Source organism: Mauremys reevesii, linkage group 15 (assembly GCF_016161935.1).
Source record: "Mauremys reevesii isolate NIE-2019 linkage group 15, ASM1616193v1, whole genome shotgun sequence".
NCBI classification, from domain to species: Eukaryota; Metazoa; Chordata; order Testudines; family Geoemydidae; genus Mauremys; species Mauremys reevesii.
In genome coordinates, this window is record NC_052637.1 from 9,443,107 (window position 1) to 9,515,195 (window position 72,089).

Consider the following 72,089-nt stretch of genomic DNA (forward strand, 5'->3'; position numbering starts at 1 on the left):
AGAATTTGAATAATGCTACACTGTTTGGTTAGGTTGAAACAAAATGGAGCTATCATGAATTAGAGAAGTAGAGTCTGGGTGATCCCTTTCTCTGGTCCTCTGGCTAATCCCAGAAGAAAAGGAGAGCTAGGGATGCTGTGCTGAATTATTTATTCAATATATTTCATATATTTCTTTCTCTATCTATAAACTGTCCCAACACACGACCATGATTTTCAAAATTATTCCAAACACGATTTATGAATAATCTATTTGTAAGGATTAGGTTTTTTTTATTGGTAAATGTCAATAAACATTGATTTCACCATATACACACAAACCAATGAAAAAAAATATTCCCATTGATAATAATCAAAATTTACAGATAGGCAAAGTAAGAAAAATGCTGTTGAAAAATTATTAGAGCTTGATGTAAGAATATTTACTTTTTGTATTTTGACGTGATGTTGACAATTTGGGATTTAACAGTTATTAAGCTTTAATTTTTTGAACCTCAACATCTATTGTCATTAAATAATCATCGTCTGACACCCACCCCCACTATTGTCTGACCCACCCCCATAATTTCCTACCACTGTGAAAATGTAAATAAATAAAAACAGGAACAATGCTTGGAACACATAATGTTGTGCAACTATTAAAATTTAAATTGATGAAATATTTTTAAACGGTTCAAAATAAGCAACAATATTATCTATCAAAATGATCAAAAAATAAAAATTTGCCAAGCCTACCCATCTTTCATGTTATATACGTCATCTTAAAATACATGATTATGTATCTCTCTAGTAGATAATCCTAATTACTATAACTAGCTGCTACTGACTGACAGCTAATGGAGATTAGAAAGACAAAGTGGGTGAGGTAATATCTTTTATTGGACCAGGTTCTGTTGGTGAGAGGGACAAGCTTTTGAGCTTACACAGAGCTTCGCGGGACCAATATGGCTACAACAACACTGGATACAGATATGGAGTTGCCCTTTCAGAAGAACTAATAGAGTTTGCTTTGGTGGGGTGGAGGATTTGGTCCCAAAAGACAGGAGATTCTGTGCCTTCTGATACCTATGCAACCTGCATATATGTACTCATTACACAGAATAAGTAGATGAAGTAGACAATAGAGTCATTCCTGATTGGACAGATGATAATGAGGAGGAAGGGTGAATAGGAAGAAGGAGTTAAGGAGGAAGAAGAGAAAATAATTAGAAGAAACATCTTCTAGCAGCACCTGAATCAAAGAGTTTGTGTATTTTGTATCAGAGAGGTAGCCGTGTTAGTCTGGTTCTGTAAAAGCCGCAAAGAATCCTGTGGCACCTTATAGACTAACAGACGTTTTGCAGCATGAGCTTTCGCGGGTGAATACCCACTTCGTCGGATGCAAGAATGGAAATTTCCAGGGGCAGGTAAATATAAGCAAGCAAGAAGCAAGCTAGAGATAACGAGGTTAGATCAATCAGGGAGGTTGAGGCCCTGTTCTAGCAGCTGAGGTGTGAAAACCAAGGGAGGAGAAACTGGTTCTGTAGTTGGCAAGCCATTCACAGTCTTTGTTTAATCCTAAACTGATGGTGTCAAATTTGCAAATGAACTGAAGCTCAGCAGTTTCTCTTAGAAGTCTGGTCCTAAAGTTTTTTTGCTGGAGAATGGCCACCTTGAGATCTGCTATTGTGTGGCCAGGGATGTTGAAGTGTTCTCCTACAGGTTTTTGTATATTGCCATTCCTAATATATGATTTGTGTCCATTTATCCTTTTCCTTAGAGGTTGTTCAGTTTGGCCGATGTACATAGCAGAAGGGCATTGCTGGCATATGATGGCATATATTACATTGGTGGATGTGAAGGTGAATGAGCCGGTGATGGTGTGGCTGATCTGGTTAGGTCCTGTGATGGTGTTGCTGGTGTAGATTTTGTGGCAATTTTATTTTTGTTTCAGGCATTTAGATACTGTGATGATACTTGGAATACAAATGTGAGACTTCATCAATAGATAGATAGGTAGATTATATGAACAGGCTCACATATGTTATAAAGAAAAATGGATTTGTCAGCTATATTGATAGATTCTTCTTCTTCTTCCTCTTCTTTCAGCATGCTCCAATTTTGCTGCAATAATATTGAGTCTGTAATATAAAATAAATGATTGTTTTCATTTAAGCTATATATATTTGAAAATGATTCTGCTAACATTCACTAAATGTTTTACAATGAAAAAGAAAAGAAAAGATTATTGGTATAAACTGACAGTTTAATCCATGGCAAAGTTTAATCCAAGGCAATGGACCAAAATCCTCAGATGGTATAAATTAATGTAGCTCCTTTGAATATGTCACATACAACAATTTACATGAGCTGAGGGTCTGACCAACAAATTATAATTTCCCTACTAATTTGCAAACATTAGCAGAAATTTTAAAAGCCACCTGAGGGCTTTAAAAAAAAATAGTAACTTCAAAAATCTCAGCAATCTCATCTCATTTTCAGGTCCTTATTCAGGTTCATTCCTTGTTGAGTTACACAGATTCCTATTGAAATCTATGGGGCAATATTGAGGGCCTCATTTAGATTTTGCTCGTCCTTACTCAAGGAAAGCTCTTGGTTGCAATTTTCAGCCGAAAACCAAGATTTTCCTAAGTAAATGGTGATTCTGAGTGCCTCATTTTTGGAGTGTCCGATCTGAGATGTGATCAAGGTGCCTGATTTTCAGAAAGTCCTAATCTTCTGGAAATTGGGACCCTTGAAGGCGTTTGAAGTTGGTTATAAAAAACTGACCACCCAAATCCACTAGTCAATTAGGAGGCTAAGTGACAGTGAAAGTCCGTGGGAGTCAAGAATCTATATACCTTTAAAAATCAGGCCCCTAGTCCCTTAGATATTTAGTGGTACTTAGCTCCTAAGTCACTTCAACCCAGCTCAAAATTCCACCCCACATAACTAAACAGGGACCTCAAGGTTTGGCCCAAATGCAGTATGTCTCCAGAAAATTTTAACTGAGTATGCACAATTCCCACTGAGGGAAAATGACAGACTTCACATCACACCACAACTGTGGGAGTGAAGCCATGCTAATTTCAATAAATGTCACCTTCACAAGAGTGAAGGGTATGTCTACACTGCAAAAAAACAAAGCAAAACAGAAAACTAAAGCAGCTAGTTTAGGGCCTGGGTCTACAGAGGTAGCATTTTCAAAATTACTTAAGTGATTTAGAAATTTAATTACCATGTGACTTAGGCACTTAGAGCCAGATTTTTAAAGGCATTTATATGCTCAACTCCCCTCCATTTCAAGGGGACCTAAATTACCTTCAACTGGTACACATGTGCACAAAGGGGAAAAACACATGAGAGTGAAAGGATCGTCCATTGCATAATAATGAGCTCCTAGAGAAAAAAAAAGATGAAGGGTTTTTAGATCTCTGGACATGTAGAATGATAAAAAATTACTTGATCTATGGTGTATCTCTGTAAAATTGAGATGTCCCTGAAGTAGAACTGGTGAAACAATGGTATGGCCGTAGAGAGGCAAAGGAGGAAACCACGGGGAGAATAGAAGTCCTGGTGTCCTGGCCCTGAATAGGGTGAAGAATGAGCCTGATAGTGGCAAAGTATGAGGAGCCCAGGCAAACAGTAGCAAGGTTTGGGACTGTGCAGACCATGACTGCTGGTTGTAGGATCCCTGAGCTGGAACCCAGACTAGTGGACAGGCCTGGGTTCCTCTACCAGGCACTGGGGAAGTGGCACAGTTAGGGCAGTGGATTTGGAGACTACCAGGGATGGTTTGTCCTCTCGGACTTTGATACCCTGAAAGGGAGAAACACACATGGTGACCTAGCTGAAGAGCCAAGTCATGAAAAGGGAGCACACAATCAGGAGGAGACTTCCTAGCGGTGAGTGGACCTTGTGACACATCCATATAGGAGTATTGTGGGGCAAAAAGCCGAACTAGTTTAAAGATAGAGCTTGATAAATATATGATCAGGCTTTTATGAAAAGATTGCCTGTGGTAGCAGGGACTGAACTTGACGAGGTCCCTTCCAGTCCCCTGTTCCTGTGAAAATCCCATCTTGAATCATTATATAATGAAAACTTTGACAGTTTCCCAAATGTCTTTGTCAATGTATGAGATCAGTACAGGTACACCAGTGTAAACCAGAAATAATGGTGTGGTGAGTCAGGCTGTACATCTCTCCTGTCAGATCTTCATCTGCTGTAAAAAAATCACTTCACTGAAGTCAATGGGAATATTACATTTGTGTGAAAGTGAGATCAGAATCAAACCATTCATATGCTTGCATCTTATTATTAACCATATCTGGTTAAAAAAAATGGAATTTACACATCATGGGAAATGAGATTTTGAAATTTCATTTCACCCCAAATTGAAACAAAAATGCAAAATCTAGGAATTTTTCACAAAGCACAATATACTGAAAATATTTCTCTTCAATCTCATTAACCCATTTTATTTTGATAAGGACAGAAAAAATTGTTTCAGTTAAGGCAAAATGTTTCATTTTTATGAGGTTGAATAATTTTGTTTCATGTTATCATTTTGAATATTAATTATAATTATTATATTAATGCAGAAACATTTTAATAATTTCTCATTGAAAATTTGAATGAAATTGATATGTTCCCATATGAAATGTTTTGATTTTGTTAAAACAGCAATTTGGAATAGAAAACTGTTCTGTTGGTAAAAAAAAATTCTGAATTTAAGCTCCCAGGCTCATCTTGAAGCTGTTGTGCAGGTTTCCTTTAAGGATGAAGACCAAGAGGAGAGCTATGGAGGTATTGCTAACACAGAGAAGGACCGGGATATCATACAGGAAGATCTGGATGACCTTGTAAACTGGAGTAATAATAATATGATGAAATTTAATAGTGAAAAGTGCAAGGTCATGCATTTAGGGATTAATAATAAGAATTTTGGTTATAAATTGGGGACACATCTGTTGGAAGTAACAGAGGAGGAGAAGGACCTTGGAGTATTGGTTGATCACAGGGTGACTATGAGCCATCAGTGTGATATGGCTGTTAAAAAAGCTATTATGGTTTTAGGATGCATTAGGCAAGGTATTTCCAGTAAAGATAATGAGGTGTTAGTACCGTTACACAAGTCACTGGTGAGACCTCATCTGGAATACTGTGTGCAGTTCTGGTCTCGCATGTTTAAGAAGGATGAATTCAAACTGGAACAGATACAGAGAAGGGCTACTAGGATGATCTGAGGAATGGAAGACCTGTCTTATGAAAGGAGACTCAAAGAGCTTGGCTTGTTTAGCAAAACCAAAAGAAGGCTGAAGGGGGATATGATTGCTCTTTATAATTATATCAGAGGGATAAATATCAGGGAGGGAGAGGAATTATTTAAGCTTAGTACCAATGTGGACACAAGAACAAATGGATATAAACTGGACATTAGGAAGTTAAGATTGAAATTAGACAAAGGTTTCTAACCATTAGAGGAGTGAAATTCTGGAACAGCCTTTCAAGGGGAGTAGTGGGGGCAAAAGACATATCTGGCATTAAGACTAAGCTTGATACGTTTATAGAGGGGATGGTATGATGGGATAGCCTATTTTTGGCAATTAATTGATCTTTGATTATTAGCAGGTAAATATGCCCAATGGTCTGTGATGGGATGTTGGACGGGATGGGATCTGAGTTACTACAAAGAATTCTTTCCTGGGTGCTGGCTGGTGAGTCTTGCCCACATGCTCAGGGTTTAACTGATCACTATATTTGGGGTCGGGAAGGAATTTTCCTTCAGGGCAGATTGGCAGAGGCCCTGGGGGTTTTTCACCTTCCTCTGCAGCATGGGGCACGGGACACTTGCTGAAGGATTCTTTGCATCTTGAGGTCTTTGAACCATGATTTGAGGACTTCAATAACTCAGACATAGGTTAGGGGTTTGTTACAGGAGTGAGTGGGTGAGATTCTGTGGCCTGTGTTGTGCAGGAGGTCAGACTAGATGACCATAATGGTCCCTTCTGACCTTAAGTCTATGAATCTTTGTATAATGGTGCTGCTTCTTAATTCAGTAACTGATATATGTGTGTAAATACTCTTGTGTTAGTGCACCATTACTCTCTCCACTGAATGAAATAAATACATCTCTTATTATAATAGTTATAATATATCTTTTATAAAAGGGGGGGGGGCAGAGGAGAAAAGATGGATCAAAATATTCTCTTTTATTTTTAATTGCAATTTGTGATCTGATGAAAAAAATCAATATTTTGGAATCCAAAGAATTTTGACCAACTCCTGAGTTTTCCCTCTTTTGGGTCATGACCAAGCCAGCCCTCAATTCTCCTTAAACCAAAGAAAGATCATTGGTAATATCTGAGTTAGGCATTTTTAAAAAAAAATGTAATGCTGTTGTAAATACAATAACATTTTAGCATTTTCACTAATGTGCATTTTATTATTTAAATAAACAATAAAAACGAGCAAAGCAAAACAGGTACAATATATACAAAACAATGATGATGCTGATGATCTCAATTATGAAGGTGTAAATCTGGTGTAGCTCCACGGGGACAGATTCTACTTTCAGTTACACTGGTGTAAATCAGAGTAACTCCATTAGTTTTAAAGGAGTATCTCTGGAATGATACCTATACCTCAGAGTACAGAATCTAGCCTTTAATATTTTACACTACTATAGCACTAATTATACGAGGAATGCTAAGTCATTAACCAACTACTTCCTGGGATCTTTAATAAAATCTGTAGAAATGGCCACTGGCAGAAATTTATATTTTCCCAATTAATATAATAAAATCCAGTAGAACTTTATATTCATTTTCCCTATTAATTTTACAAAATCCATGTAAGGTGGTGAAAATCCAGACCAAATTCTCCTCTCATTCACACCAGTTTAAACAAGGAATAGTTTTGTTGAAGCCATTGGGCCTGTTCCAAATCAGGAATAACTCCATTGTGAACCAAATAAACCTAATCTAATAACCAGTCTGCTTTATTAGACAGTTTATCCTTTTTTTTAAAGTTAGAACTGTTTAAAAAAAAAACAAGCAAGCAGAAAATTATTTCACTGGATTTTGTTTAAATTAACGTCTTTTCCAAAACATTTTAAGTGTTACAAGTTCAAAGTGTTTGATGAAACTACTATCATGGGGGGAGGGGGAATGACCACCTCTGTGGTTGGTCCAAATCCCAAATATTTTTATGATTTTTTTTTAATTATTTTCATTGAAATTTATCATTTACAACTAAAAATGCCATCAAAATGTCAGAATATAGAAAAAATTGACTAACTCTATTTTATATTCATTCATAAAGCATTTTCCTCCACAGTTTCCTTATGGCTCCTTTCACCTCCTCATTTTTCAAGCTATAGATCATGGGGTTCAAACATGGAGTCACAATGGTATAGGACAGGGAGAACAGTTTGTCAACAGGTGGAGAATAGGTGGATTTGGGTCGTAAGTACATGAAGCTTGCCGAGCCGTAGAAGAGAGTCACCACCACTAGGTGTGAAGAGCAGGTGGAGAAGGCTTTAAGACGACCCTCAGCTGACGGCATCTTGATGATGGTGGACAGAATGCAGACATAAGATAAAATGACCAGTAGGAATGGGACCATAATGGCAAACACAGCCACCACAATGACCTGAACCTCATTCAGGAAAGTGTCTCCACAGAGCAGCTCTAGGAGTGGCTGGATCTCGCAGAAGAAATGGTTGATAAGTAAGCCACAGAATGGAGAGCTGAATGTAATGATGGTGTGCACCAGACCCACTATGGTCCCACACACATAAGATCCCACCACCAGTTTCCTACAAACACTGCTACTCATAATGACCATATAGGACAAGGGGTTGCATATCGCCACATACCGGTCAAATGCCATTGCGGCCAGGAGGAAGCACTCTGCAACCCCAAAGAAAAGAAAGAAGAACATCTGCATGGCACATCCCACAAAGGAAATGCCCATCTTTTCCACCAGCATATTCTCCAGCATCTTTGGGATGATGACTGACATGTAGCAGACCTCCAAGAAGGACAAGTGAGTAAGGAAGAAATACATGGGGGTCTGAAGGGTGCGATCGGCATTTATTATCATAATAATCAGGGTGTTCGCCATCAAGGTGAGAATATAGAGAGACAACAACACTGTGAAGAGCAAAAGATGGAGGTCATGAAACTCAGGAAACCCCAGGAGTATGAATCCACTCACCGCAGTGTGGTTCTCTAGTGACATTATCTATCTATCTGCTTACATGGCCCCCATGGTTAATGTATCCTAGAATTATCAAGTGTTCTAATTCTATCATGCCTGCTTATTAATAATATCCATTTATATATAATAAACTGGCTTAATTCATATGACCATGTCTTCTTTTATTAAATGTCTCCAGCTAATAGTGCACCCTGCAGTTGTAGGGTTTGGGATTTTGGTCCTAAATGAGAATATTTTGTGTCTCCTATTAACAATGGTGTCTCTGTCTAAGTGCCATGATTCATTACACACAATAGGTGGATGTCTGAGGAATACACTGCAGTGATTTTCAGTTCACCGGATGATATTGTGTAGAATGGGTAAAGAAGGAAAAAATGACCAGCAGTAACAAAAGGAGAAGAAGGTAAGTAAATAAGTAGCAGCAGCTAAAGAAAAGGGAGATGAGTGTTTCATGGCAAGTCTTAATTTTGTTTAGTGCACCTAGACAAGATGTTAATAGTTGCATTACAAATACTATGAATGATGGACAGACAGAATATAAAGAGTATAGAGGATTTCTAGATCTCTCTATATATAGCTAATCTGAACAGATCAACAAATGTTCTAAAGAACACTTCACACTCTCAGCCACGTTGTCAGATGTTGCTGACTTTTCATCCTCTTCCCCTTCAGTGCTCTTCAATGTTGCAGCATTAATATCTTTCTTCAGCCTCTCAAATAAGTGTTTGAGTCTGTAGAATAAAATACATTTTTTTTCTTTTTCATTAAACAGCAGTCATTTACAAATCCCATTTTTGATATGCACAAACTCAGCAATGTTTTAGGGAGGGGGAAATAACAGGATAATGGTCTAGATGCTCAGGTAATGTGAATCAGCATGGCTTCATTGGAGTCAATGGGCCAGATTCCCAGCTGGTGTAAATCAGCACAGCTTCAGTGAAATCAGTGGGGGACCCTATACTTGGGATTTTTGAGGAAGCCTAAGGGACTTAGGTTCCCATATCACTTTTTACTACAAGGTGGGTTATGTGCCTATCTCAGTGAACTTTTTAGAATCCTACTCTATAAACACAAAGGTGAGATGTTCTTACCCTTACTCACATGCAGCAGCCACCTTACTTTCAATGTGAGTCAGGGTGGCACAATCAAGACCCACATCACCAATGTGAGGTAGAGATGGTGAGCTTTATTCTCTCCATTATACAGACAGGCTAAGGTGCTCAGATGAATTAGCTAATTGAATTGGTTTCCCTAAGAATACATAAATTAGCGATAGAGAAAAGAACTGGAACCATGACTCCCATTAGCCTTCTCTCACCACTACTTGCCCTAATGGTCTTTTACATTTATTTCTCATTTTTGCAACCTTTCATCAAAACAATGAGGATGAGGTTTTCAACATGGACTAGAGGTTTTGGATACACAGATCCTAATAATTATGTATCTAAATCCCCTAGGCAGCTTTGAAAAAAAATCACAGGATATAACCTCAACTGACCAAATTAAATAACCTCTGGGTCACATTCTGCTTTAAGAGATAGTGGTGACAATAAGGAGTAACTCCACTTAAATTAATGGAATCACAGGTGCAAATCTGGATTAACCAGGAGGTGAATCAGTTACTATCAGTTCATCTGCGATTTTATTACCCAGTCAATCAGTTTTGTGAGATCCCCTTGTAAGTCTTCAGTCTGCTTTGGACTTAGCTCTCTTGAATAATTTTATATCTGCAAATTTTGCCACCTCACTGTTACCGCCTTTTCCAGATCATTTATGAGTATGTTGACCAACACTGGTCCCAGTACAGACCCCTAGGGGGCACCGCTATTTACCTCTCTCCTTTGTTTCCTGTCTTTTAACCAGTTACTAGTCCATGAGGACCATCCCTTTTATCCCATGACAGCTTACTTTTCTTAAGAGTCTTTGGGGAGGGACCTCATCAAAGGCTTTCTGAAAACCTAAGTACACTGTATCCACTGGATCACTATTATCCGCATGCTTGTTGACCCCCCTCAAAGAATTCTAATAGATTGGTGAGGTGTGATTTCCCTTTACAAAAACTGTGATGACTTTTCCCCAACAAATCGTGTTGATCTATGTGTCTGATAATTCTGTTCTTTAATAAAGTTTCTACCAATTTGCCTGGTACTGAAGTCAGGCTTACTGGCCTGTAATTGCTTGGATCGTCTCTGGAGCCTTTTTAAAAAATTGGTGTCACATTAGCTATCCTCACGTCATCTGGTACAGAAGCTGATTTAGTTGATAGGTTAGATACCACAGTTAGTACTTCTGCAATTTCACATTTGAGTTCCTTCAGAATTCTTGGGTGAATACCATCTGATCCCAGTGATTTATTATTGTTTAATTTATCAGTTTGTTCCAAAACCTCAATCTGGGACATTTCCTCTGATTTGTAACCTAAAGAATGGCTCAGGTTTCAGAATATCCCTTACATCCTCAGCCATTAAAACCGATGCAAAGAATTCATTTAGTTTCTCCACAGTGGCCCTGTAGTCCTTGAGTGATCCTTTCACATCTCAATCGTCCAGTGGACCCACGTGTTATTTAGCAGGCTTCCTGCTTCTGATGTACTTTTTTTTTTGAGCTGTTACTCTTTGAATCTTTGGCTAGTTCTTCAAATTCTTTTTTGGCCTTCCAAATTATATTTTTACACTTCACTTGCCTGAGTTTATGCTCCTTTCTTTTTTCCTCTGTAGGATTTAACTTCCACTTTTTAAAGGATGCCTTTTTGTCTCCGCTTCTTTTACTTTGTTGTTTAGCCACGGTGGCACTTTTTTGGTCCTCTTACTATGTTTATCAATTTGGGGTATACATTTAATTTAAGCCTCTGTGATGGTGTCTTTAAAAAGTTTCCATGCAGTTTGCAGGGATTTCACCTTTCAATTTCTGTTTAACTAACTTCCTCATTTTAGTGCAGTTCCTCTTTCTGAAATTAAATGCTACCTTGGTGGGCAGCTGTGGTGTTCCCTCCACCCCCTCACAGGGATATTAAATTTTAATATGTTATGGTCACTATTACAAAGCGGTTCAGCTATATTTACCTCTTGGAGCAGATCCTGTGCTTCACTAAGGACTAAATCAAGAATTGCCTCTCATCTTGTGGGTTCCAGGCTGAACTGCTCCAGGAAGCAGTCATTTAAGGTGTCAAGAAACTTTATCTCTGCACCCTGCTCTGAGGTGACATGTACCCAGTCAATATGGGGATAGTTGAAATCCCCCATTATTATTGAGGGTTTTTTATTTTTATTTTTATAGCCTCTCTAATCTCCCTGAGCATTCCACAGTCACTATCACCATCCTGGTCAGGTGGTCGGTGGTAGATCCCTACTACCATATTCTTATTATTTAAGCATGGAATTTCTATCCATAGAGATTCTATAGTATAGTTTGGTTCATTTCAGATTTTTATGTCATTTGACTATGCTTTCTTTCACATTTAGTGCCACTCCCCGACCAGCACAACCTGTTCTCTCCTTCCGATATATTTTGTACCCTGGTATTACTGTGTTCCATTGATTTTCCTCATTCCACCAAGTTTGTGATGCCTATTATATCAATATCCTCATTTAATAAGGGGCACTTAAGTTCACCCATCTTTTTATTTAGACTTATAGCATTTGTATATAAGCACTTTAAAAAATTGTCACTTTTTAGCTGTCTCCCATTATGTGATATAATTGACAGTTCATCAGATTCTACTGGTATTTTATCATCGTCCATTTTCTCCTCCTTACTAGGATGTAGAGAATCTACATTAATAGATCCTCCTCTAAGGGATGTCTCAGTACCAACCACATGCTCCTCCACACCTGTTGCCTTTCCCCCAGCCCCTAGTTTAAACACTACTCTATGACCTTTTTGATTTTACATGTCAGCAATCTGGTTCCATTTCAGTTTAGGTGGAGCCCATCCTTCCTGTATAGGCTCCCCCTTTCCCATAAGGTTCCCCAGTTCCTAATAAATCTAGGACAGATCACTGTGACCCCCCATGATACATCCTTTCAGTCTGACAGTGAACCATTGGTTTCAATGGGGCCATTATGCAGATAAATTATACTATATTATATATGTCAGGAAACTACAGTGACATGCCCGGGTACAATCCAGACTAATGAGTAGCTGTGTCACCCCTGCCCTCTAACCTAGGGTGCCCTTTACAATGCTTTGCTGCTGTAGCCTCCAGCCTGGACTGCTCACAAACAGCCTCCAGCTTGCAAGTCACTCCAGCTATGTTTGTGTATGTGCTGCAGCCAGCCAGCCACACTTTGGCTCTCACCAGCCTTAGTTAAACTTCAGGATCAGCTGAACACATCCCAGTCTTAGATTTCCCCCCAGAAATGTATGTCCTGTAATGCCCAGCCCTCTCGTGGACAACGCAAGTTTATATAAAGTCTGCTATTTCCTTAATAGAAATAATATACATGTCAAATGGAGTTTCCCAGACACTTCCATTTAAACACACAGGATTAGATAAAACAAAACAAGTTTATTAGCTATAAACAGACAGATTTTAAATGAGTGCAAGTAACGAGGCTTAAAAGTCAGAAATGGTTACAAGAAAATAAAATTAAAATGCTGCTGGTGCCTAACTTCACAAACTATGTCAAAGTAAAGCAAAGTTTCTCACCATATGCTTTCAGCAGTCTGATTGACCAAATTCTCTAGGTCAGGACCACTTCTTCCAGAATTCAATGAAGGCTTCCTTTGTTGTTTCAGGTGAAGAGCATGTGATGAGCAGGGAGGAAGAGAGAGAGAGAGAGAGAGAGGGGGGTTTGCCTAGGGGTGTTTGTCCCTCCTTTTTATAGTGTCAGTCCCCCTCTTGAAAAACAGGTCCTGCTAAGATTAGGAGACAAAGTCTATGTAGAAGGATGTTCCCTGCTGTTTTTTTCCATCTGTTTGAAAGTCCTTTGTCTCCCCTTCCTACTTGATGGCTCTGTTTACTGCTTAAATGCAAAGTAAGCAGAGCACACCTTCCTTTGTTTAGGACTGACCTGTTTGTCAACTTCTGTTTGGGTAGGGCTGTGGTTTGGAATATGTGAATATCATCATACAGGTAAATCTATAATTTCACATACAATATTGCCATATATATTTTATCAAGGTGATCATGACCAGCAAATTATGAGTTTTGAAATTCTCTCTTTTAGGGCATACTTTGTATAGAGATTATTACAGTAGTGTGTAGGGTGTGGACACAGGGGTCCATTCTGTCACAACAACATTATGTAGTGTTGTGAGGATTAAATGATTAATGTCTATGATGGACATTAATAAATGGATACTACAGTGATAGCTAACATGGAGAAATTGGAACGAGCTCATGTTCTGCATAAAAACAACCTGGGAGATTGTAGACATGTGGACTCACCCCTGTGGCGCCTCCTGCTGATGACATCTGGGAATTAGCTTATTCCAGGTCCAGATCACCCTTTGCAGGCCGGTGATCTGCCTGTCCTCTGGTCCCCATGTTCCTCCCTGGATCCAGTGCCCCTTTAACTGGAGTGCTGCTTCCTGGCAGTAGTCTCTCTTAGGGTCTCCCCTCCCCAGGGGAAACCCCACCCACTCTCCTCACCTTGCCTCAGTATCAGGCTACTGCCAGTCATCATCTAGGCCCATACCTCAGGGCAGACTGCAGTATCAGCCTACTCATCACTGGCAACATTAGGCTTGGACCTGCTGCCTTTACCTACCCCTGGTCTGCCCTCTGCAACCCCCAGTACCTATTAGGCCAATGCCAGACTGCAGGCTGGGGCTTTCCAAGCAGGCGCTCCCCAGCTCCTCTGCCTTTCCCCAAACTCTGCTCCAGTCAGGTACCCTGTCTCTAGCTCCCTACAGCCAGACCCATCTCCCTCTACAAACAGAGAAAGACTGTCTGGGCACCTGGCTTCTCTGCCTTTATAGGGCCAGCTGAGTCTGTTTAGGGTGTGGCCCCAGCTGCAGCCACTTCCCCCAATCAGCCCAGCCTAAAAGCTGCTTTCTCCAGCCATAGCCCCCTCCCAGAGCTGTTTTTAAGCCTTCAGGGCAGGAGCAGAGGTCCATCCCGCTACACAGATATATATTTTTTACAGGGAAAACTCAAGAAACTCTTTCACTAAAATGTTTCTACATACACATTTTTGACTAGTAGAAGGATGCATTTCAGTAATTGCCACAAGGCTTAGAGCAATATACAGAGTTTAGAAATAAAAGGTCATGAATTCCTGTCCTGCCTATGTTAACTGAGGGTTCTCAGTCATGATTACACTTTATACCCACAAATGAATTTTGCCCTACAATGCTCCTACAAAATCAGTCAATATCATTCCTCCAAATTTGATTTACTGATGAGGAAACTGCAGCTCAGAGACATGGTCAATTTCCCACAAGACAAAAGTAGGTTTGGAAGGATTTTTTTTATCAGTAAATGTGGATAAATGTAGATTTCCATCAATGATAATTGAAATATACAGATAGGCAGAGTTAGAAAAATGCTGCTTCAGAACTTATTAGAGTCCCGCTTTAATGTGTATAAACATGCTGTAATGCCAGCATTAAATAGTTACTGTCTGACTCCTCCCCCCTTATGTGAGCTGTGAATGTTTAAATCAATAAAAAATGGGAAAAAAGATTAAAAATAAGCATCAATATTATCTGTCAAAATTATAACAAAAATAAAAATGGATTCTGCCAAGCCTAGACATAAGGATGGAATCTTTTATAAGAATTCAAACTGGGATGTTCACAAGAGTTTAAGATATTAATGCATCCAAATACCATTGTATTTTGATGTGAAATTGGTTCCTAGGCTACTTTGAACAATCTCAGCCTTAATGCCATTTAATTCCATGTCCAGATATAATCTAGTAAATCACAGTGTCTACAAACTAAGAAGTTATCTAGCTAGCTAGCTGTTTGTAGTTTTAATGTGTTAATAATTTTACCTGTCCATATGAGAAAGAAAGCAAGCATTGACTTTAGAGCACCTACCTCTGGAACCAGGAGTTCTGCCTTCACTGACTCCAATTCATTTAGGGATGGATGTGTTGAGGAGTATTTCAGGTTTCCTTAGGTACCCTGGAGACACAACCTCCAAACCCTCCCTGGTTTCTCCTTTAGCACAGCATTATCCCTAAACCTTATTCAGTAAGGAACGGGAGTATGATGGAATAAGAAGTATCCACTCTTTGTGCCACTATGTAGGGGCTTTCCAAATCTTAACTCTGAGTACCCTGAGAGTGAAGGGCTTTTGTTGCTACTGGATGTTTCTCTATGGACAAAAGGAAGGATAATTAGCACTTGCAGTGCTGAGTACTGCCTATGAGCACCCTTAGCTCCCATTGACTACTGGTTTTAGGTGTATTGAGAAATTTGCAGTTCTCATCCATGTCAATAACAGTAGATGTAGATATGGATCCCTTATATTGGCTCTAAACCACTGGTAGACCATCTGTCTCCAAAAAGTTGTGTACTCTTGATTTACACTAGTGCAAATGAGAGGTTGCTAAGCCTAATTCGTTTACAGTGTCATTACTCAGTTTCACATTAGAATGATTGAAAGGTGAATCAACCCCATTGACCAATGGACTTACCCCTGGTTTACACTGGGATGAGTGAGAAGATAATCAGCCCCATTGGTTTCAATGGAATTACTCCTCACCTATTCCAGTGTAACTGAGGTCAATACCAGGGCCTCAGAACTTTCTCAGGCAAAACTCCCATTAAAATCAATGCGCGAAATCCTAAACAAATTACTCTGGTTTTTTTTATCCACAGCCCTTATAACACATTGGCTGCCCGTGTCAATCTTCCTCTATAGCCCTGAGCTACAGAGAGGATTATAGAGATCAGGAGGTCTGCTAATGCTATCAGTTAATGACACTACTTCTTTAACTAGACAAATTCAAACTGGCCTCAATTGTTAACAATGAGCATAATTAACCATTGGAACAATTTACCAAGGGTCATGGTGGATTTTCCATCACTCACAATTTTAAAATCAAGATTAGACTTATTCTAAAAGATCTGCTTTAAGATTTATGTTGGGGACATTCTCTGGCCTGTGTTATACAGGAGGTTTGATCACAGTGGCCCCTTCTGGCCTTAGAATCGATGAACTAGAATGGTAGAGTTAAGAACATAAGAATGGCCATACTGGATCAGACCAATGGTCCATTTAGGGATATCGTGTCTTTGACACTGGCCAATGCCAGATTCTTCAAGGGAATGAATAGAACAAGGCAATTTTGAATGAGCCTAACTTTTGGCAGTTGGAGGTTTAGGGACAGCCAGAGCATGGGATTGCATCACTGATCATCTTGGCTAATAGCCTTTGATGGACCTGTCCTCCATTAACGTATCCAATTCTTTTTTTAAGCAAGTTATATTTCTGGCCTTCACCACATCCCATGGCTATAAGTTCCGCAGGCTCATTGCATTCTGTGGAAAAGTACTTCCTTTTGTTTGTTTATACCTACCGTTATTAACTTCATCGAGTGACCCTTAGTTCTTGTGTTATGTGAAGGCATAAATAACATTTCCTTACTCACTTTCTCCACACCATTCATGATTTTAGAGACCTCTATCATATTCCACCTTAGTCATCTCTTTTCTAAATTGAACAGTTCCAGTCTTTTTAATCTCTCCTTGTATGGAAGCTGTTCCATACTCCTAATCATTTTTGTTGCCCTTCTCTGCACCTTTTCCAATTCTAATGTATATATTTTTGACATAAGGCAGCCACAACTTCCTGAACTATTCAAGGTGTGGGCGAACCATGGATTTATGTAGTACAATTATCATCTATTCCTTTCCTAATGGTTCCTAACATTCTGTTGGTTTTTTGACTGATACTGCACATTGAGTGGATATTTTATTGGAACTATCCGCAATGACGTCAAGAAATCTTTCTCGAATGGAAACAGCTAATGTAGACCCCATCATTTTGTAAGTATAGATGTGATTATTTTTTCCAGTGCGCATTACTTTGCATTTAACAACACTGAATTTCATCTGACATTTTGTCTCACAGTCACCCAGTTTAATGAAATCCCTTTGCCGTCAGCTTTGGACTTAACTATCTTGGGTACTTTTGTATCATCTTCAAATTTTGCCATCTCACTGTAGATTAAATGACTAAAAATAAAAACACCATATCACCCATTGGCAAACACTTTTCACAAACCGTCACTCCATTTCTGACCTTTCAGTCCTCATCCTCAAAGGAAAGCTGCACAGCACCTTCAAAAGAGAAGCCTGGGAGCTTAAATTCTTAACTTTGCTAAACACTAAAAATCATAGTCTTAATAAAGATACTGGATTTATGGCTTATTACAACAATTTGCAATACACTAACCACCCCTTATCTGTCCTATGACTGCAGCCATGTTAATGGGACACTTCACTTTGAATGGTCCCTTTGAATGTGTGTTAACTACTTAAACTAAACAATCTGTTGCAGCTTGTATTTAGCTGTGACACTCTGAGCACCTTTTCCAGATCCGAAGAAGTGTTCTGTGTAGCTAGAAAGCTTGTCTGTCATCAACAGAAGTTCCTCCACTACAAAATATTACCTCACCCACCTTGTCTTTCTAATATCCTGGAACAGCTACAACAACATTGCAAGCAACAATTAAAGATATCAAATTTAGCTTTGCAGTCAGCTTAAAACTGGGATCAACATAGTGGGGAAAATGTCTCTCCTAGATGTCTCTCTGGTGCCCAACACGTTGGTATCTAAGCACCATGATCACTACCTGATCTAGTGGCCATATGGATTTTGTAATGGGGAAGCAGCCCCACTTCAGCAGAACAGGGGTTAAAAAAGCCCTGGAGAGGGAGTGAGAGTGAGAGCAGCTGAGGGAGTAGCTGACCACAGGTGTGGCCAGCTCAGTTAGGGCCTAGCTGGCTCTGATAAGAGGACCGGGGGGGGGGCAGGAGCTGAAAGGAGATTAACTCCAGCCTTGGAGTGAGAAGGGCCTAGCTGCCTGGGATCACAGGGTACCAGAAGCAGAGCAGTGCTGGGGAAGGGCAAGAAAAGCGGGGGAGCTCCAGCCTAGCAACTCCCCAGTCTGAGGCCTTGGTAAAGGCCTAAGCAGGTACTGGGGCTGCAGAGGTGCAGCTTGAGGTAAGGCAGAGGCAGCTGGTCCAACCCCCTTGCTAATGCTGAGTGGTCATTACAGACTGCAGTCTGCCCCAGAGAAAGGGGTCTGGATGATGACTGGCAGTAGCCACTGAAGCAAGGGGGCGGCATATGGGGAACCCCAGAGTATAGGGGTGCTGCTGTGGGCAGCACCACAAGGGAAAGGGGCACTGAGGTCTGGGAAGGATACAGGGGCCTGCAGTAGATGACACACTGGCCAGCAGGAGGTGCTCTGGGGCTGGAAAAGAGCTAATTCCTGGATGGACCAGCAGGATGCACTGTGGTGGTGGGTCAGCAATCTGCTACAACTGTTATTATAATTTTATTGAGCTATAACTTGTATCAATTTATCTCTTCAAAATTAAGCTCTGCTAAGTAGCACACAATGAAAGGAGGTTACTATTAATGGGTCCCACCGGGCATTATTATAAAGTCTTTGCCATGATCATGAAAAGGAGTTTCAACTTCAAACAGGTTGCAGAGAGGATTGTTAAAATTCAGTGGGCCTATTTGGTGTAGCACCACTGGAATTGACAGTATTACATTCAGGATGAATTTGGCCCATTTCAGTCAATGCCTAGAGATAGGAGGTGCTTCAGGACTTCTCAGTGGTGCTTAAGGCTAATATGAAATTAATGTTAAATTATAGCAACTAAAGGAGATCTTGCAGGATAGACCAAAAAGGTGGAACAAAACTTGCTGACTCATATCCTCAGCTGATGTAAATTGGCATTGCTTCATGCAGTTTAATAGAACTATGTTATTTTTCACCAGCTGGGGATCCGGTCTCAATATGTGTAGCAGAATTGATGCATGACTTCATTCTCACAAGAGGAATATCCTCCAACAACCATCCCCCTTGGATTCCAGAGTAGCAAGTGATGGAAATGTCTTTGGGGCCAAGGCAATTCTTCCTCAGTAGAAACAAAACAGCTATTAACTCCAAAGGGCAACAAGGGGAATCCAGTTGTTCTGTGTAAACATCAGGTGGCCAGATTTGTTCCCGGACTAAGTCCGCTCTAGGCAGTGGAATTACACCGTGGGTAAGTATGGTCTAGATGCTATTAGCAGAACCACCAGAACAATTCAGTGCTGCACAGCTCAGGGATTCAGGTTGTTTTTCAAGTCTATGTCACACTGGTTAAAACCTGCCATCTTGGGTGCTAGTGACCAGTTCTGGGTGCTAACTGAGGATCTTCTTATGAAGCCCTTGGTCACATTAGTCACACACATGAATAGTTACACTCAGGGCCGGCTCTAGGTTTTTTGCCACCCCAAGCAAAAAAAAGCTTGGCTGCCTGTACCCCCTGCCGCCCTGGGCTCCCCCCTCCACACATTCCGTGCTACCCCCAGCTCTGGACTCCCCCCCCTTTCTACCCGTACCCTCTGCTGCCCCAGCCCTGGGCTCCCCCCTTCCCATCCATCAGTGCCCCCCCCACCCACATACCTCCTTCTGCCTCAGCCCTGGGCTCTGCCCCCACCCCCACCTGCACCCTCCCTCTGCCCCAGCCCTGGGTCACTGGTAACTTGCTCCCAGGGCAGGTCATTCAGCAGGAATTTTGGATGTGCACAGAACTCAGAGGATTAGTTCCCATGTGGTTACAGAACTGCAGTAAAGTGGAACAATTTTCATCTTGTGTGATTGGAGGATATCTAGATGCATATTATAAGACTGCTCTCCATAAATGAGGAAAAGTTGAGGTGCCTTTATTATTCTTTTTGTTCCACTATTTGTTTCTATGGGGAATCTGCCAATGCGATATCACTTCCTTTTAAACAAATTCAACTTAAAAAAAAAAAAAGCAATGGCTGTTGAAAATAGCAATTCCAGTCCTAAAAACCACTAGGAAGCATTTCTTGCTCAATTTTATCCTACTTTTTCTACAGCAAGTTACAGTGGATCAGTATATTTGATTTGGGAGAAATGAAGTAACAGCTGCCCAAATTGAGCTTGAGCACTTCTGAATTTTGAGGTGTTCAAATCTGGAAGGCAGGTGCTAGATTCCCTTTCTGAATATTAGCTAAATCTGGAAAGGAAAAGTCAATTTCTGCTTCCCTGGCTCAGAAGTGGAAATCTTCCTACGTGCCTGGTACTGTATCTAAAGCGGTCCAAGTTCTCTAGCAGAGCCTCCCCTCCCTTACTTTTCATTTTAAATTCTAGTGGGATACATGTACCTCCCTTGCTAGGCTTCAGATAGAGAGATGTAAAGTCCATTTAGTCCACCAATTCCTTCTTTGGGGGCTGCAAGGTGAGGTCACACCAGTATCCCTAATCCAGTCTGGGGATGTCTTCTGAAGGGGATATCTGGGCCAAAGCCTTCTACTCCTTGGGCACACTTGCTCCTCATTCACAGTGCCACCCTGCTCTAGCAGTGATCTCTCCATTCACAGCAAGCTGCAGCATGAGGTTTCAGCTACCATACTCCCTCCTCCCTCCCTTTCCTGTTGATAGTGGCCAAGGGAATGCTGGGAAATGTAGTTCTTTCCCTGCTCCAGGGCTGGCTCTATAGGCAGGGAGTTTCATGTTTTGGCGAATAAACAATTTGTCCCCCTCAAAATTGCCCAGCTCTAATAATCAATTAAATAACTAACCAATGCATCACCAATATTAACTATTCCCTCCCTTAATTACTTGGAAGACACAACCTATTTTATCATTACAAGAATGCACCTGATGCCTCCCCACAGCCTTTAGCTGTTGAACTTCCATCTGCACCAAAGAGCTAAAGCCTGTGGGGAGACTTTTGAGTGAATTCTTGTTACTACTGTCCCTCCAGATTTACCCCAGTCCATCTCCTAGAGATAGACAGGAATCTGACAACAAAACTTTCTGTCAGAAGATACCTATTTATTAAAACCAAAACTGTGTTTTCAGGGAAGGGGTAGTTTTGACAGAACTCCTGATTCAAACAAACTTGAAAGTTTAAATGAAACATTTTCATTTTTAAATGAAACATTCATTTTCTGCTTCAAAAACATTATTTTTATTTAGAAAAACTTTATTTAGAAACTTTAGTTAATTTATAAAAAAATAACAAACGTCAAAATATATTTTTTGAAATTATCAAAATGTTTCAACTAACACAATCAATTTTTATTATTATTTAGTAGTAGTTCACAATTTTTTTTCAGGTTTCAACTTTTCATCCTCTTTCAGGAAGGATTTTTTTAATCTCAAATAATTTTGTGGGATGGGAAAAGCATTTCCTACACTGCTTTAGTAACTCCATTAACTTTGGTGGTACTGTATTACTCCAGAATTAAAGTCATATACATAAGATCAGAAGCTAGACCTTAATGAGTTTCATTGCTGAAGAGAGAGAATTGAGCCATATTTATCAATCAATTTATGTAATACTGTTGCAAAAAAAGTGAACATCATTCTCAGATGTTGTAGATGGGCAGACTCACCCCTGCAGCGCCTCCTGCTGGTGCCTTCTGGGAATTAGCTCTTTTTCCAGCCAGGAGTGCCCTCTGCAGACCATGGATCTGCCTGTCCTCTTGGCCTCTGTCCTTCTCTGGACCCCAGTGCCCTTTTAACTGGGGTGCTGCCCCCTGGCAGTACCCCACTAATCTGGGTCTCCCCTCCCTGGGGAACCCATAATCCCTACTTTGCCTCAGTTTTGGCTACTGCCTGGTCTCCATCTAGCCCCCATTCACTGGGGCAGACTGCAATATCAGCCACTCATCATATGCAAAGATTGGGTTTGGACCTGCTGCATTTGCCTACCCCTGGGCTGCCCCCTGTAATCCCCAGTACCTCTTGGCCTTATGCTAGGCCACAGCCTGGGGCTTTCCAGGCTGGAGCTCCCCAGCTCCTCTGCCTTTCCCCAGCCCTGCTCTACTCAAGTACCCTGTCTCTAGCTCCCTGCAGCCAGACTCATCTCCCTCTACAAACGGAGAGACAGTCTGGGTTCCTGCCTCTTATAGCGGCCAGCTGGGCCTGACTGGGACATGGCCATAGCTGAGAACTGCTTTCCCCCAATCAGCCCAAGCTTCTTGCCCCAGCCACAGCCCTTTCCTAGGGCTGTTTCAAGCCCCAAAGGGCAGGAGCGGGTAACCACCCTGCTACAGATATATCAGCAGGAGTATTGTAAGCAAGACCCAAGAATTAATTATTCCATTCTACTCAGCACTGATAAGGCCTCAGCTGAAGTATTGTGTCCAATTCTGGGCACTGCACATCAAGAAAGATGTGGACAAATTGGAGAAAGTCCAGAGGAAAGCAACAAAAGCGATTAAAAGTCTAGAAAACATAGCCTAAAAGGAAAGATTGAAAAAACTGTTTGATTAGTTTGGCGAAGAGAAGATGGAGTGGGGACATGATAACAGTCTTCAAGTATTTAAAAGGTTGTTATAAAGAGGAGGGTGATTTTTTTTCTCAATCACTGAGGACAAAACAAGAAGTAATGGTGTAAATTGCAGCAAGGGAGATATAAGTTGGACATTAGGAGAAACTTCCTAACTGTAAGAGTAGTTAGGTACTGGAACAAATTATCTAGGGAGGTTGTGGACTCTCTGTCATGGGGAAGGAGTGAGGTTGAGTGGGATTGAGAACAGGTTAGACAAATATGTGTCAGGGATAGTCTAGAGAATACTTAATCCTGTCCCAGTGCAGGAGGCTGGACTAGATGCCCTGTCAACGTCTCTTCAAGGCCTACATTTCTATGATTCAACAAAACCTTTTTCTCCCCATTATTCTCCAGAATGCTCCCTTCACCTCCTTGTTCCTCAGACTGTAGATAATGGGGTTTAGCATCGGTGTGAGGACCGTGTAGGACAGAGAGAGAAACTTGTCTGTGTCTGGTGAGTAGGAGGAATTAGGCTTCAGATACATAATGGCACCAGAGCCATAGAACAGCATCACCACCATGAGGTGCGAGGAGCAGGTGGAGAAGGACTTCCTCCTGCTTGCCCCCGAGGGCATCTTCAAGATGGTGGAGATTATGCTGATGTAGGACATGAGGATTAGCACAAAGGGGAAGGAGACAAAGAACAGAGCCACCATGAAGACAGCCATTTCATTGCGGGAGGTGTCTCCACATGCCAGCTTCAGCAGTGGAGGGATGTCACAGAAGAAATGATTAATCTTGTGGGATCTGCAGAAGGGTAGGGTGAATACCACGCTGGTGTGACTGAAGGACAAGAGGAGACCAGTGAGCCAGGATCCAGCAGCCAGTCCAGTGGCCACCTTCCTGTTCATAATCACAGGGTAATGCAGAGGTCTGCATATTGCAACATAGCGATCATAAGCCATAGTCACCAGGAGAAAACACTCTGCCCCACCAAGGAAAAAAGAGAAATAGGTTTGCACAGCACAGCCAATGAAAGAGATGGTCTTATCTTCCAAGAGGAGGTTGGCCAACATTTTAGGGATGGTAACTGATATGTAGCAGACCTCCAGGAAGGAGAGGTTCCTGAGGAAGAAGTACATGGGAGTGTGAAGGGCAGGGTCAGCCAATGTGAGGAGAATGATGAGGAGATTTCCAGTCACGGTGATCAAGTAGTTCAATAAAAACACAAAGAATAGCAAGTGTTGCAGTCTGGGAAGGGTGGAAAATCCCAGGAGAATGAATTTGTTCTGTACTGTGTGGTTTCCTCCTGCCATTCCTGTCCCATACTCCATCCTGCAGAAAAAAGGAAACAACCCCAGTAGGACGAAAGATTCAAAAATACTGATCTGAATTCTGGTTGAGATTTTAAACATTCCAAAGTTTCAGTCCTTGGTTTTTGATTCAGGTTCTTCCTGACTCTCCATTTACTGCTGACTAGGTAAGGAACTGTGCATTCTTTTAATTGGCCCAGTTACTCAACTAATGTGAAAGCTACTGAATGAGGCCATACTGCCAGCTGGCTGATGTACACCAACTGGGCATCTCTCTCATTGACTCAAAAGGAGCTACAGCCGATTTTATATCAGCAGCAGATCTGGCCCCATTGACTCCAATGGAACTATGGCTGACTTACACCAGGTGGGGATCTGACCCATTGATTCCAGGGGAGCAATGGCTGGTTTTGCACCAGGTTAGGACTTGGCTTATTGATTCCATTTTACACCGACTGAGGAGAAGACCCTCTGTTCCTTTTATGTCTTGTAAAGGTCCTGAGACAAGTTATGCTGTGAGGAGATTACAGTTAATAATATTGTACTATAATGAAATCAAACACCAATAACAATAACAATAATTAATAATAATTATTAAACTTTAACCTCTCATGGTAAAAGTATCAGAGGGGTAGCCATGTTAATATGGATCTGTAAAAAGCAACAAGAGTCTTGTGGCACCTTATAGACTAACAGAAGTATTGGAGTATAAGCTTCAGTGAGTTAAGACCCACTTTGTCAGATAAAGTGGGTATTCGCCCACAAAAGCTTATGCTCCAATACTTCTGTTAGTCTATAAGGTGCCACAGGACTCTTGTTGCTTTTTATGATGAACGTACGTATGTGAAGACATTCAGTAATGTGAAATCAGAAGGGGTAATTCTTTCCAGAATCCTACATATGGTGACGTGGTATTTGGAATGCCAAATAGAGGGAGAGAGAGAATCTTCCAAATATTCAAGGAGATGTATAAAAAATGCTAGTTTTAAAAAAAGTGTGGATTCCATTGGCGATTTATTTTTATTTATTTATTTATAGTCTCTCCAAATAAATAAGAAGTAAAATGAGGCATTTTCACTTGATTCAAAATTATTTACCTACCCTGTTTTTCTATGGGAAAATGTTCATTTCAAATTTCCAGATTTTTCACCTCTTTTTCAATATATTTTTTCACTTTTTTTTCCAGTTAGTTATCTGAGGGAAATTGAAAATAGAGAAAGTGATAGGGAAAACATTTTCTCTTCCATTTTAAAACTTGATTCACAACTTTCCTGTAGAGAGAAGCAAACAAAAGTAAAGTATTTTCCCTCACCTTTTCTTTCATTATTCTGTTTTTTTTTCCCAAGTTTTTTTTCTGGGGGGGGTGGGGCGGAAGTAAGTGAATAGAGAAGGGAATCTTTTTTTTTTTACTTTCCATAAGTACTTAAATTTCACCACTTTTTATTCCACTGGAAAAAGGAGGGTAAGGGTAAAAATATGAATGATAGTGAGAAAATTTGCACTATTTCAAAAACAAATATTTGAAATGATAACTCAATATGCGGTTACCACTAAGAATATATATCAACAATTTAAGCATACAAAAACATTACAGGTATATTATAATTATCCACCCTCCCCTGCAAAAAATAATTGCAAACCTAGGAAATTGAGATTACACTTAAAGATATGTTAAGTAATGGACATTCAATTAGAGCACCCAAAAAATGTTAACTCTCCTCTGTAGATGACATACACGAATAGGTTCTTATTCATATCCTTATTCCTGCAAACACTTAAGTAATTATACTTACACTGGTTATCTGAGATATCTGGGTGCCTATCTGCACCTTTAGGTGCCTAAATACCTTTAAAAATCTGGCCCTGGTTTCTAAAGGATGCTAATATGAACTAAACTATGTAGTTAAATGTTTTCAGAATGGATGGCTTAAGTTGTTTCCAGCAATCTGTTTTTTAGCAGATCTCTGCCAATGATTTCAATGAGAAAATTACTGCTTCTCACTCATAGAATTCCATTTTCATAGAATTGTAGAACTGGAAGGGACCTTGAGAGGTCATCAAGTCCAGTCCCCTGCACTCACGGCAGGACTAAGTATTATCTAGACCATCTCTGATGGGTGTTTGTCTAACCTTCTCTTTAAAATCTCCAATGACAGAGATTCCACAACATCCCTAGGCAATTTATTCCAGTGCTTAACTACCCTGAAAGGAAGATTTTCCATAATGTCCAACCTAAACCACCTTTGATGCAATTTAAGCCCATTGCTTCCTTTCCTATCCTCACAAGTTAGTGAGAACAAGTTACCTCCCTCCTCCTTGTAACGATGTTTTATGTACTTGAAAACTCTTATGTCCTCACTCTTTCTTCTCTTCCCCAGACTAAACAACCCCCACTTTTTTTTTTCAATCTTCCCTCATAGGTCATGTTTTCTAGACCTTTAATAATTTTTGTTGCTCTTCTCTGGACTTTCTCCAGTTTGTCCACATCTTTCCTGAAATGTGGCACCCAGAACTAGCTACAATACTCCAGCTGAGGTCTAATCAGCGCAGAGTAGAGCAGAAGAATTACTACTTGTGTCTTGTTTACAACACTCCTGCTAATACATCCCAGAATTATGTTTGCTTCTTTTTTGAAAGTTACACAGTTGACTCCTATTTAGCTTGTGATCCACTATAACTCCAGATCCCCAGATTCCTTTCTGCAGTAGCCCTTCCTAGGCAGTCATTTTGCATTTTGTATGTGTGCAACTGATTGTTCCTTTCTATCTGTGCTCATTGCATAGAATATCTAAAATCTGATTCTGTTCTGTTCCAGACACAGAAAAGCTGTGTAAATAGGAACCTTAATGTGACTGGTCTACAGATAGGATGACCAGATAGCAAGTGTGAAAAATCAGGACAGGGGTGGGGGGATGTCTGGTCACCCTATCTACAAACCAAACTTTACTAAAACACAGTAGCCTTCCAAATGTAAACGCAAACACATGCTCGTAAGTAACTTTTTGTATTTTATAGATTACTCCAAGAAATAATGTCACAGACATAAAGTACAGTTACTGTGCAAAAAAAGTGTTCTTAACTTAGGTTAGTTAACCATTATAAGTGAACTTGGTTTAAAGCAGCAGTGCAGATATGGCAACTCAGCTTTTAACTTGAGTTATCAATTCAAATCCAACCGCAGGCTCACTTATAGGCTATAGCTCAAGCTCCTAACCTGAGTTAAATGCCAAGTTCCTGTGTCTTCACTGCTACTTTAAACCAAGTTAGTGATTGTGGCTTAGCCTACCTGAGTTAAGAACACCCCTAACTTTGCATATCTAGGGGTATGTCTACACTGGAGCTGGAGGCGTAATTTCCAGCTCAGGTAGACATACCCGCTGTAACTTTTACAAAGCTAACCTGTTGTAAATAGCATTTTAGCCATAGCTGCACAAGCAGGGAGACAAGCTACCCATCCTGAGTCCTATCCCATCTGAAAACCAGGGTATGGATTCAGGAAGCTAGTCCACCCTGGCAACCATGCGGCTGCCACTAGATTGCTATTTTTTGTGCACTAGCTTGATCAAAGCTAGAGCGGGTATATTTGTCCAAGTTCAAAATTTCACTTCTTGCTGCATTATAGACACACATAAAAGTGTTTGCAGAATTGGACTCTTCAAATGTTCCTAGAAATAGGATCACACTATTAACAAATAGAAAGAATGCAACTAACTACAGAGTGGTACTTACTGAAATATCAGGTTATAGGCACATAGAAATTGAATGCTTTCAAATTTCACTGCAGATCCAAGATTCCAAATCCGTATCTGGAAGGTCTTCGCTGACTCCAAAGGGTGCATGTGTCTATCTGATAGGATGAGTGTGTTTTATTTATCTGCATTGTATCCCTTGGGAGACAGTCGCTGAAGCATTTCATATTGTGAATAGTAATTGATGGAATAGGCAGCTCCGTGATTATTCTGGTCTGATGCAGTATGTAGGTGTCATCTGGTAGCAGTGCATGCATTTAAATTCATTATTAATTATTACTGATTCTCACAAGACGAATGAGGGAAAAATTAATTAGTCTTGTCTTTGTGTGTGTGAACTCGTAGGGATGAAAATAAGAAAAGCCTTCAAAAAACACTGCAAACTGAGGTCATGTTGGAAACTTGGGGTGCGTGAGGGAGATCTCTCATTTACACCAGATTTAAATCAGAGTAACTCAATTTGGCCATATTCTATCCCCACTCCAGCACTTTTTCAACACTCCAGCAGTGCAAAGGGTCCATTAAACCAGTTAAATCAGCCTGCTGCATATTTCCCATGCACAGGATGAATGCCAGACCTGGGTGTAGAAGAAACTAGAGACAGCTGGCTTGGCCATGAGGTTTTTTTGGAAGGGCCTCTTGACACCATAATCACGTTACTGCAATTTAGGGAAACCCAGAGGGTACTCTAAGTGAAAACAAGCTTGATAGGCCTTCAAATTGGCCTAGAGAACAGAAAGCCATAAAAACATCTGGCAGCATCTTGCAGCGATCTTTCCTTCCTCCCAGCAAGTTACTGGTGCGATGCATGGCCCAGTATGGACAAAGCAGATAAACTAGGCCACTAACTTCAGCAGATTTAGCCTAATTAAACACCAGTGTAACTGAAAAAAGAATAAGGATCATTGCCTTCGATTGAGCTGATTCACTTTGGGATGAATGAGCATAGCAGCACGCCTTTGGACGTTCATTAAGCTATTCCTGATTCTCACCCAACTGAGCGTGAGAGGAATCAGGTCCACTGATTCCATTGTAGTTATTCCTGATTCACATTGGGATGAGGAGAGGGAAATTAGCTCCATTGACCCCAGCAGAGTTACCTTGGTTTGCAATGCAGATTTTGCTGAGGCGAGGTCCTCAGCTCCACTCTGAGGAACGCAGGAAGAATACATGCCTCACCTGTGTGGCTCGAAACCCAGAAAAGGTTTCCAAAGCAGACAATGTGTAGGGGTGTGGAGAAATTGGAGTTTGGGTTTGGATCTTGTCAATCTACCAAAGGCCAGGACTACTTAGATCAATAGGAAGCCAGAACAATCAGCTTCTTGCAGTTTTGGGACTTTTGTATGCAGCTGTGAAAGAAATTTTCTCTTTGCTAGGAAGCAGATGGTTACCTTTTCCTTCTTTGACCATGTGGTCCTCCTGATGTATAAAAATTTGGTTCTAGAGACTAGTTTGGGAAAGGGGAATTATGGGAGATACTCTTTCTGAGACTCTGCTGTTGCTTGTACTTTGTTTGGGTTGAAGGTAAAGACATATAAACCTGGACTGGATGAAATTTTCTATGATAAATCATGTATAACCTTAACTCTGCCCCTTGTGTGATATAATATGATCTCTTATGTGATAAGGAATATGTAGCCTTAACTCTGATTTCTTAGGCAAGGAACTATGTGCAACTTTAACTCTGCACTAATGTTGCTACAGTGCTAAGTAGAGAAGAGTCTGGGATCAGGGGTAATCTATATAAAACTGAATATTAAGTGTGTCTGCTGGACACGGACTCTGTGGCTCTCTAAGGCTCTCTAGGTCCCAGAACAACTCTCAACCTGTGCAGCCAAATTTCACCCCACAGATCTCCTTGAATCTTGGGATGGAGTAAATATTAATGGGAAAGAGTGACCTCTGGTGGTGTGCAAAGTGCTGCATCTCCATAATTAATGCATTCTCTCTTTTTGTCTCTCCAACTTAATTTTTAATGTGGTTGCATCACTATCCAGCTTTCAGATCAACAGCTGTGGTGTCACACCAGATTTACTCTGCTTTCACTAGTTGACTTCAGTGGCCTTACTCCAGAATTATACAAGTCTACATGAGCTCAGAAGATGGACCAGAAAGGAAGTGTGGTGCAAGGGTTATGGTTTTAGCCTGGTACTCAGAAGACATGCATTCAACTCCCTGTTCTGCCACAGATTTCTCATGTGACAAATAACATAGGCACGGGTTTTGAAAGGTATTCAGATATTTCAATCAATGGGTTTTAGGTGCCCAGGGGCTTTTGAAAATCCCACTAGGGACCTAAATACCTTAAAAAATTTAGACCCTTGAGAAAAATTTTAAAAGGACATCAGGCCCCAATTTTTAAAAGTGTTTAGATGTTGCATACTCAGAATTGCAACACCTAACTGATTTAGGAGTCTAAGTCATTTTCAAAAGAGATTTAGGCACTTAGGAGACAAAATCTCATTTACAATCACATGGACTTAGGCTCCTAAGTGCCTTACTCCATTTTGAAAATGAAACTTAGACTCCTAAATCAGCTAGGATGACCACAGCATCATCTATACCTTTAACAATCTTAGACAGATTTTCAGAGGTAATTATTTAGGTACTTAAGGATGCAGATAGATGCCTACTGGGATTCACAAATGTAGCTACGTCAATGGGAGTTAGGTGCCTAAACTACTTAAGCATTTCTGAAAGTCCCATTAGGCACCTATCTGCATACTGAGGCACCTAAACACCTTTTCAAATTTGACCATTGTACCTCAATGCTCCTGTGATGTTACACCTCATAATGCTTCATGGGAATAGGCTTATGAATGTATATATGACATAACTGGGATATGTTTTAAACTACATATGCCATGTAACATATCTTTGCAAAGGTTATGATCTACTGAATATGTTCATCCTATTTGTATGCATGTATCATTTTTGTATTCAAAGTTATGAATATTGGCTGTGTACTTGATTGATTTTAAGTAGCCTTAGTAAGGCATTTCGGTATCTTCTTTAGAAAGGAATGTGCAAGTTAAGTGTCAAGTTAAGAAACACTTAATGGACAATGGATCTTGGAAAGCTCCAATCCACATATGAAGTCTACCTGAGGATGTTCAAAGTAGCATGTGAACAATGGCCGCTACCTGTAAGTTCTGAGTCATGCATGGACATGTGACTTGCCCATGTGTCTCTAAAACTCCATCTTGGAACTGAATTCTGGAAAGGAGAGAGGAGGGGGACCACTCATGAGAGAGTCTAAATTAAGCCCCTGGAATCTCCTCCATTTTGTCGTCAGCTGACTCAGGAGATAGCCTCTTAACCCCCAAAGGATACCTGAAAGAAACTGGAACAAAGGACAGTAACCACCAGGGGTGTGAGTGATTTCTGGACCCAGACTAGAAGGAGGCTAGTCTGTAAAAGAAGCTTACTGGAACATTTCTGAGGGTGAGATTTCATCTGTAATCATTTTCTTACTGTATTAGGCATAGTCTTGTTTTGTTTTATTTTGCTTGGTAATTCACTTTGTTCTGTCTATTATTACGTGGAGTCAAGTAAATCCTACTTTTTTTGTATTTAAGAAATCATTTTTTACTTGTTAATTAACCAAGAGTATGTATTAATACCTGGGGGTGGGGAGAACAGCTGTGCATATCTCTCTATCAGTGTTATAGAGGGCAAACAATTTATGAGTTTACACTGTATAAGCTTTATACAGGGTAAAATGGATTTATTTAGGGTTTGGACCCCACTTGGAGTTGAGCATCTGAGTGTTGGAGACAGGAAAACTTCTTAAGCTGTTTTCAATTAAGCCTGCTTTTTGGGGACGTTGTTCAGATCTGGGTCTCTGTTTGCAGCAGGCAAGCGTGTCTAGCTCAAACCAGGCAGGGCACTGAAATCCTTAGCTGCCACGGGAAACAGGCTCAGGAGTAGTCTCAGCACATCAGGTGGCAGTCCCCAAGAGGGTTTCTGTGATTCAACCTGTCACAGCTCCATCTTTAAAACTTAAATTAGTGCATTTTCCTACTGCACAGAGGCAGTGTGAGGTTAAATCCATTAAAGATTGTGAGGTGCTCAGTTACCATGGTAATGGGTCCAGATAAGGTCCTAACATAGATATAAAGGCCTTAAAAGAATTGAGCTGGAGACATTTAATGCCAATCAAATTCCTTTATTCAATCGGACCTTCTTCGCCGCACCATTCTCCAGAATGCTCCCTTCACCTCCTTGTTCCTCAGGCTGTAGATGATAGGGTTTAGCATGGGCGCGATGACCGTGTAGAACAGAGAGAGAAACTTGTCTGTGTCTGGTGAGTAGGAGGAATTGGGCTTCAGATACATAATGCAAGCGTAGCCATAGAACAGTGTCACCACAATGAGGTGTGAGGAGCAGGTGGAGAAGGACTTACTCCTGCCCTCCACGGATGGCATCCTCAGGATGGTGGAGATGATGCAGACGTAGGACATGAGGATCAGCATGAAGGGGAAGATGGCAAAGAAAAAAGCCATGATGAAGACAGCCATTTCATTTCGAGAGGTGTCTATACACGCCAGCTTCAGCAGTGGAGGAATGTCACAGAAGAAATTATTAATCTCATGGGATCTGCAGAAGGGTAGGGTGAATACCATGCTGGTGTGACCAAAGGACATGAGGAGACCACTGAGCCAGGATCCAGCAGCCAGTCCAGTGGATACCTTCCTGTTCATAACCATGGGGTAATGCAAAGGCTTGCATATTGCAACATAGCGATCGTAGGCCATGAATGCCAAGAGAAAACACTCTGAACCACCAAGGAAAAAAGAGAAATAGGTTTGCATAGCACAGCCAATGAAAGAGATGGCTTTATCCCCAGAGAACAGATTTCCAAGCATCTTGGGGACATTGACTGATGTGTAGCACATTTCCAAGAAAGACAGGTTCCTGAGAAAGAAGTACATGGGGGTATGAAGGACTGGGTCAGCCAATGTGAGGACAATGATTAGAAGGTTTCCAGCCAAGGTGACTATGTAGGTGACCAGAAACACAGAAAAAAATAATTGCTGCAGGCTGGGAATGTCAGAAAAGCCCAGGAGAATGAATCCAGCTATTGTTGTGCTGTTTCTTCCCACTGTTTCTTGGCTATTTTTCATCCTGAAGAAGAAATGGAAAGAATAAATTGTCACAGAATACTTTCCCCCACTCCGCTGTCCTCTACTGTTATACAATTTCTCCAGATGATCTGAGTCTTTCTGTGAATTTTAGGAAGCTAAGAATGTTGGCTTTTTTACAATTTGCTGCAACCTGTGTCTCTAATTCACTAATGCTAAGAGCTGTCCTGTGCAACTTTTCTTGGAACGTGAATGAATATCTCATAAAGTTTGAATTTCTGAGTACTCTGTGCTGGATCTCAGAGCAGTTCAGTGATGGATGTTTTATGTGGCTTTTACCCATGGATCCTTCCCCCCCCTGCAGTTTTGTGACTAAAATGTGTTATGAGATCCTGCAAATTTTCAAACAAGGTTAATTTGGGAGTGAGCGGGGATGTATCTCATGAATCCCTTAACCAAATGACTCCAGTTTTAGAACACTATTTCTAACCTAGTCCATCCAATTTTCAAGTGGGTCTGCTTATGCATGTTGAATTTGGGCACTTTAAAAGGTGAGTTTTCAAACAGACAGCTCTGTGTAATGTTAACCTTGACGCAGTCCCATAAGGCCAAAACTGTAAAAGGGACCAGTGATTTTGTGTGATTCTTCACTCTCTCACGAGCTCAATGCAAATGTAATTGCTTTGGGTCTGATTCACCACTGAGTTTCTATACCATTATGCCCGTGTAGGTCCAATGGGCCAGAATCATCTGGTGGATTTACACCACCCTTGAATTTCAAAGGAGCTACACTGGTCCTAAAATTGGTGTAGTAGAGTTCAAGCAATCAAGACCTATAGGATGTCTGAAAAGTTGTCCCAAGTTGGTCATCCAAAAGTGGAGGCACTCAATATCTGTGGTAATTTGGGTCAGGGCTCATAAAGCATAGATTGCAAAATGCATAGTAACTGGTATATAGTAAAGGGAAAATACCACTGACCTGAATAGAAAAGGATGTGAATCAAACCCTGAATTGCAAAAAGCCCAAGATATGATGTGTTTGAAATGATTCCTAATTCATTCTGTCCCAATCTATACCCGAGATCCTACCACCCCCATAGTTGAGGTGTCTGAAATTCAAATCCAACTTAAGATCAACATTTTGCAACTGCTCTCTATCTTCAAATGACTGAAAAAAGCAGCAATTTTATTATGGAAAAATGACCTACTAATATGGACGTTCTTATTATTTATATATGTATTTGTTAAGGACCAACAATATGCTTGGTGCTGTGCACAACTACATTACCAATATTTGAATCACTGGAAGAACACTCAAAAACAGCAACAATCCAGATGCCTACAGATCTCTGCATGGAATGATCACATTTGCAAACTCCTCACCACAGTGACATTTGCAAAGCTAAGTCAGACTTCTCACCAAATACAGAATTGGGGATCACAAACTAGAAGTGGAAACTGGGAGGCACAAAATAGTTTAAACAAAGTAGTGATGAAAAATTTTGGGGGAAATTTGGATTGACCCAAAACAAAACAATCAATTTTTTCAATTAAATGAAAAAGTCAAAAACATTCATTTTAGGTCAAACAAAACATTTAGTTTCACCCAAAATGAAACATTTCCTTTCCTTTTTGAGGAGTCATCTTTACTGATTTTAAAACACAATGGAAGTAAAATTTGAAATTAAACATCATTCCAAATTGAAAAATCAAAATGTTTCATTTAGAAAATGTCAAAACAAAATGTTTTCAATTTTTCAGGATTTTTTTTCCCAGCTACAACTTTCTGAATAAAAGAACTGTTTTGCATGACCTGAACACACAGTTTTTAGTGGGAAGAAGTTCCATCCAAAAAAAATTCACCCAGTTGTGGCAGTGATTATGCAGCCAATGTGACAGAGGAAAGATTGTGATGGAGAGACACTTTCATCTCCAATGCACCAAATATGAGAGAGAGAGCAAGAGATTCTGCAAACTATCAAGAAGCATAAAAGATATCCTATCAAAAGCAAGGTGGAAAAAGTGTTCCCAAACTCTGGGAGAAAGGCATAGATAATATCATGCCACCTACCCAACGGGCCATGGGTCCGGAGCGGATGATTATGAGAGAGGCACACAGTGGATCATACTCCAAATCAAAGCTAATATGAAGATTTTTTTTCCCTCCCTATGGAAAATTTAGATGAAAACAAAGACACTTTAGTTCCAGAATAAGAGCATCCACACCAGTATTTAATCAGGAAAAACTATTCCAAAATAACTCTCTCCAGACACAATTGTGTAAATCTTTATGGGAGTGGGTGAATGAATAGTTCCACTGAAGTAAGGGATCACAGGGCTTGATGCTTAATGCCACTTACTTCTAGGAGCATTTAAACAGTTGGAAGAAGAGCATGAACTTAAAATTGGAGAGTTTTGCACTTACTGAAATCCAGGAGCGTTTCTGTACAGTCCTCACCAACTAGCTGCACCAAGGACCACTTCCTCATGCACATGTGGAACAGAGGGTGTTGATCTCTTCACACACTCCAAAGGATGCATTGCTTCATCAGGCAGGATTGCAGTTTTATTATTTATCTGCACTGTCCCCTTTGGGAGCTGATCTTCCAACCATTTCATGGCCTGAATAACTCCATGAGGATGATAATGATTTGTAATGCAGTAGCACCTAAAGCTCCAATCATGGACCAAGCCCTCATTGTGCTAGGCACTGTATAAACACATAACGAAAAGACAGGTTTCAGAGTATCTGTAGTTACTGTACTGTTAGTCTGTATCTGCAAAAAGAACAGGAGTACTCGTGGCACTTTAGAGACTAACAAATTTATTTCAGCATAAGCTTTTGTGGGCTACATCTCCGTTCTTTGGATGCATAGAATGGAACACACAGACAGGAGGTATTTATACATACAGAGAACATGAAAAGGTGGAAGTACGCATACCAACTGGAAGAGTCCCATTAACTGAGATGAGTTATCATCAGCAGGAGAGAAAAAAAACCTTTGAAGTGATAATTGAGATGACCCATAGAAGGTGTGAGGAAAACTTAACATGGGGAAATAGATTCAATTAGTGTAATGACCCAACCATTCCCAGTCTCTGTTTAAACCTAAGTTAATTGTATCTAATTTGCATATTAATTCAAGTTCAGCAGTCTCTCTTTGGAGTCTGTTTCTGAAGTCTTTTGTTGCAAAATTGCCACCTTCAAGTCTGTCACTGAGTGGTTAGAGAGTTTGAAGTGTTCTCCCACTGTTTTTTTAGTGTTTTGATTCCTTATATCAGATTTGTGTCCATTGATTCTTTTGCGTAGAGACTGTCCAGTTTGGCCAATGTACAAGAAGACCTCGAGGAATTCCACCATGATTTTAACAATTTCCATCCCACCATCAACCTCAGCCTAGACCAATCCACACAAGCAGTCCATTTTCTAGACACTACTTTGCTAATAAGCAATGTTCATGTACACACTATCCTACACTGGAAACCCGCTGACCGCTATACTTACCTACATGCCCCAGCTTCCATCCAGGACACAGCGCATCATCAAAGGTCTACAACCTATCCTGACAGATGATCCCTCACTCTCACAGATCTTGGGAGACAGGCCAGTCCTCGCTTACAGACAGCCTCCCAACCTGAAGCAAATACTCACCAGCAACCGCACACCATACAACATAAACACTAACCCAGGAACCCATCCTTGCAACAAAGCCCGATGCCAGCTCTGTCAACATATCTATTCAAGTGACACCATCATAGGACCTAATCACATCAGCCATGCCATCAGGGGCTCATTCACCTGCACATCTACCAACGTGACAAAGGGGACAGTGCAGATAAATAATAAAAACTGCCATCCTGCATGATGAAGCAATGCATGCTTTGGAGTGTGTGAAGAGATCAACACCCTCTGTTCCAGATGTGCATGAGGAAGTGGTCCTTGGTGCAGCTAGTTGGTGAGGACTGTACAGAAACGCTCCCGAATTTCAGTAAGTGCAAAACTCTCCAATATTAAGTACATGCTCTTTTTCCAACTGTTTAATGCCACTTACTTCTAGGAGCATTTTAGCATCAAGCCCTGCGATCTCTTACTTCAGTGGAACTATTCATTCACCCACTCCCATAAAGATTTACACAGTTGTGTCTGGAGAGGGTTATTCTGGAATAGTTTTTCCTGATTAACTCCTAGTGTGGATGCTCTTATTCTGGAATAAAAATGTCTTTGTTTTTTATTTAAATTTTCCACAGGGCGAAAAAGATCTTCATATTAGCTTTGATTTGGAGTATGATCCACTATGTCCCTTTCTCATAATCATCTGCTCCGGACCCACGGCTCATTGGGTAGGTGGCATGATATTGTCTCTGCCTTTCTCCCAGAGTTTGGGAACACTTTTTCCACCTTGCTTTTGATAGGATGTCTTTTAGGCTTCTTGATAGTTTGCAGAATCTCTTGCTCTCTCTCATATTTGGTACACTGGAGATGAAAGTGTCTCCTCATCACAATCTTTCCTCTGTCACATTGGCTGCATAATCACTGCAAGAGCTGGCTGAATTTTTTTTGGATGGAACTTCTTCCCACTGAAAACTGTGTATTCAGGTCAAGAAAAACAGTTTATGAATTCAGGTTGAATTTAGAAAATTGTTGTAGCTGAAAAAAAGAATACTGAAAAATTGAAAACATTTTGTTTTGACATTTTCTAAATGAAATATTTTGATTCTTCAATTTGGAATGATGTTTAATTTCAAATTTTACTTCCATTTTGTGTTTTAAAATCAGTAAAGACGACTCCTCAAAAAGGAAATGAAATGTTTCATTTTGGGTGAAACTAAATGTTTTGTTTGACCTAAAATGAATGTTTTTGTCTTTTTCAGTTCACTGAAAAAAAAATGGATTTTTTTGTTTTGTTTTGGGTCAATTCAATTTTCCCCCAAAATTTTTCATCACTACTTTGTTTAAACTTTTTTGTGCCTCCCAGTTTCCACTTCTAGTTTGTGATCCCCAATTCTGTATTTGCTGAGAAGTCTGACTTAGCTTTGCAAATGTCACTGTGGTGAGGAGTTTGCAAATGTGATCATTCCATGCAGAGCTCTGTAGGCAACTGGTTTGTTGCTGTTTTTGAGTTGTTCTTCCAGTGATTCATATATTGGTAATCTAGTTGTGAACAGCACCATGCATATTGTTGATCTGTAACAAATACATATAAAAATAATAAGAACGTCCATATTAGTAGGTCATTTTTCCATAACAAAATTGCTGCTTTATCAGTCATTTGAAGATAGAGGTCAGTTGCAAAATGTTGATCTTAAGTTGGATTTGAATTTCAGACACCTCAACTATGGGGGTGGTAGGATCTCGGGTATAGACTGGGTCAGAATGAATTAGGAATCATTTCAAACACATCATATCTTGGGCTTTTTGCAATGCAGGGTTTGATTCACATCCTTTTCTATTCAGGTCAATGGTAATTTCCCTTTACTATATACCAGTTACTATGCATTGTACAATCCATCCTTTATGAGCCCTGACCCAAATTACCACAGATATTGAGTGCCTCCACTTTTGGATGACCACTTGGGACAACTTAGCTTGATTTTCAGACATCCTATAGGTCTTGATTGCTTGTACTCCCCAACACCAGTTTTAGGACCATTGTAGCTCTTTTGAAATTCAATTGCGGTGTCAGATTAAAACTCAGTTCTCACTTTTTGGTTGGGTGCAGCAGAGTCAGATACTTTATTTTCTCTTTACAATTGTATAGCAGGAGGGAGTGCACTTGGACACAGGGTTTCCCCAGTCCCAGGCAGGTGTCTCTGCAGGTAAACAATTACAGCAAGCTTTTATACTTTGTTACCTACAATAATAAGCAACAGCTGCATTTTGTTTATACATAGGCCATCTTGATATCTAATTTTTCTCACTTCTATTTAGACACCAGTCTACATTCCTCATTATCGACACACAAATCTCGTGTTATTTGGGTTACAGGTAGCCTGACTCTTGCTAACAGAGACTGTCATGCATTAAGATCCCCTACAAATCCCTGTCAGTTCTTTCTCTACTTCCACACACCCCCTTTTGTACTTCTAGTACAACAAATATTTTTAAACCTGCATTTGCATTAAACCATGGATTTCAGATTCTACATTAAATGCTTCAACCTTAGGGTTTTAATTGGATGTAATGACAATGCATGATTAGCATGGACATGAAAGGTATTACTATTAGTATTTTCTTTACAACAACAATAACATAATCCTAAAATAACTAATAGTAATACAAGCAATAACATTCCCATAAGAATAATATGATGGGGTCGTTGTACAGTTTTAGTCACAAAGCACAATACATCATACTTAGTACATAAAGTAAATACTCTATAAGCTGTATAAAAGGCATTCTTTTCAACTTGATATATATTTTGAAGCATATGAATTTGCCCTTGTACTTCAGAGATTCTTTGAACCTCTGGTAACAATGAAAGCAAATCTTGAAACCGATCAGGTACTAAGCTGGTCCAATTAAAGGGTATCTGGAACCTAAGGGCTACTTGCAAAATTCTATCTGCAGGCCAGTAAACAATATGATTGCCTGCAGTGGTAATGAGATTAAAATGTATATCTTGCAATGTGGTGGTTTTAACATACACACGGCTATCATTAGCTTGAAAAAGTAAGTGTCCTCTCAGGGTACTTCCATGTCCCCTATCCTCCCAGCAAACACAGTCATGAACAGTGACGACTTCTCCTGGCTTCAGTTTATGGATACACTGAAGCTGGGAGTTTCTAATGGCCAAAATGTCCATTGACTCCCTAACCCCATCCAAATGTCAGCTGTAATCCCAGGAGCGCTGACTAAAAATCAATTGGGCATACCACGTAGTCTAATCTCCCAGATGTCACGGTGAATAATCCAGTCCCACATGCATCCTCCCCATGGACCCAGCAGGATTCAGTATGTGTGGGCCCATACATCCCTAACCGGTCCATATGCTTTGAAAGAGCACTATGAAGGTCCACACTTCCACCCAGAAAGTGTCCAAGTTTTTCTCCATGGCCACAGATCAGATGCTACTCCTGATGTGTCTGTAAGGGCAGTGGGCCAAGCCTGGTGCTCGAGATCACTCTGAATGGCCATTAGTTTATCATTCAGGAAAACTTGAATTTCTGAACATGCTAGATCCCACTGCCATGTCTTCCCAGCCTCAGTGATATTCAATACCATCTCTCTCAGTAACTTCTGGGTCATAGAACTAAGGGTCCTGCTTTTCTCACTGAATCGTCCCTTCCACGGGTACCGGCTTTTTTCCACTACCAGTTTAGCTAGGAGAGTGGGCTTCTCAACTAGCCCCCACCATTCCTGGTCTCTTCCCTTAAACATTCTTACTCACAAGGCTACCCGAGTTCTCCCCCGTGAGGCTTGCCACCTGGTAAAAAACGCATGGCCCATTGGCGTTTAACTATTCAATTTCCTCTTGTGGCAAACTCACTGCTGTTATGGCATATACCGGTCACAGCAGCATGGTATTCACCCTACCCTTCTGCAGATCCCATGATATTAATCATTTCTTCTGTGACATCCCTCCACTGCTGAAGCTGGCATGTGCAGACACCTCCCACAATGATATGGCTGTCTTCATCATGGCTTTTTTCTTCGTCATCTTCCCTTTCATGCTGATCCTCATGTCGTATACCAGCATAATCTCCACCATCCTGAGGATGCCATCCGGGGAGGGCAGGAAGAAGTCCTTCTCCACTTGCTCCTCACACCTCATGGTGGTGACACTGTTCTACGGCTCCGCTTGCATTATGTATCTGAAGCCCAATTCCTCCTACTCACCAGACACAGACAAGTTTCTCTCTCTGTTCTACACGGTCATCGTGCCCATGCTAAACCCCATCATCTACAGCCTGAGGAACAAAGAGGTGAAGGGAGCATTCTGGAGAATGGTGCGGAGAAGAGGGTTTCATTGAATAAAGGAATTTGACTGTAAATGTCACCAGCTCAATTCTTTTAAGGCTTTATATCTATGTTAGGACCTTATCTGGCCCCATTACCATGGTAACTGAGCACCTCACAATCTTTAATGGACTTAACTTCACACTCCCTCTGTGCAGTAGGAAAATGCACTAATTTAAGTTTTAAAGATGGAGCTGTGACAGGTTGAATCACAGAAACCCCCTTGGGGGCTGCCACCTGATGTGCTGAGACTACCCCTGAACCTGTTTCCTCTGGAAGCTAAGGACTTCAGTGTCCTGCCTGGTTTGAGCTAGACACGCTTGCCTGCTGCAAACAGAGACCCAGATTTGAACAACGTCCCAGAAAAGCAGGCTTAATTGAAAGCAGCTTAAGAAGTTTTCCTGTCTCCAACACTCAGATGCTCAACTCCAAGTGGGGTCCAAACCCTAAATAAATCCATTTTACCCTGTATAAAGCTTATACAGTTTAAACTCATAAATTGTTTGCCCTCTATAACACTGATAGAGAGATATGCACAGCTGTTCCCCCCACCCCCAGGTATTAATACATACTCTTGGTTAATTAACAAGTAAAAATGATTTCTTAAATACAAAAAGTAGGATTTACTTGGTTCCAAGTAATAACAGACAGAACAAATTGAATTACCAAACAAAATAAAACACGCAAGTCTATGCCTTATACAGTAAGAAAATGATTACAGATGAAATCTCGCTCTCAGAGATATTCCAGTAAGCTTCTTTTACAGACTAGCCTCCTCCTAGTCTGGGTCCAGAAATCTCTCATGCCCCTCATGATCACTGTCCTTTTGTTCCAGTTTCTTTCAGGTATCCTTTGGGGTTGGAGAGGCTATCTCTTGAGCCAGCTGAAGACAAAATGGAGGAGATTCCAGGGGCTTAAAAAGACTTTATCTCATGGGTGGTCCCCCTCCTCTCTCCTATCCAGAATTCAGCTCCAAGATGGAGTTTTAGAGACACATGGGCAAGTCACATGTCCATGCATGACTCAGAACTTACAGGTAGCAGCCATTGTTCACATGTTACCTTGAACGTTCTCAGGTAGACTTCATATGTGGATTGGAGCCTTCTGAGATCCATTGTCCATTAAGCATTTCTTTGATTGGACACTTAACTTGCAAATTCCTTTCTAAAGAAGCTGCCCAAATGCCTTATTGAGGCTACTTAAAATCAACCAAATACACAGCTAATATTCATAACTTTGAATAAAAAAATGATACATGCATACAAATGGGATGAATATATTCAGTAGATCAGGGGTAGGCAACCTATGGCACGTGTGCCAAAAGCGGCACACAAGCTGATTTTCAGTGGCACTCACACTGCCTGGGTCCTGGCCACCGGTCCGGGGGCTCTGCATTTTAATTTAATTGTAAATGAAGCTTCTTAAACATTTTAAAAATCTTATTTACTTTACATATAAAAATAGTTTAGTTATTATAGACTTATAGAAAGAGACCTTCTAAAAATGTTAAATATATTACAGGCATGCGAAACCTTAAATTAGAGTAAATAAATGAAGACTTGGCACTCCACTTCTGAAAGGTTGCTGACCTCTGCTATAATGTAATATATATATTACATTGGATGAAGAAGGAGGGCAGGATAGTGTGATGATATATATATAATATCCCAATAGCTATTTCAATATAATATAAAAGCCAGAACAAAACACATTGAAATGATAAAATCCAAATAGAACATTTTGCCGTTATGGCAATGAAAAGTTTCCATAGAGCTGGGAGCAGAGCTAGGTCTCCTGTGTTTGAGGCCCATTCTCAATCAAGCTGATCGAAAAATGTTCAAGAAAAAACATTTTCCATTTTAAAAAATGGCTTTTCACCAAACCAAAATGTTTTGTCAAAGCATATCAGTTTCAATGACAATTTCATTGGGAAGTTTGGGAAGGTTCTTCAGGGCCAGGGTGGAATTTCTGGTAAGAAAGAGGCAGAGCTATCCCAGAATATCCAGTAGCCTAGTAGTTAGAGCTATCACTTAGGATGTGGGAAACCCCTTTGAAGTTCTTCCTCTCACTCAGGAGAGCAGGAACTTGAATGTTGACTTCTCACAGCTCAGGTGAGTGCCCTAAGCACTGTGTTATTGGTTGATCTGGAGTGTGTCTCGCTCTCTTTTGAAACTTTTCTTTTTCATTCCAGTATGGAATGTTGAAAACTCAGCTTTTCACAAAATAGAATTCTTGTTTTCTGGCCAGTCCTAGTGATCAATCCACTGAGTCACATGGTCTCCTAGTGTGCTGTGTCATCCTCTAGTGGCTGGGCTTCCTGGAGGGTAATAGCCTGCTACTGCTACCCAGCTGACAGCACGACTCCTTTACCTCAGTGGTAAAAGGCTGTGCCTTGTGTTGAGGCTTCCAGATTCAGCCTTTGCTGGTGACTCATTGTGGGAACTGGTGTCTAAATACTTTGGGGACATTGGATGAAGAAGGAGGGCAGGATAGTGTGATGATTATTACAGAATCAGATGGGTGGGTAGCAGGGAATGATGTGGGGGAAGGGAGATGTCTATCTGATGTGGAAGGGAACTTCCCCCTTATTTGTGGGAGACGTTCCCCATAAACACCTGCAAAACAAACTCATTATCCTTCAAAGTCCACCTTAAAACTCTCCTTTGCCGTGATGTGTACAAAAACTTGAAAACAACTAGGCTGCTGGGGCGGTGAGACCACTCCCTGTCACGCTGCTTGTACTCCCCTGCTGGTCTATCTGGATCCATTTGTTGTATCTTCTCTTATATTTGAATTCTTAGTATTTTGAGGCAGGGACTGTCTTTTTTTGTTCTGTGTTTGTACATCACCTCGCCCAGTGGAGTCTTGATCCATGACTAGGGATCCTATACACGATGGTAATATACATAATAAAATCATACCAATAATGAAAATGATTTCAGGATCTCAGTGGACAAACAACTGAACAGGACCTCCTAGTGAGATGGTGTGGCATAAAAAGAGCATCCAGTGATATTGACAAGGTAACAAATTTAAAACTCAGGAAAATAAATACTTTTTGAAACAATGCATGGTGACTCACTGCTGCGTAACATTGGGGTCTGGGATTAACTGTTCAGAAAGGGATGGATGTTTATTAGGGCTGTCAAACTATAAAAAAATTAATCACGATTAATAACGAGATAAAAAAATCACAATTAATCGCAGTGCTAAACAAAAGAATAGCAATTTAATATTAATAATTTTAATAATAATACTATTTAAATAATATAAAGTGAGCACTGTAGACTTTGTACTCTGTGTTGTAATTTATATCAATATATTTGAAAATGTAGAAAAACATCCAAAAACACTTATAATAAATTTAAATTGCTATTCTATTATTGTTTAACAGTAGATTAAAACTTCAATTAACCATGATTAATTTTTTTAATCAAGTCAATTTGTTTGAGTTAATCGCTTGAGTTAATAGTGATTAATTGACAGCCCTAAATATTAGCCTCTTTGTCCTGAGCAGCTAGCCAAAAAATCAGGGTCTTGCAGGTTGCTCCAGTTAGGACATATTGATGCTGGAGCCTGCTATCTATGATGAATTCCTATTTATTTACAAAAAATGTATACAGTTCTGTTTCCCTGAATATGGGAGGAATCAAATGACAGGAGACAGTGTTATAAATCACAGCAACCAAACGACTTTCAGCCAGCACCCTGAGAAAATGCAGACTCATAATTTCACCATCCTGTGGATTATTACTACCGGTATTTATTGCTTGTATTAAAGGAGCAACTACTAGCTCCGACTGTGCTAAGAGAGATCAGGGCTCCACGGTGCCAGATGCTGTACAGACACACGTACAGCAATCTAAGGTTTAGCTTTTCAAAGGTGTGTAAGCAACTTGAATTGCCAATTCCCATTAAAATTTTTGTGCTGTGGACGTCCACATCCAATAGGTGGCTTTCAAAAACTCAGCCTAGATAGACAAGGCTGACAAAGGGCAAGGAGGTGAATGAACATGAAGAAGGGAGAAGGGAAAGAAAAGAAAGTTGGGATTCTCAAAGGGGACTAAAACAGTTAGTTAAAAAAACAGACACAGCTTGTCAAAAAAAAATCAAAATCTTTCTCTGACTAAAAATTTTGAAGAATAATTTCCCTTTCTAATTTTTTCAGTGAAACTTTTCAATGTTTTGACTAAAAATTCTAAACAATATTTTTGTTTTGTTTTGAATCCTAATTTTCTTTTCATTTTGGTTTTCTAAAGCCTAAAATGTTTGTTTTTGAAATTTTGTTTTTTGAATTCCCATCCCCACTATTTCTCCTATTCCTCTTATTCTTTCACCCCCAGTGGAAAAAAAAGGAGGAAATGTTAAAAAAGAAGGTGGAGGGGAAAAATCCAGAAACAGATTATTTTTTCTAGGTTTTGAAAACAGAAACAAAAACTGAAAATAAATGAAAAATCATATTTTTCCATTGAAAAAATCATTGAAATCAACTGCTTTTTACAAAGTATTTTGATTTCTATGATATTATCTTTTTCTTTGAAAAAAAATTGGTCAAAAATTATGACTAGCTCTGCTCAAATTTTACATGTAACACCAATGGGTACCTTTGAAAAGGCCAACCAAGTGATTCTTAAAAGAACAATTTTCTCTGTAAGGTTCTCCACAGAGCCCCTTTTACCTCCTTGCTCCTCAAGCTGTAGGTGATTGGGTTTAGCATGGTCATTATCACTGTGTAGAACAGGAAAAGGAACCTGTCCCAGTCCAGGTAGTAGCTGGGTATGAGTTGTAAGTACATAATGCTAGCAGAGCAGTAGAATAGCGCCATCATGATGAGCTGAGAGGAACAGGTGTAGAAGGCTGACACCTGCCCTCCACCAATGGCATCTTCAGGATGGTGCCTATGATACATGTGTAAGACCCCACTGTGAAGAGCAAGGGCACGACAGTGATGAGCGTGCTGCTAGCTAGGATTGTGACCGCATCTCGGGACATATTGATGCAGGCCAGGTTTAGCACCAGAGGGAAGTCACAGAAGAAATGGTCAATTTAATTAGGCCCACAGAATGGCAAGATGAATATCCAAACCATGTTTCCCAGTGGGATGAGGATGCCATGCAGTCAGGAGATCAGTGTCAGCCATACACGTGCCCCCTTGGTCATTCTGCACATGTGGGGGGAGACGGTTGGGAGATGTCCAGGCACTCTCCACGCCAAATTTAAACATTGGAGGAGAACACAAGGAGAAGAGATAATAGCCAGAAGGGGGGTTGGACATAAGGAGGAGGGGGAGGGGGGGGATGGATACTAGACCAGTAGGTCATACTGGGTGGTACTGTGTCCCTACCAAATTGGGTAACAGAAGAAGAGCCAAAAAAATTAGGATGTTTGTTCACCAATGCGAGAAGCGAGAAGCCTAGGTAACAAATGGGAGGAATTGAGCTCCGTGAAAAGAATTACCCGATACTAACTAGGAAAAACAAAATGGTGGGAAAGTACGTAATGAAGGGTATAGTATATATAGGGAAGGTGAAAGTGTGCTGTTTAGGAAAGAAAAGTAAAAATGGAGAAAAAGCATTGTAGTATATGTGAATGTAAACTAACTAAATAAATATATAATAAAATGGATGGGGAATATATGGAATGGATTTGGAAGATGGTCACATTAGGAAGAAAAACTATAGGGCCTGGGGTGGATGGATTGGGGATGGGATAGACTAGCCTGATCTGATAGATAACTCTTTAATGTTTTTAAATGTTTAAATACTAATAGGAACTGTAACTTCTGGATATATTGAGGGGATGACTTACAGATTGGATACATAATAAATAGATTATAGTATAATAGATAAATAGATGATAGGGATCAGATTCCTTGATGAATGACAAGATGAATTCCATCATCATTGGGATGCCATTAGGTTTGAGGATTTTTGTTGTTGTTGGTTTTGGTTGAGAAGTGAGTTGTAGGGACAATGAAATGTTGGTGAAAAATTGATGGAAGGATAAACAAAATCAAAATAAATAAACAAAAAAAAAAAAAAAACTAAAAAGACTCTAAGACTGAGAAAGGTTTTTTCAAAGTTAAGGCTATAAAATTAGACTAGTTAGGAAGTGGATTGGACTGACATATTTAGGGATCTAATTTAGGAGGATGAAGACAGGAAGAGGAGGGGGTCAGGGCAGAGGTTGCAAGGCTGTCCCAGAGAGCTGTCCTTAGCCTCCTTAGGTAGCAGTTTTAGAAGAGGGCAGATGAGCAGAGGGATCAGAGAAAAACAAAGCAAAAAAAGAGGGGGAAGAAAAGAGGGATCAGCAAAGAGAGCCAAGGAAGAGTGGGAGGATGGAGGTCAGAGATGTGAGAGGGCAGTAGAGAGTGTAAAGCCAGGTGAAGAAAGCAGGTAGTAAAAGAAAAAAACAAAATAGAAAAAAAAATAAAAAAGAAAAAGAAAAAGAAGAAAGAAAAAACTAGAAGAAAGAAAGAAGAAGAAGGAGGCATAAATAAAGAGAGGTGGGATAAAAACGGCAAGGCAATTAACAGTTTAATGGTTTTTAATAGGGCTAATGAAGGGCTTAGGGATAGAATGAAGGGAGACTGGAAATGGAAGGTGTGTGGTTGGCCATTGGGGAACAAGCCAGGTAGAAGAAGCTTAAACAGCTTAACGCTAATATTAAAAATCAACATCATCTGGAATCCGGGCGGGCCGGATTAAGCATTGTTTCGAATTTTTTTTGATGATTGTAATAATGAATTTTTTTATGGCTAAACTCAATAGTTATACCGTTTGACTGGAGTTTAAAGGGGGATTAGAGTATTAGTTTACAGGGGGAAAGTACAAAGTGGGGTAAAAACAGGATGTAAACAGGTATAGTCTGTAATATGTAAAGTCATGGAATGGAGTAAAAATGTTAGGAAAAATTAGGAGAGATTATGAGGATGTAAGGTGAAAGTTGGTGGACCGAAGGTTGGTTTCTGAAGGAACATTTATCTTGATAACAGAAAATGAACCTTTTTTTTTAAGAAAAAAGTTTTGGTTCTTTTTTAGAAATTAATTTCAATAAGGCGTTTGAATGCTAAATGCATAAAGAATGACTGGTTAAAGAAATGAAGATGGGAATTGAAATGGAAAAAAAGATGGAGATGAGAAGGAAAGAGGGATGACTGGAGTGGAGAAGGGGATGGTTGGAGGTTGCCGTGAGGAGAGGGTGATCTGTCGGTTCTTCAGGGTTTTTCAGTCCAGGTCAATTCCTTTTGGTTCACTGATTCAATCTATTTATCACAAAAGTCGTACCATTGACCTCGGAAGCTGGATAAAGTGGGAGATGTGGAGACTGAGAGAGGGATAAAGGGATTGGAGATCCTCCAGGAGATTTGGATGAGAGATGAAATTGGAGTATGAGTAATAGGATGAGGATCAATAGTGAAAGTGTAAAGGGATGAGTAACAGGAAAGCTAGGGGAAAAATTAGGAGATGACGACCAGGAAGTTTAGTGAGAGTGAGGGGGAGAAAGTCCTGAAGGATCTTGGGATAGAGGGGGAAGGACCTGAGGATGATGCGGGATTGGGATGTAATAGGGATAATCACTGTGATGTGATGGGTAAGGCGAGGTATTTGGAAGGTAACTGCAGGTGTGCAGTCTATTTCTTGAGGAGATAAGATTGGTCAGACTGTAGACTTCATACTGAGTACTGTGTGAGAAGGGAAGGAAGGTAGAATGAGGTACAAAGAAGGGTTTTGGTTTGAAATCCAATGGAAGGAAGAAGAAGATGAAAGGATGATTTGAGGAAGAAGGTTGAGAGGAGAGGAAAAGATCAGGAGAGGAGAGATAGAAGAGGAAGGTTGATAGGGGAGTGAGAATAAATGGATATAAATATAAGGACGGATGAATAATACCAGGAGAAAATGGAGAGAGATTGGACACGAGAATGTAAATTGAAATTAGTTGGAAATAACCATCAGGGTTTCAATGAATAGAACAAATTTTCAACCATCAGGGAGAAGAAGGAGGGAACAGCTAAGGGGGATGGGGAAGAAGGACCTTGAGTGGGGGGGGATAAAAGAGATAGGAGAAAGATTAAGAGTAGGATTTATGGAGGGGAGGTTTGAATTATAGGCGTGGTGTGTATGGGTCAATGGCACCATGGTATTGGTCAGTGTTTGACTGGGGTATTCTTCATGTCTTTCTGTGGGGTCTTGTTGGTGTGCTGGTGGTGGGTTGGATTGGGTGCCCAGGTCAGGGTGGGGTTTGGTTGGGGTTGGGAAGATTTTTCTCCAGGCAGTTGCAGGCAGTGGCCCTGAGGTTTGGAGGCAGCACGGGGGCAGGGGGCTTTTTAAGAGAGGGGGATTTTCTTGCTTTTTGTGATGTGGGGGAGAGAATTATTTAAGGAGTGTCAAGTGGAGGATTTTTTAGTCAGTGGGTCAGGTTGTCAGCTGTGGCTGGTTGCTGGAGGTCAGACTAGCTAGTGCAGTGGGTGGCATATTGGCAGGTAATGGTTGTAGGACATGGAAGCAAACACTTGACTGTATCCAAGAAGAGGAGGAAATACATCTGTGTGGCACAGCCAGCGAAGGAGATAGATTTATCCTCTGAGAGTTGGCACTGCACAGCAATGTGCCATAGACCCTTTGGGTGAGATATTCAAAAGCACCTGAGGGTAAGTCTACACTGCAATAAAAAATCTGCAGCACCGAGTCTCAATTGACTTGGGCTCAAGGGGCATGGGCTGCAGGGTTACAAATAGCAGCATAGATGTTCCTGCATGGTGTGGAGCCCAGACTCTGAGATCCTCCCCGTTTACCAGGTTTCAGAGCCCAGGCTCCAGTCCAAGTGGGAGCATCTGCAGTGCAGTTTTATAGCCCCATGAGCCCAAGTTAGCTGACCCAGTCCAGCCAGGCCATGCATGAGATTTTATTGCAGTGTAGATGAACCCTAAGTCATCTAGGAGCAAGCGTCTCATTCATGCTCTGGTACTTGTGACAATCCCACCCTTACATGGTGAACAGCAAAGGGCTGAACTCCATGAGCTCAAGTGGCCAGAGATGGCACTTTTGCAGCAAGATGGTCTGGGTTTTACATGTGAGTCTATGGTGCTCTCCAGCCATAGCAGTCATGACCAGGCTGTGGGCAGTCTGCCCCAGGACTTAGGTCTTGTGGTCAGAGCAGGAGAAGGGCCTAGTGGCTGGAGCAGGGGTCAGAGCCAGGGTCAGAAACCAGGAGTCAGTCCTAAATTCAGAGTCAGCATCAAGAGTCTAGTCAGGGATCAAGATCCAAGCCAAGGGCCAGAGCCAGGTCAGGAGTCAAGCCAGGAATCAGATCTGGAGAACACAGCCAGAGTCCAAAGCAGGGAACAAGAGCAGGTGCTGTTGTAGGAACAGACCAGGTCCTGCCAGGTTACACGTACAGCTTCCTGGAATGCCTTCCATGCTTAAATAGTGCCTGTTTGGAGCTGTAAATATTTGGGTTTTGGTTGCTAAAATAGTTTCACCAAAAAGTCCCTATTTTCTGAACAGCTCTACCTGAGATGTCTCATATCTCCAGCTATCACAATCCCATGTGACCTAATGGGAGTGATGAATGGGGCAGGGGACATTTTCAGATGGGCCTAAGTGAGTTAGCCCCCCAACTCCCACCAAACACATAACATTAATATAGTGATATTTTTAAAGGGACCTAAAAGAATTAGGCATCTAACTCCCACTAGATTTCAGTGGACATGGGGTTCCTAACTCACTTAAACCCATCTGAAAACTCCCAGCCTATGCTGCTGCATGATATGGTGGTTCCCAGCATATTCCCTTGATGACAAACACCCTCAATGTTTGCAAGGGAACGAGGTGCCACCGTCATAGATATATGCATGGTGTTACCCTTCTTGGACCAAGGAATTTGGGTAGACTTGGCAGTCCAGTTTTGGCAGTTGTACGCTCTGGCCACCTGCCCGGCCACCCTGAGCATCTGAAGCATGATTGAGCCAACAAGCACATATGGGGGCAGCAGGATGCAGGCCATTTTTTCACTGACCCTGTAAAGGTACCTCCTCCAGAGTTTAGAATTGCCAGGAGCCAATCACTTCAGATTCAGGGATTGTCCCGTTACTCAGACTCAGTGCTCAATGATGAGTGGCCATTACAGACTGCAGTATGCCCCAGAGAAAGGGGGGCTGGATGATGACTGGCAGTAGCCACTGAAGCAAGGTGGGCATAGGGGGAGAGGGTTCCCCTGGGAAGGGAATCACAGAGTGTGTGGGTGCTGCTTTGGGCAGCACCTCAAGAAAAAGAGGCACTGGGGTCTGGGAAGGATACAGGGGCCTGCAGCAAATGAGACACCGGCCAGCAGGAGGTGCTCTGGGGCTGGAAAAGAGCTAATTCCTGGACTGACCACAGGAGGTGCCATGGTGGTGAGTCAGAGATCTACTACAACTTTTATTATAATAATGTTATTGAGCTATAACTTGTATCAATTTATCCCTTCAAAATTAAGCTCCGCTAAGTAGCGCACAATGAAAGGATGTTACTATTCATGTGTCCCACCGGGCATTATTAAAAAGTCTTTGCCATGATCATGAAAAGGAGTTTCAACTTCAAACAGGTTGCAGAGAGGATTGTTAAAATTCAGTGGGCCCATTTGGTGTAGCACCACCGGAATTGACAGCATTACATTCAGGATGAATTTGGCCCATTTCATTCAATGCCTAGAGATAGGAGGTGCTTCAGGACTTCTCAGTGGTGCTTAAGGCTACTATGAAATTAATGTTAAATTATAGCAACTAAAGGAGATCTTGCAGGATAGACCAAACAGGAGGAACAAAACTTGCTGGGCCATATCCTCAGCTGATGTAAATTGGCATTGCCTCATGCAAATCAATAGAACTATGTTTTTTTTTTCACCAGCTGGGGATCCAGTCTCATTATGTGTAGCAGAATTGATGCATCACTTCATTCTCACAAGAGGAATATCCTCCAACACCCATCCCCCTGGGGTCCCAGGGTAGCAAGTGATGGAAATGTCTTTGGGGCCAAGGCAATTCTTCCTCGGTAGAAACAAAACAGCTATTAATTCCAAAGGTCAACAGAGGGAAACCAGCTAGTTCTTTGTAAACATCAGGGGGACAGATTTGTTCCTGGACTAACTCTGTTCTAGGCAGTGGAATTACACCATGGGTAAGTATGGTCTACATACTATTAGCAGAACCATCAGAACAATTCAGTGCTGCACAGCTCAGGGATGCAGGTTGTTTTTTCAAATCTATGTCACACTGGTTAAAACCTGCCATCTTGGGTGCTAGTGACCAGTTCTGGGTGCTAACTGAGGATACTCTGATGAACCCCTTGGTCACATTAGTGAATAGTCGCACACATGAATAGTTCCACTGAAGTCAATGAAGCTATTAGTGACAGTAATTGTTTACCAGTACGAGTGAAGGATTCACAATGTTGCACTCCAACCTCTGAGAATTTAAAGACCCAATTCTTCCTTCCTCACTCACATGGAGTAATACCTTACTCTGTGACTAGTCCCACTGATTTCAATAGGTCTACTCAATTTTTTTTGACCAGCTCTATTTATGATTTGAAGAGGCACAATTAGGGCTGTCAATTAACCACAGTTAACTCAAGCACTCTACACTTTGTATTCTGCATTGTAATTGAAATCTGTATATTTGAAAATGAATTGGTATTAAATTATTGTTTAACAATACAATTAAAATGGAGGTTGAGATTTTCCAAGCTCTGTAAGGGATTTGGTCTCCCAGTTCCTATTAGCTCAGCCACAGTATCCTTACTTTATTTTAGTTTTACAGGATCTCAATGGTGCTCAATGGAATTCCCCCTGCAGGTCAGGGAGAATCCCCAGAACCTTGTGCTGGAGGAGCTCCTTTAATGTCAGTGGAGTGACTCTGGATTTACCTTGATGTAACTGAGATCAGGATCTGTGTTGTGAGGCAGACACATCCTGTCACTCTTTGGGGCAGAGCAGGGTTATGGCATCCCACAGTTGACGTCCAGGGGTCAGCCCTTAGGCTTCTACGGTGTGGCCTAAAGTTGAGAGCTGCTATCTTTGTCCTGAGATTCAGACAGTAAGGCCCAACAGCCAGAGTCAGTAGAACTGCCCAAGGGTTCAGGGGCAGCAGGGCAGCCGTAGGCTCTGGGGTTCCTCCTATAAGCTTACAGGGGGTCTTTCATGCGGGTCCCCACATCTGTACCTCAGAGTCCGGGGGGCGGGGGAGGACGACTCTGACAAGCATAGTTTCCAGTTCTTGACAGACAGTGGCTACATCTTCTTGGGGAGGGGCCTATGGTCGACTCACACTCTCTGTCCCAGGGCATAGTGATGTGGTGGCTCATGAGGGTGGTCCGCTCCGCGTGTATCAATAAGACGTCAGAGAAATCTGCATGACTCGTTGCAACCATTCTTGCTGGGAGGCGTTGAGCCTCTCTCACTGATACCCAGACCTAGTAGTTGACTGGTCCCATGCATTGGGCCACTTCAAAGGGGCCCTGGCACTTAGCCAAAAGCTTGGACTCAGTGAAGGGTAACAGGAGGCGAATGCTGTCACTGGGCTTGAAGCTGCGTGCCTTAGCCCCTTAGTTGTATTGCCGTTCTTGTGTCTTTTGGGCTTCTAATAGGTTATCCTATGTGGAGGTCCCAAGGGCCTGTAGCTGCTCGTGAAGCTGGAAAGTGTACTGGGCAGTTCCCTGAACTTGCCTCTCCTGTTTCTCCCAATCCTCCCTTAGGAGGTCGAGGATGCCCCGTGGCTGCCTTCCATAGAGGAATTTGAAGGGTGTGAAGCCCATCGAGGTTTGGGGTACAAACAGTAGGGCTGTCAACAGGGAGTCCCAATGTCCTGGGTCGTCTTCTATGAACTTATGCAACATTGACTTCAGTGTACGATTAAAATGTTTAACCAATACGTCAGTCTGTAGGTGGTATACTGAAGTCCTGAGGGTTCGGATGCATAGGAGGTGACACAGTTCGGCCATCAAACACAAGGTCACGTTAGTGCCCTGGTCCATCAGGATCTCCATCAGTATCCTGACCCAGGCGAACATCTTCATGTTGGGGATAGTCACCGTGCATAATGGAACGGCTTCGGGATACCACATTGCAGAGTCAACAATGACTAAAATAAAGTGACTGCCCGTTTCGCTTCTGTAGAGGCCACACATGATCGATACTGATGCACTCGAAGGGTTTGCTTACCACGGGGAGGGGAAGGAGCGGGGCCCAAGGCACTCTCTTTGGCCAGCCTGCTGATATTCCAGACAGGAGGTGCAATAATCCCTTATCTCCTGGTGTATACCTGGGCAGAATAAGTGACGTGTTACACGCTGGAGCGTCTTTTCCCTGTCCAGATGACCCACCCAGGGTACTGCATGGGCCAGGTACAGGAGGCTTTGGCACAACCTCCGGGGGACTAAAAACTGTCAGATGACTTCTTGCATCTAAGGGTCATGTACCACCCGATATAAGTGATCCCTCTTGATCCTGAACCAGGGTCCCTGTGGTGTTGGGGGGGCAGCCCCCCCATCTTGTTTGGAATCTGTTGCCTGCCCCCAAGCCCTCCTCAAGGTCGGGTCTTCCCTTTGTTCCTGGACGAAGTCCTCATCGCGTTCCAGCTCTGTCTGGGCATCTCTCACAGGATGTCCTGTCTCTGAACGTGGATCCACAGGTGTATTTGTGGAGTGAGATGGTCCTTCTCTGAGATCAGACTCTGAGGAATGGCCGAGTAGTTCTTTTTGGGCGGGACCCTCCCCCACTGTCCCAGAGTTCCAGAGGTCATATTCCCTCAGGATCTTCCAAAAAAGCTGGCCAATCGCATCCCAATACCACAGGGTAGGTCAGTTTGGGGACAACACCAACCTCAAGGACCTCCTTTCGGTGCAGAATCTCTAGCCTTACTGTGGTGGTCAGATAGGGTTGGATGTCCCCATGGATACATTGGAGGTGTATCATTGCTTTGAAGAGTGGGAGGTCAGGGACCAGGCCTTCCCACACGAGCGTCTGGCTGCAGCCTGAGTTGACTAGAGCCATTGTGGTTATCCCCTCCACTCAGACAGGGGTCAGGAGCTTAGCTGGGCCCTGTTTCTTGGCCTAAGAGCCAGCTACCCAGGCCTGTCCATTGGCATAGTCCATATATGAGGAGTCTCACCGAAAGTGCCCCCTTTGGCCACACTCCCAGCATACATAACAATCTTACCTGGTCCCTGGATCGGGTTTTGGTAGGCTAGGTTCCCCCAATGGGTCTCCTTCTCTTCGGGTCTGCGCCCGGCTGATCAGTCGCCTACGTTCAGGGTTCAGGGGGCTGACTGGTTGTGGAGGAAGGCAGGGTAGGCCCACTGGCATCATCAGGCAATGGATATCCCCGGCCGCTACATCCTTCCCTCTTGGACTCCCTGACCATTGGGGACATGGTTCAGACCCATCAGTGGTCAAGTAGTCCTCCATTAGGTCTATGGCTTTGGCCACTGTGGTCAGTCGTTGCTGCTGCGCCCACTCCTTGCCCCCAGCCAGGACGATATGAGTGAACTGTTCTAGTACCACAGTTTCCACCACTTGGGCCCCCGACTTACGGTCTGGCTCCAGCCACCACCAGGCCCTGTCACGCAAGCGTTGCGCTACCACCTGGGGTCTAGCCACTGCTGGGTACCTTTCCTGACAGAATCACCCATGGTAAGTGTCTGGGTTAATACCCATTTGGTCCAGGATAGCAGCCTTCACTTTCCTGTAGTCCAAAGCATCGCAGGGGGTCTAAGCCCCAGTATGCTGCCTGAGCTGGCCCCGTCAGGTAGGGGGCCAGCAAGGTGACCCACTGTTCTGGGGACCACCTAATGGCTCTGGCCACCCGTTCAAAGGTTACTAAGAATGTCTCAGGATCATCTCCGGCTCCCATTTTTGACAGGCATATGCAAAGTCCAGCCAGGAGGGACCCTGCATCTTGTCCAGAGTGGGACACCCCTGCCAGTCCCATCTGAAAACTGGGGTATGGATTCAGGAAGATAGTCCATCCTGCCAACCATGCAGCTGCCACTACATTGCTATTTTTTGTGAGTTAGCTTGATCAAAGCCAGAGCTGGTACATTTGTCCAAGTTCAAAATTTCAATGATCCCTAGTTGTTGGAAGGGCCTCTTGACACCATCATCACGTTACTGCAATTTAGGGAAACCCAGAGGGTACTCTAAGTGGAAACAAGCTGAACAGGCCTTCAAATTGGCCTAGAGAACAGAGAGCCATAAAAGCAACTGGCAGCATCTTGCAGCGATCTTTCCTTCCTCCCAGCAAGTTACTGGTGCTATGCACGGCACACTATGGACAAAGCAGATAAACTAGGCCACTAACTTCAGCAGATTTAGCCTAATTAAACACCAGTGTAACTGAAAAAAGTATAAAGATCATTGCCTTTGATTGAGTTATTGAGCTGATTCACTTTGGGATGAATGAGCATAGCAGCACGCCTTTTGATGTTAATTAAGCTATTCCTGATTCTCACCCAACTAAGCGTGAGAAGAATCAGGTCCACTGATTCCATTGTAGTTACTCCTGATTAACATTGGGATGAGGAGAGGGAAATTAACTCCATTGATCCCAGTACAGTTACCTTGGTTTACATTGCAGATTTTGCTGAGGCCAGATCCTCAGCTCCACTCTGAGGAACGCATGAAGAACACTTGCATCACTTGTTGTGGCTTGAAGCCCAGGAAAGGGTTCTTAGATCAATAGGAAGCCAGAACAATCAGCTTCTTTCTGTGGAAGGAATTTTCTTTTTGCTAGGAAGCAGATGGTTACCTTTTCCTTCTTTGACCATGTGGTCCTCCTGATGTGTAAAAATTGGTTCTAGAGAATAGTTTGGGAAAGGGGAATTACGGGCAATACTCTTTCTGAGACTCTGCTGTTGCTTGTACTTTGTTTGGGTAGAAGGTAAAGACATATAAACCTGGATTGGATGAAATTTTCTATGATAAATCATGTATAACCTTAAATCTGCCCCCTTGTGTGATATAATATGATCTCTCATGTGATAAGGAATATGTAGCCTTAACTCTGACTTGTTAGGGAAGGCACTATGTGCAACTTTAACTCTGCACTCATGTTGCTACAGAGATAAGTAGAGAAGAGACAGGGATCAGTGGTAATGGATATAAAACTGAATATTGTGGCTGCTGGACATGGATCCTGTGGTTCTCTAAGGCTCTCTAGGTCCCAGACTGTATCTCAAAACCTGTGCAGCCAAATTTCACCCCACAGGATCTCCTTGAATCTTGTGATGGAGTAAATATTAATGGGAAAGAGTGACCTCTGGTGGTGTGCACAATGCTGCATCTCCAGAATTAATGCATTCCCTCTTTTTGTCTCTCCAACTTAATTTTTAATGTGATTGCATCACTATCCAGCTTTCAGATCAACAGCTGTGGTGTCACACCAGATTTACTCTGCTTTCACTAGTTGACTTCAGTGGCCTTACTCCAGAATTATACATGTCTACATGAGCTCAGAAGATGGGACAGAAAGGAAGTGTGGTGCAAGGGTTATGGTGTTAGCCTGGGACTCGGAAGACATGCATTCAACTCCCTGTTCTGCCACAGCTTTCTTGTGTGACAAATAACATAGGCACAGGTTTTGAAAAGTATTCAGGTATTGAAATCAATGGGTTTTAGGTGTGCAGGGGCTTTTGAAAATCCTGCTAGGAACCTAAATACCTTTAAGAATGTTGACCCTTGAGAAAATTTTAAAAGGACACCAGGCCCCGATTTTTAAAAGTATTTCGATGTTTCATACTCAGAATTGCAACACCTAACTGATTTTGGAGTCTAAGTCTCAGTTTTCAAAAGAGATTTAGGCACTTAGGAGACAAAATCTCATTTACAGTCACAGGGATTTAGGCTCCTAAGTGCCTTACTACATTTTGAAAATGAGACTTAGACTCCTAAATCAGTTAGGCTGACCACAGCATCATCTATACCTTTAACAATCTAAGGGACAGATTTCCAAAGGTATTTATTTAGTTACCTAAGGATGCAGATGGATGCCTACTGGAATTCACAAATGTAGCTAGGTCAATGGGAGTTAGTGCCTAAACTGCTTAAGCATTTCTGAAAGTCCCATTAGGCACCTATCTGCATACTGAGGCACCTAAACACCTTTTCAAATTTGGCCATTGTACCTCATTGCCCCTGTGATGTTGCACCCCATAGTGCTTTATGGGAATATGTTTATGAATGTATATATGACATAACTGAGATATGTTTTAAGCTACATATGTGATGTAACATATCTCTGCAAAGGTTATGATCTACTGAGTATGTTCATCCTATTTGTATGCATGTATCATTTTTGTATTCAAAGTTATGAATATTGGCTGTGTACTTGGTTGATTTTAAGTAGCCTTAGTAAGGCATTTGGTCAGCTTCTTTAGAAAGGAATTTGCAAGTTAAGTGTCCAATCAAGAAACATTTAATGGACAATGGATCTTGGAAGGCTCCAATCCACATAAGAAGTCTACCTGAGAACGTTCAAGGTAGCATGTGAACAATGGCCGCTACCTGTAAGTTCTGAGTCATGCATGGACATGTGAGTTGCCCATGTGTCTCTAAAACTCCATCTTGGAACTGAATTCTGGATAGGAGAGAGGAGGGGAACCACCCATGAGAGAAAGTCTATTTAAGCCCCTGGAAACTCCTCCATTTTGTCTTCAGCTGACTCAAGAGATAGCCTCTCCACTCCCAAATGATACCTGAAAGAAACTGGAACAAAGGACAAGTAACCACGAGGGGTGTGAGTGATTTCTGGACCCAGACTAGAAGGAGGCTAGTCTGTAAAAGAAGCTTACTGGAACATTTCTGAGGGTGAGATTTCATCTGTAATCATTTTCTTACTGTATTAGGCATAGACTTGTTTTGTTTTATTTTGCTTGGTAATTCACTTTGTTCTGTCTATTATTACGTGGAGTCAAGTAAATCCTACTTCTTTGTATTTAAGAAATCATTTTTTTACTTGTTAATTAACCAAGAGTATGTATTAATACCTGGGGGTGGGGAGAACAGCTGTGCATATCTCTCTATTGGTGTTATAGAGGGCGAACAATTTATGAGTTTACCCTGCATAAACTTTATACAGTGTAAAAAGGATTTATGTGTGGTTTGGGCAGCTGAGTAGTGGAAACAGGAACACTTAGAATATCAGGGACCTCAGAAGGTTGTATAGTCCAACCACCTACTTAAAGAAGGACTAATCCCTGGACACATCTTTACCCCAGTCCTCTAAACAGCCCGCTGAAGGATTGAGCTCACAGCCCTGGGCTTAGTAGGCCAATGCTCAAACCACTGAGCTATCCCTCCCCCAACACTTTTTAAGATGTTTTCAATTAACCCTGCTTTTTGGGGATATTGTTCAGACCTGGGTCTCTGTTTGCAGCAGGCAAGCATGTCTGGCTCAAATCAGGCAGGGCACTGAAGTCCTTAGCTGCCAGGGGAAGGAGGCTCAGGGATAGTCTCAGCACATAAGGTGGCAGCCCCCAAGGAGGTTTCTGTGATTCAACCTGTCACAGCTCCATCTTTAAAACTTAAATTATAGCATTTTCCTACTGCACAGAGGCAGTATGAGGTTAAATCCATTACAGATTATGAGGCGCTCAGTTACCATGGTAATGGGGCCAGATAAGGTCCTAACATAGATATAAAGCCCTTAATATAATTGAGCTGGAGACATTTGCAGTCAATCAAATTCCTTTATTCAAGGGAACCTTCTTCTCCACACCATTCTCCAGAATGCTCCCTTCACCTCTTTGTTCCTCAGGCTGTAGATGATGGGGTTTAACATGGGTGTGATGACCGTGTAGGACAGAGAGAGAAACTTGTCTGTGTCTGGTGAGTAGGAGGAATTGGGCTTCAGATACATAATGCAAGCGGAGCCATAGAACGTTGTCACCACAACGAGATGTGAGGAGCAGGTGGAGAAGGATTTCTTCCTGCCCTCCCCGGATGGCATCCTCAGGATGGTGGAGATGATGCAGACGTAGGACATGAGGATCAGCATGAAGGGAAAGGTGACAAAGGACATAGCCACCATGAAGACAGCCATTTCATTGCGGGAGGTGTCGCCACACGCCAGCTTCAGCAGTGGAGGGATGTCACAGAAGAAATGATTAATCTCGTGAGATCTGCAGAAGGGTAGGGTGAACACCATGCTGGTGAGACCAAAGGACATGAGGAAACCACTGAGCCAGGATCCAGCAGCCAGTCCAGTGGACACCTTCCTGTTCATAACCACGGGGTAATGCAGAGGCTTGCATATTGCAACATAGCGGTCGTAGGCCATGAATGCCAAGAGAAAACACTCTGACCCACCATGGAAAAAAGAGAAATAGGTTTGCATAGCACAGCCAATGAAAGAGATGGCTTTATCCCCAGAGAATAGATTTCCAAGCATCTTGGGGACATTGACTGATGTGTAGCACATCTCCAGGAAGGACAGGTTCCTGAGGAAGAAGTACATTGGGGTATGAAGGGCTGGGTCAGCCAATGTGAGGACAATGATTAGCAGGTTTCCAGCCAAGGTGACTATGTAGGTGACCAGAAACACCGAAAAAAATAAATGCTGCAGGCTGGGAATGTCAGAAAAACTGAGGAGAATGAATCCAGTGATTGTCGTGCTGTTTCTTCCCACTGTTTCTTGGCTATTTTTCATCCTGAAGAAGAAAAGGAAACAATAATTTGTCACAGAATACTTTCCCCCACTCTTCCATCCTCCACTGTCATACAACTTCTCCAGATAATCTGAGTCTTCCTGTGAATTTTAGGAAGCTAAGAATATTGTCTTTTTTACAGATTGCTGCAACCTGTGTCTCTAATGCACTAATCCTCAGAGCTGTCCTGTGCAACATTTCTTGGAACCTTAATGAATATCTAATAAGTTTGAATTTCTGGGTACTCTGTGCTGGATCTTAGAGCAATTCAGTGATGGATGTTTTATGTGGCTTTTACCCATGGATCCTCCCCCCCCCCCAGTTTTGTGACTAAAATGTGTTGAGATCCTGCAAATTTTCATACAAGGTTAATTTGAGAGTGATCGGGGATGTATCTCATGAATCCCGTAACCAAATGACAGCAGTTTTAGAACACTATTTTTAACCTAGTCCATCCAATTTTCAAGTGCATCTGCCTATGCATGTGGATTTTGGGCACTTTGAAAACTCATCTTTCAAACAGATAGCTCTGTGTAATGTTAACTATGACAGTCCCATAAGGCCAAAACTATAAAAGTGACCAGTGATTTTGTGTGATTCTTCACTCTCGCACGAGCTCAATGCAAATGGAATTGCTTTGGGTCTGATTCACCACTGAGTTTCTATACCATTATGCCCATGTAGGTCCAATGGGCCAGAATCATCTGGTGTAAATTAGTTATGCGGATTTACACTGCCCTTAAATTTCAAAGGAGCTACACTGGTCCTAAAACTGGTGTAGTGGAGTACAAGTAATCAAGACCTATAGGATGTCCGAAAATCAAGCTAAGTTGTCCCAAGTTGGTCCTCCAAAAGTGGAGGCACTCAATATCTGTGGTAATTTGGATCAGGGCTCATAAAGCATGGATTGTACAATGCATAATAACTGATATATAGTAAAGGGAAATTACCATTGACCTGAATAGAAAAGGATGTGAATCAAACCCTGGATTGCAAAAAGCTCAAGATATGAGGTGTTTGAAATGAAATTCATTCTGTCCCAATCTATACCCGAGATCCTACCACCCCCATAGTTGAGGTGTCTGAAATTCAAATCCAACTTAAGATCAAAATTTTGCAACTGCCCTCTATCTTCAAATTACTAAAAAAGCAGCAATTTTGTTATGGAAAAAATGACCTGCTAATATGGACATTCTTATTATTTATATATGTATTTCTTAAGGACCAACAATGTGCTTGGTGCTGTGCACAACTAAATTATATGAATCACTGAAAGAACAACTCAAAAACAGCAACAATCCAGATGCCTACAGATCTCTGCACAGATTGATCACATTTGCAAACTCCTCACCACACTGACATGTGCAAAGCTAAGGCAGACTTCTCACCAAATACAGAATTGGGGATCACAAACTAGAAATGGAAACTGGGAGGCACAAAAAAGTTTAAACACAGAGAGTAGTGATGAAAAATGTTTTTGGGGCGGGGGGAGAAATTGGATTGACTCAAAACAAAAAAATCCGTATTTTTCAGTGGAATGAAAAAGTCAAAAACGTTAATATTAGGTCAAACAAAACATTTAGTTTCACCCAAAATGAAATATTTCATTTAATTTATGAGGCATCTTCTTTACTGTTTTTAAAACACAAAATGGAAGTAAAATTTGAAATTAAAAGTCATTCTAAATTGAAAAATCAAAATGTTTCAATGTTTCAAGATTATTTTTTGGGGGGTACAACATTTTTCTGAATTCACCCTGAATTTGTTTGACCTGAATACACAGTTTTTAGTGGGAAGAAGTTCCATCTGAAAAAAAATCACCCAGCTCTTGCAGTGATTATGCAGCCAATGTGACAGAGGAAAGATTGTGATGGAGAGACACTTTCATCTCCAGTGTACCAAATATGAGAGAGTTTGCAGAATCTCTTGCTCTATCAAAAACTATAAAAGTCATCCTATCAAAAGCAAGGTGGAAAAACTGTTCTCAAATTCTTGGAGAAAGGCAGAGACAATATCATGACACCTACCTAATGAGCCGTTGGTCCGGAGCAGATTATGAGAAAGGGACACAGCGGATCATACTCCAAATCAAAGCTAATATGAAGATTATTTTTCCCCTTGTGGAAAATTTAGATAAAAAACAAAGACACTTTTATTCCAGAATAAGAGCATCCACTCCAGGAGTTAATCAGGAAAATCTATTCCAGAATAACCATCTCCATACACAACTGTGTAAATCTTTATGGGAGTGAGTGAATGAATAATCCCACTGAAGTAAGGGATCGCAGGGCTTGATGCTTAAATGCTCCTAGAAAGAAGTGGCATTAAACAGTTGGAAGAAGAGCATGAACTTTATTATCTAGTCTGACCTCCCATGTAGCACAGGCCACCAACACCACTCAGCACCCTCACACTAACCCCAACAACCAAAATGAGACCAAAGTATCACAGCCCACAGGAGACTAGACAATGATGTGCCACAGACAGGGGACAGGAGGGACCGAGGTGCACCAATGCCCGAGGCCCCCACAATGGCAGGGAAAGATTAAATGAGCCACAGGATTCTCCTTCCCCTCCAGTCCCAGAACAGCTGCCGTTCTCCATCCAGAGACAGCTGAATTTTGGCAGGTGGGTGAAGCCAGCCCTGTGCACATGGCCCTTTGAGGCACTGCAAGATGAATTAGAGTTGGACATAGTTTACCCTAGGGAGCTCCCTCTGAACTTGGGAAAGTGAGAAACATTTTGTCAGGTTACAGAGTGGAGAAAGGGAAAGAATAAGTGTGTGTGTCTATGATCAAGATCACAAAGGGGGGCATATGAGAATTCCAAATTTCCAAATGTCCAAAAGTTTCAAAAACCAAAACACAACAACACCAGTGACACCAGCAAAGGTGGAACTCATTGCCACAGAAAGAAGTTGAGGCCAAGAACTGACCGAGACTAACCTCCAGACTATTTGCAGGGGGTCTCTCTTGTTCAAACAGGAATTAAGTTTGGGAAGTCAGGTGGCACATGCTATGCAGGAGGTCAGAGGAGATGATCACAATGGTCTCTTCTGGCCTTGGAATCTGTGAAACAATCAGCAGAGGAATCATGACTCTCCTGCCACTGATACTGATGGTGTGGGCACAGACAGGGAGAGGGAACTGCTCTTATAAGACATGGTCTTTCTTGCACCTGATGGGTATCCAGTGGATATAGCATGTGTATGATCCAGAGTCCATCACACCAGTGCTGGGCAGCTGGTAGCTCAAAATATCCTGCTTTGGCATTCTGGCAGAGGCCGCATTCCCCTTCCCCTTGAGAAGCTGAGCACCTGAGGGTAAAACAGTGTCTGGGGATGGAGATGGGAGCCTGTGGCTTTGCTGTCAGCAGTGAGGTAGAGGGAGTGATGTGTGAGAACACGGAGGATGTCACCAACAAGAGAAATGAGGTGCATGGTGGATATAGGAGTGGGGAAATCTCAGGAAGGCTCCCCATCCTGTTAGGGTCACCCAGCCTCTCCCATGGATGAAATGTTAGCCTGGATGCCAGGATGTGATTCTATGCTGCCTCCTTCTGGGCAAGTATCAAGTTCATGTCTAGAGATGGTTGCAACACAGAGTTTCCATTCCATGGGAAATAACATAATTGGTTTTCATTCCAAATTGGGATGAAAATTCAAAAATTCCTGCAGAATGAATATTCAGATAAATTTTGCTCCAGAACCAGGGAATTGCTATTTCAATATAATATAAAAGCCAGAACAAAACACATTGAAATTATAAAATCCAAACAGAACCTTTTGCCATTATGGCAATGAAAAGTTTCCATAAAGCAGAGAGCAGAACTAGGTCTCTTGTGTTTGAGGCCCATTCAGCCTCTGCTGGTGACTCATGGTGGGAACTGGTGTCTAAATACGTTGGGGACATTGGATGAAGGAGGAAAGAGGAGGGCAGGATAGCGTGATAATTTTTACAGAATCAGGAGGCTGGCTAGCAGGGAATAATGTGGGGGAAGGGAGATGTCTATCGCTTGTGCAAGTGAACTTCTCCCCTTATTTCTGGGAGAAGTTCCTCATAAACACCTGGAAAAAAAACTCATTATCCTTCAAAGTGTGCCTTAAAACTCTCCTTTGCAGTGATGTGTACAAGAACTTGACAACAACTAGGCTGCTGGGACATTGAGACCAGTCCCTGTCATGCTGCTTGTACTCCCCTGCTGGTCTATCTGGTTCCATTTGTTGTGTCTTCTCTTATATTTGAATTCTAAGCTCTTTGAGGCTCTTTTTTGTTCTATATTTGTACAGCATCTCTCCCAGTGGAGTCTTGATCCATGACTAGGGATCCTATACACGATGGTGATACACATAAAATCATATAAATAATGGAAATGATTTCGGGATTTCAGTTGACAAACAACACAAAAGAACCTCCTAGTGAGATGCTGCGGCATAAAAAGAGCATCCAGTGATACTGACACGGTAACAAATTTAAAGCTCAGGAAAATAAATACGTTTTGAAACAATGCTTGGTGACTCACTGCTGTGTATCATTGGGGTATGGGATTAACTGTTAAAGAGATGGATGTTTATGAGGGCTGTAAAACTATTAAAAAATAATTGTGATTAATCACGAGAATAAAAAAGAATAATCACAATTAATTGCAGTGTTAGATAATAGAATACCAATTTAATTTTAGTATTAGTAATTTAAATAATGACACACATTTAATATTAATGTAATGTGAGCTCTGTAGACTTTGTATTCTGTGTTGTAATTTAAATCAATATATTTGAAAATGTAGAAAAACATCCAAAACCACTTATAATACATTTAAATAAGTATTCTATTATTGAACAGTGAGATTAAGACTGTGATTAATAGCAATTAATTTTTTTAATCAAGTTAACTTGTTTTGAGTTAATGGTGATTAATTGACAGCCCTAAATATTAACCCTTTTGTCCTGAGCAGCTAGCCAAAAAATCAGGGTCTTGCAGGTTGTTCCAGTTAGGACATTTTGATGCTGGAGCCTGCTGTCTTTGATGCAATCATGTTTATTTACCACAAGAAATCAAAGTCCTGTTTCCCTGACCATGGGAGGAATCAAATGACAGGAGACAGTGTCCTAGATCACAGCCCCAAACCACTGTCAGACAGCACCTTGAGAGAATGCAGATGCATAATTTCACCATCTTGTGGATTATTACTATTTATTGCTTGTATTAAAGGAGCAACTAATAGCTCCAACCAGGCTAAGAGCGATCAGGGCTCCACTGTGTCAGATGCTGTGCAGACACACATATAATATCACTGGCCTAAAGCAATGTAAGGCTTAGATTTTCAAAGGTGTGTAAGCAACTTGAATTCCCAATTCCCATTAAAATTTCTGTGATGTGGACATCCACATCCAATAGCTGGGTTTGAAAATCTCAGCCTAGATAAAATCAAAATTTTTCTCTGATTAAAAATTTTGAAGAAAAATTTCCCTTTTTAAATTTTTCAGTGAAACTATTCAATTTTTTGACAAATTCTAAAAAAACCTTTTTCTTTTGTTTTGAATCCTAATTTTCTTTTTATTTTGTTTTTCAAAAAACCTAAAATGTTTGTTTTTGAACTTTTGTTTTTTGGATTCCTACTCCCCCATTTTTTCTTCTCGTCCTCTCATTCTTTCACCCCCAGTGGGGGAAAAAAATGGAGGGAATCTTAAAAAACAGGGTGGAGGAGAAACATCCAAAACAGATTATTTTTCCTTGGTTTTGAAAACAGAAACAAAACACGAGTAGGTGTCTGAAAATAAAAAAAAATCTTATTTTTCCATTAAAAAAATCATTAAAATCAACTAGTTTTTACAAAGTATTTTGATCTATGTGGTATTGTTCTATGAAAAAAAATTGACTAGCTCTACCCAAATTTTACATGTAATGTCAATGGGACCCTTGAAAATGCCAACCAAGTGATTCTTAGGAGAACAATTTTCTCTATAAGGTTTTCCAGAGCCCCTTTTGCCTCCTTGTTCCTCAAACTGTAGATGATTGGGCTTAGCATGGTCATCATCACTGTGTAGAACAGGGAAAGGAACCTGTCCCAGTCCAGGGAAAGGAACCTGTCCCAGTCCAGGGAATAGCTGGATATGACTTGTAATTACATAATGCCGGCAGAGCAATAGAAGAGTGCCAATATGATGAGGTGAGAGGAACAGGTGGAGAAGGCTTACAACTGCCCTCCACCAATGGCATCTTCAAGATGGTGCCTAAATATTGAGACGTTGCTTTGCTGAGAATTGCAACACCTGCCTGATTTAGGTCTCTAAATCTCATTTTCAAAAGAAATTTAGGCACTTAGGAGACAAAATCTCATTTACAGTCACAGGGATTTAGGCTCCTTAGTGCCTTACTCCATTTTGAAAATGAGACTTAGGCACCTAAATCAGTTAGGCTGACCACAGCATCATCTAATACCTTTAACAATCTTAGGGACAGATTTTCAAAGGTATTTATTTAGGTACCTAAAGATGCAGATAGATGCCTACTGGGATTTACAAATGTAGCTAGGTCAATGGGAGTTAGGTGCCTAAACTGCTTAAGTATTTCTGAAAGTCTCATTAGGCACCTATCTGCATACTGAGGCATCTAAACACCTTTTCAAATTTGGCTGTTGTGCCGCATTGCTCCATCTTTAAAACTGAAATTATAGCATTTGCCTACTGCACAGAGGCACTGTGAGGTAAAATCCATTAAAGATTGTGAGGTGCTCAGCTACCATGGTAATGGGGCCAGATAGGGGCCTATCATAGATATATAACCCTTAATGTGTTTCACTGTCGACATAAAATAATTGAGTTGGAGATATTTACAGTCAATCAAATTCCTTTAATCAATGGAACCTTCTTCTCCCCACCATTCTCCAGAAAGCGCCCTTCACCTCCTTGTTCCTCAGGCCGTAGATGATGGGGTTTAGCATGGACATGAGGACCATGTAGGGCAGAGAGAAACTTGTCTGTGTCTGGTGAGTAGAAGGAATTTGGCTTCAGATACATAATGGCACCAGAGCCATAGAACACCATCACCACCATGAGGTTCAAGAAGCAGGTGGAGAAGGACTTCCTCCTGCCTTCCTCTGAGCACATCCTTAGGATGGTGGAGACGATGCAGATGTAGGACATGAGGATCAGCAAGAAGAGGAAGGTGACAAAGAACAGAACAGTGCCTCACCTATTTTGGCTTGAAGCCCAGGAAAGGGTTCTAAAGCAGACCATGTTGAGATATTGGAGTATTGGTTTGGATCTTGGTCAACCTACCAAAGGCCAGAACTACTTAGATCAATAGGAAGCCAGAACAGCCAGTTTCTTGCAGTATTGGGACCTTTGTATGTAGCTGTAGAAAAAATGTCCTCTTTGCTAGGAAACAGATTGTTACCTTTTCTTTCTTTGCTACTCCTGATGTATAAAAAATTGGTTCTAGAGAATAGTTTGGGAAAGAGGAACTATGGGAGATCTTACTTGAGATTCTGCTGTTGCTTGTACTTTGTTTGGGTAGAAGGTAAACACATTATGTGATAGGGAATATATAACCTTCATTCTGACTTCTTAAGCAAGGCACGATGTGCAACTTTAACTCTGCACTCAGTGATAAGTAGAGAAGAGATAGGGCTCAGTGGTAATGTATATAAAACTGAATATTAAGTGTGGCTGCTGGACACGGATAGATCCTGTGGTTCTCTAAGGCTCTCTAGGTTCCAGACTTTCTCTCGAAACCTGTGCAGCCAAATTTCACCCCACAGGATCTCCTTGAATCTTGGAATGGAGTAAGTATTGATGGAATAGAGAGACCTCTGATAATGTGCACAATGCTGGATCTCCAGAATTAATGAATTCACTCTTTTTGTCTCTCCAACTTAATTTTTAATGTGGTTACATCACTATCCAGCTTTCAGATCTACAGCTGTGGTGTCACACCAGATTTACCCTGCTTTCACTCATTGATTTCAGTGGCCATACTCTAGAATTATACAAATCTATGTGAGCTCAGAAGATGGACCAGAAAGGAAGTGTGATGCAGTGGTTATGGTGTTAGTCTGTTCTGCCACAGATTTCTTGTGTGACCATGGGAAAATAACATAGACCCAGGTTTTGAAAGGTATTTAGATATTTAAATCAATGGGTGTTAGGACTTTTGAAAATCCCACTACTCACCTAAATACCTTTAAATATCTTGACTGTTGAGTAAAAATTTTAAAAGAACACCAGTCTCTGATTTTTTTAAGTATTTAAGCATCGGTGTGCTCACAATTGCAATGCCTATTTGATTTAGGAGCCTGTCTCTTTTTCAAAAGAGATTTAGGCACTTAGAGGATAAAATCTCCATGATACCATGATAATGGGTCCAGATATGGGCCTAACTTAGATATATAGCCCTAAATATGTTTCACTGTTGACGTAAAAGAATTGAGATGGAGACATTTACAGTCAATCATATTCCTTTATGCAACAGAATCTTCTTCTTCCCACCATTCTAAAGAATGCTCTTTTCACCACTTTGTTCCTCAGGCTGTAAATGATAGGGTTTAGCATGGGTGTGATGACCGTGTAGGACAGAGAGAGAAACTTGTCCATGTCTGGTGAGTAGGAGGAATTGGGCTTCAGATACATAATGCAAGCAGAGCCAAAGAACAGTGTAACTACCACGAGGTGTGAGGAGCAGGTGGAGAAGGACTTCCTCCTGCCCGCCCCGGAGGGCATCCTCAGGATGGTGGAGATGATGCGGACGTAGGACATGAGAATCAGCACAAAGGGGAAGGTGACAAAGAACAGAGCCACCATGAAGACAGCCATTTCATTGTGGGAGGTGTCCCCACAAGCCAGCTTGATCAGTGGAGGGATGTCACAGAAGAAATGATTAATCTCGTGGGATCTGCAGAAAGGTAGGGTGAACACCATGCTGGTGTGACCGAAGGACATGAGGAAACCACTGAGCCAGGATCCAGCAGCCAGTCCAGTGGACACCTTCCTGTTCATAACCACGGGGTAATGCAGAGGCTTGCATATTGCAACATAACGATCGTAGGCCATGGATGCCAGGAGAAAACACTCTGACCCACCAAGGAAAAAGGTGAAATAGGTTTGCATAGCACAGCCAATGAAAGAGATGGTTTTATCCCCAGAGAGCAGATTCCTAAGCATTTTGGGGATGTTGACTGATGTGTAGCACATCTCCAGGAAGGACAGGTTCCTGAGGAAGAAGTACATGGGGGTATGAAGGGCTGGGTCAGCCAATGTGAGGACAATGATTAGAAGGTTTCCAGCCAAGGTGACTATGTAGGTGACCAGAAACAGTGAAAAAAATAAATGCTGCAGGCTGGGAATGTCAGAAAAGCCCAGGAGAATGAATCCAGCGATTGTTGTGCTGTTTCTTCCCACTGTTTCTTGGCTAGTTTTCATCCTAAAGAAGATAAGGAAACAATAGGCTGTCACAGAATACTTTCCCCCACTCCGCCATCCTCAACTGCCATACAATTTCTCCAGATAATCTGAGTCTTTCTGTGAATTTTAGGAAGCTAAAAATTTTGTCTTTTTACAATTTGCTGCAACCTGTGTTATAGCAACGGAATAAAAACCAGCAGGATCTTATTAAAAGGGAGAAGTCAAAATGCTGTATTTATTGTGAATATAAAAAGAATCAGAATAAGCAATCAGTTATAGCTATAACATTTCATTCTCTCACACATTCATTCATTCATTCACACAAAGTTCTGCAAGGTAGTTATAGTTACCAGCCTGGAGCTTGCTCGTGTCACGTCACTGGCCAGGTAACCTGAACAGGACGATGGACCCAAGTCTTAGTTGTGCACCTGATGATCCTGGAGGATTGTGGCAGAACCTGACTCAAAGTTCTCAGTCTCTAGGTTCTGTTTTTATAGGACTTTATCCCTATACCAGTCTATGGAATAAGCTTTATCATGCTCATTTTACATTTGAAATGATAATCAATCAATCTGGCCCTTGAATTTCAAAGGAGCTACAATGGTCCTAAAACTAGTGTAGCAGAGTACAAGTAATTAAGACATATAGGGTGACTGAAAAATTGGAGTAGTGGATTACAAGTAATCAAGACCTACAGGATGTCTGAAAATCAAGCTAAGTTGTCCCGAGTTGGTCATCCAAAAGTGGAGGCACTTAATATCTGTGGTAATTTGGGTCAGGGCTCATAAAGCATAGATTGTACACTGCATAGTAACTGATATATAGTAAAGGGAAATTACCACTGACCTGAATAGAAAAGGATGTGAATCAAACCCTGGATTGCAAAAAGCCCAAGATACCAAGTGTTTGAAATGAGTCCTAACTCATACTGTCCAAATCTATACCTGAGATCTTACCACCCCCATATTTGAGGTGTTTGAAATTCAAATACAACTTAAAGATCAAAATTTTGCAACTGCCCTCTATCTTCAAATTACTGAAAAAGCAGCAATTTTGTTATGGGAAAAAGTCACGTTAATATGGATATTCTTATTATTTATATATGTATTTCTTAAGGAACAACAATATGCTTGGTACTGTGCACAACTAAATTACCAATATATGAATCACTGGAATAATAACTCAAAAACTGCAACAAGCCAGATGCCTATAGATCTCTGCATGGAATGATCACATTTGCAGACTCCTCACCACAGTGACATGTGCAAAGCTAAGGCAGACTCCTCACCAAATACAGAATTGGGGATCACAAACTGGGAGGCACAAAAAAGTTTAAACACATAGAGTAGTGATGAAAAATTGGGTGGGGGGAGAGATTGGATTGACCCAAAACAAAAACAATTTGCAATTTTTTCAGTGAACTGAAAAAATAAAAAACTTTCATTTTAGGTCAAACAAAACATTTCGTTTCACCCAAAATTAAACATTTCACTTCATTTTTTAGAGGTCTTCATTACTGTTTTTAAAAATGGAAGTAAATTTCAAATTAAAAGTAATTCCAAATTGAAAAATCAAAATGTTTCATTGAGAAAATGTCAAAACAAAATGTTTTCAATTTTTCAGTATTCTTTTTTTCAGCTACAACAATTTGCTGAATTCAACCTGAATTCATGAACTATTTTGCTTGACCTGAGTACACAGTTTTTAGTGGGAAGAAGTTTCACTTGAAAAAAATTCACTCAGCTCTGGCAGTCATTATGCAGCCAATGTGACACATGAGAGATTGTGATGGAGAGACTCTTTCATCTCCAATGCACCAAATATGAGAGAGAGCAAGAGATTCTGCAAACTATCACGAACCATAAAAGACATCCTATCAAAAGCAAGGTGGAAAAAGTGTTCTCAAACTCTGGGAGAAAGGCAGAGACAACATGCCACCTACCCAATGAGCCGTGGGTCCAGAGCAGATGATTATGAGAAAGGGACACAGCAGATCATACTCCAAATCAAAGCTAATATGAAGGTTTTTTCCCCCTGTGGAAAATTTAGATGAAAACAAAGACACTTTTATTCCACAATAAGAGCTTCCACACCAGGAGTTAATCAGGAAAAACTATTCCAGAATAACCCTCTCCAGACATAACTGTTTAAATCTTTATGGGAGTGGGTGAATGAATAATCCCACTGCAAGCTTCTTGTGGCAGTAAGCACTGCCCTCTGAAGTAAGGGATTGCAGGGCTTGATGTTTAAATGCTCCTAGAAATAAGTGGCATTAA

The 72,089-nt window shown here is 41.3% G+C and overlaps 4 protein-coding genes, 1 long non-coding RNA gene and 1 pseudogene across 5 annotated transcripts; all 6 read right to left on the minus strand.

Annotated features, from left to right (window-relative positions):
- Nucleotides 1-818: 818 nt before the first annotated feature.
- Nucleotides 819-8,530, minus strand: LOC120384042 (annotated as a pseudogene).
- Nucleotides 8,531-8,868: 338 nt separating this feature from the next.
- LOC120384043 lies at nt 8,869-14,069 on the minus strand. Its single transcript, XR_005588611.1, has 3 exons — nt 13,594-14,069; nt 12,853-12,927; nt 8,869-8,935 (listed from the first exon to the last, which is right to left on the minus strand). It is a non-coding gene; the product is annotated as an uncharacterized LOC120384043 (long non-coding RNA).
- Nucleotides 14,070-23,014: 8,945 nt separating this feature from the next.
- On the minus strand, nt 23,015-23,968 carry LOC120384041 (olfactory receptor 10A2-like). Its single transcript, XM_039502360.1, has one exon. The coding sequence runs from the start codon at nt 23,966-23,968 to the stop codon at nt 23,015-23,017; it is 954 nt and encodes a 317-aa protein (XP_039358294.1).
- A 7,900-nt stretch (nt 23,969-31,868) lies between these two features.
- On the minus strand, nt 31,869-32,822 carry LOC120383580 (olfactory receptor 10A7-like). The gene has a single exon (XM_039501740.1). The coding sequence runs from the start codon at nt 32,820-32,822 to the stop codon at nt 31,869-31,871; it is 954 nt and encodes a 317-aa protein (XP_039357674.1).
- A 26,639-nt stretch (nt 32,823-59,461) lies between these two features.
- LOC120383581 (olfactory receptor 10A2-like) lies at nt 59,462-60,415 on the minus strand. Its single transcript, XM_039501741.1, has one exon. The coding sequence runs from the start codon at nt 60,413-60,415 to the stop codon at nt 59,462-59,464; it is 954 nt and encodes a 317-aa protein (XP_039357675.1).
- An 8,444-nt stretch (nt 60,416-68,859) lies between these two features.
- Nucleotides 68,860-69,831, minus strand: LOC120383582 (olfactory receptor 10A2-like). The gene has a single exon (XM_039501742.1). It carries the CDS (start codon nt 69,829-69,831, stop codon nt 68,860-68,862), a length of 972 nt encoding a protein of 323 aa, XP_039357676.1.
- Between the last annotated feature and the right edge of the window lie 2,258 nt (nt 69,832-72,089).

What these genes read in the sequence shown, in the direction of transcription:
- LOC120384041 (XM_039502360.1), bottom strand. Translation starts at nt 23,968, where the DNA reads ATGGAGTATGGGACAGGAATGGCAGGAGGAAACCACACAGTACAGAAC.
- LOC120383582 (XM_039501742.1), bottom strand. Translation starts at nt 69,831, where the DNA reads ATGAAAACTAGCCAAGAAACAGTGGGAAGAAACAGCACAACAATCGCT.
- LOC120383581 (XM_039501741.1), bottom strand. Translation starts at nt 60,415, where the DNA reads ATGAAAAATAGCCAAGAAACAGTGGGAAGAAACAGCACGACAATCACT.
- LOC120383580 (XM_039501740.1), bottom strand. Translation starts at nt 32,822, where the DNA reads ATGAAAAATAGCCAAGAAACAGTGGGAAGAAACAGCACAACAATAGCT.